The sequence below is a fragment of the Amblyraja radiata genome, chromosome 7 (assembly GCF_010909765.2).
Source record: "Amblyraja radiata isolate CabotCenter1 chromosome 7, sAmbRad1.1.pri, whole genome shotgun sequence".
NCBI classification, from domain to species: Eukaryota; Metazoa; Chordata; class Chondrichthyes; order Rajiformes; family Rajidae; genus Amblyraja; species Amblyraja radiata.
This window is the reverse complement of record NC_045962.1, coordinates 33,388,177-33,460,265: the sequence shown is the minus strand read 5'-3', so window position 1 is coordinate 33,460,265 and position 72,089 is coordinate 33,388,177. Positions and strand designations below refer to the sequence as shown.

The following is a 72,089-nucleotide window of genomic DNA, read 5'->3' as shown; positions in this document are numbered from 1 at the left end:
TCTCTGCACTCTTTCCACGTGGGATATGGGCCAATCACGGGCAGGTGGGGCAGGTTGGTCAATGTGGATGAGTTGGGTCCATGGGCCTGTTTCAGTGCTGCATGACTTGTGGTGAACAGGTGATATATTGTGGAAAATTGTTTAGGTTTATAATTTCTTAATGCTTGGCATTGTATTTAGTTTCTTGGAATTAGTTTGCTTCATTGTCAAAATTGTTTGTTTTTAAAAAAAAAGGCCTTTTTCTTCCAAATGCAATTTTAAAAGCTATTTTGAATTATTGACATCTCGTTTTGTAGACATTAGCAGGTTTAAGAAGCAGGTTGATTATTGAATGACAACCCTGGCATTTCCAGCACTTGCTGCTGGTCCTATATGCTGGCAACAAGGTGGCACTAGTTCCTCATTTTAACCTATTGCGGTTGATATACTCCACAAGGGGGCAGCGCAGTAGTAGAGTTGCTGCCTCACAGCGCTGGGAGACCTGGGTTCAATCCTGACTTTTGGTGCTGTCTGTACGTTTTCCCTGTGACCGTGTAGGTTTTCTCTGGGTGCTCCGGTTTCCTCCCACATTTCAAAACCGTGCAGGTTTGTAGGTTAATTGGCTTTGGTAAAAATTGTCCCTGGTGTGTGGGATAGAACTAGTGTACAGGGTGATTGTTGGTCAGTGCTGACTCGGTGGGCTGAAGCACCTGTATCTCTGCACTAAACTAGACGAATACAATGGACAATTACAAGATTTTGACATTGTGGTGCAAAATAAAATTATTAGTCAGGGATTGCATAATTAACTTAGTTTAGAGATACAGCATGGAAACAGGCCCTTTGGTCCACCAAGTCAACGGCAACCATCGCTCACCCGTTCACATACTAGTTCCAAGTGGTCGCACTTTCCCAGCCACTCCTTACACACCAGGGGCGATTTTACAGAGGCCAATTAACCTAAAAAGAACTGCAAATTTTTGGGATGCGGGAGGAAGCCGGAGCACCCGGAGGAAACCCATGCAGTCACGGGGAGAACGTGCAAACTCCACACACTGATGGCATCTGAGGTCAGGATCGAACCAGGGTCTCAGGCACTTTGAGGTAGCTGCTCTACCCACTGCACCACCCTGATGTTCTTTTTCAATTTATTTAGATTAATTTAGTTTTTGAAAAGGGTGAATTTTCCTCTGGGCAATCAAAAGAGCATGGCAGAAAAGGAAATTGATTAAAATTACTTTCCTGGCCGAGAATCTATTGCCTAACCTAATGTTTATTTTGAAGACAAGAGAAACTGCAGGTGCTGGAATCTTGAGCAAAAACGCAAAGTGCTGGAGTAACTCAGCCGGTCAGGCAGCATCTGTAGAGAGACAGATAGATGACAATTAGGGACATTTTTATTTATCAAAAAATAATGTATTTAATTTCAACACGATACAAAAACAAAACGTTTGTGACATACCCACCACCCCCATGTTACAAAATCATCAAACAACTATGTTACAAATATTCTAATAACTTCTATACAACCCCGGTAAAGGGGCATTTAGGGACATTTAGGGTGAGGATCTTTATTCAGACGTGCTAATGTTTAATTTTCTGATACATTCCAGGATTACAGTGCTCAAATGAATGTTTTCCATATTAGAATCCAACTTTAGTACCCTGTTCAAATGCAATGCTGATTAATTTAGTATTAACTTGCACAGTATTAATATCCCTCATTTGCGACATGTCCTTGCAATGTTTATTTTTGTTCAGGAATTATTGAAGATTACAAGCCCCCGTTTTATGATCTTGTTCCCAATGACCCTGGTTTTGATGATATGAAAAAGGTGATTTGTGTGGATCAACAAAGACCAAATATTCCGAACAGATGGTTTTCCGACCCAGTAAGTATCGATAACGTTTCGATTAGTTTTACATTGAAAATGTTTCCACCTGGGACACAAAATTCAGTTTAGAGTTGTGCATTATGGCAATGGATGGAACTCTGTACATTTTTGATATATAGTATGAACACACATGAAATTACCTCCTTTTAGTCATAACTTGCATAACTACTATTATTCTGATAATATTTCATTTTGCACAAAATTAGAGCACAGTCACACAGGACAGAAAAAGGCCCTTCTGTCCAACACGTCCATGCTGACCAAGATGCCCCATCTAAGCAAGTCCTATTTGTCTACATTTGGCCCATATCTCTCTAAACCATTCCTATCCATGTACCGGAGTAAATGTAATGTAAAATCTACATTGTAAATTGTTATGTACCTGCTTCAATTACTACCTCCTGGCAGCTCATTCCATATACCCACCAGTGGGATAAAATTGCTCCTCAGGTCCCTATTAAATCTTTCCCCTCTCACCTTAAACCTATGCACTCTGGTTCTTGATTCCCCAACTCTGGGTAAAAGCATTCTCCCTATCTATTCCGTCATGATCTTAAACACCTCTATAAGATCACTCCTTGACCTCCTGCGCACCAAGGAGTAACGTCCTAGCCTGCCCAACCTCTCCCTACAGCTCAGGCCCTTGAGTCGTGGCAACATCCTGTTGCTAAACATGTGTCCAACTGTGTAAAGTTAAATGCAGTGCTTCTTTTGTACACAAAGTGCCAGCATGCATAATTAATAAACATATGTGTCACGTGGCTGGAATGCTCTGAAGAAGTACATGAACTTTAAGACTACTGAGTAGCAATGGAAAACGTTTTAATGATGATCTTCTACCACATCTTTCTCAACAGACGTTAACATCCCTTGCGAAGGTGATGAGAGAATGCTGGTATCAAAATCCATCTGCAAGACTCACTGCCCTGCGCATTCGAAAAACTCTTTCCAAAATCGACAACTCATTCGATAAGTTTAAAATGGATTGCTGAGGATTGTTTTCCAATGACTGCCCAACAGGCATATTACCACGTAAAGGGATGCAGCGGACAAAAGAGAGAGAATGTTTCAGTTTCTGGGTTGAAGCTTTTTAAGACTCCAATCAGTGTGGTAAAATAGAAACAGAAAATGTCGGAATAATCGGCTTATCGTAATGCATTTGAAGATAAGATGAATATTTTGGTCGCACGTAGTTGCCAGACCTAATTTTTCTAACTATGTGCATTCTTAAGACAACATTTTCCAAGAAAAATGTTACTGATGCAATGTTAACAAGGTTATATAGCATGTGAAACTATGGAGAAACCAGCATATCACTATAGCTGCTTAATGTGTAACCATTAAGAGGAAGTTGAAGATGCATTGCAAATAATTCTTGCAGAAAAAAACATTCTATGGTGCATCGGAAGAGAAATGTACTCGTATAAAATCAGAATGGTTTCATTCTTTGTGGCTTAATATTTATATTCTATATGTTATACTTGTTTCCCTTCCATCATTATTTTGCACTAGCAATTTTTGCTTTCTTTATGTATACTATACATAATAGATTTGAATGCCTAAAACAATCCAACAAGCCAAATATTATGAGTTTAACACCCAATTGATGGCAATTATGTATTTTTACAGTCTTGAGATATAATTAATTGCTTTGACTATTAGTACATACAATTTGCACTGATATTAACACAACTATTTTCTGGCCCAAATAGATCACACCAGTCTTTGCAAATGTGTGTTATTTATTGCTATGTCAATACTAACTTGTTTTCCGAAATTGTGAAATGATATAGCAGTTTGATTTTCTTGTATAGGTAGATTATAATATGTATTCCACAATATTTATATTTGAAAATATTCTGCCTGAAATTTAGTTCATAAACTACACCAACCTGTATTTTGTGCTTTGTGCATATTGTAAATGCTGTCACAGAAGCGAGAATAATTTAAGTGCACTAAACTTAAGTTTTTATAGCAATGAAATATCATTTTTTGGAAGCTTTGTGGTACAAGGTGTTATCTGTAAAATCTACATTGTACATTTTACCAGAGTATTAACTACTGTATTTTGTTTTACCTAAATTTTATACTATAGCTGTCATTTGTATAATTTAAATAGAACATTTGCAAATGCACTGTGTGTGTGTGTGTGATTAGTTTATTATGGTAATAGTATTTTTTTTGGTCAAGTTTTATCTTTCTATACCTTCTACTTCATGTGGTATAACTAATTAGAAGTTGGAGGATACTCATTAATTTTTGCTCTGCATAATGTGATTTACCACAATTTTATTACCACTCTTTCTGTCTGAAGAAGGTTCCTGATCAGAAACGTCACCCATCCTTTTTCTCCAGAGATGCTGCCTGACCCACTTTGTGTCTTGTCTTCGGTACAAACCAGCATCTGCAGTTCTTTCTGCACTTTTATTTGTTTCCTTTGTAAAAGGTTTTTAGTTTAGCGATGGAAACAGGCCCACTCAGTCAATGCTGACCATTGATCATCCTTTCACACTAGTTATATAATCCCGCTTTCTCATCCACACCCAACACACTAGTTTAAGAAGCTTTTTGGTCAGGACAAGGAATGGAGGAATATAGATCACATGCAGATGGAGGAGATTAGTTAAACTTGGCATGATGTTTGGCATAGACATTGTGGGCCAAAAGGTCTGGTCCTGTACTGTGCTGGGGTTCTTGGGAAGGGTAATGACATTTATTGCAAATAAAGGGTGTCAAGATTTTCTCTTGTTGAACTTTGGTGCTGTTTAGTTTAGAGACGCAGTGCAGAAACAATCCTACTCACTGAGGACAATTTACAATCTTTTTACTGAAGCCAATTAATCTAAAAACCTGGATGACTTTGGAGTGTGGGAGGAAACCGGAGCACCCGGAGAAAACCCACGCAGACATAGGGAAAGCGTACAAGCCCCCATTTATATCATATTGTATTTTGCTTGGGCAGCAAACAACCCAGGGGTATGAATATTGATTTATCTATCCTCAAGTAACCCGTGCATTCCCCCTCTATCCCTTCCCCACCCAAATCGCACCAGCTTTCATTCTCGCATATCTACAGCTCACGATGGCCTGTTTCCATCATTTAGAAAACAGGATAGTTTGGGCACAGGCTCTTCTGCCCACGATGTCTGTGCTGAACATTTTGCCAAATTCAATTGAATACTTTGTCACATGTGATAAGTCACAGTGAAATTCTTTGCTTGCCATTAAGGGTGCTTAGAGAGTTACAAATTTTCCCCGTCCCCCGCGGCCTGTCACCCCCCCCCCCCCCCCCCCTCCCTCACGACCCCCCCCCCCTCCCTCACGACGGTCCCCCCCCCCCCCCCCCCAGGACGGGTACTCCATTGCTCCTCCATTGCTCCGTTGGTCGGCGCCAGCATTGTCCGCTACACCAGCCCATCCACTAACGCGGCCGGGTCCTCTCCAGATGCCTCGACCAAGGGGTCGGCCGTGGGCTCCACAGCCAACCCACGAGACTCCAGCCTCGGCTTCTCAGCAGCAACTCCGGATGGCGACTGGCACTGCGGCACCTCCAGAAGGCATCAACAACATTCTCCCTCCCTCTACTCTATCCATCTGAAGGAGGGTCCCAACCCCAAGCGTTGCCTGTCTATTCACTCCGCAGATGATACCTGTAACACAGTTCATCCAGCACTGTTCTAATTATACATTTAGGGAAAACATTAAATTAACAACCACTGGAGGGCAGACCCGATCACTGGAAACAAAAAGTAAAACTATTTCAAATTAGTTTTATTACTGGTCATTGGCATTATATTAAGAAAGGTGGATACGATTATTGTTAAATACCTTGGAACATCCTAATGTAGTTGATAAGTTGTAGGAGCAGCCCTATCAACACTTATGCTGAAACTACATGTATACCATGTTGCTTTACAGGATCACACTCATTCTAATTGCCTCATTTCTAATGGTCAAACGTTTACCTTTTTATAGGTTCATAACTCAAAGTAGGCCAATCCGCCCATTAGGTCAACTCTGCCATTCAATCATGGCTGATCTATCTTTCCCTCTCAACCCAATTCTCCTGCCTTCTCCCCATAACCTTTGACACCCTTACTAATCAAAAGCCTGTCAATCTGTTTTAAAAATACCCAATGACTTGGCCTCCATAGCCGTCTGTGGCAACGAATTCCATGGATTCACCACCTTCTCTCTAAAAAAAACAAAACAATGCTCCTCATCTCCTTCCTAGACTCCCACTAGTAGAAACATCCTCTCCACATCCACGCTATCCAGGCCTTTCACTAATCGGTACGTTTCAATGAGGTCCCCCCTCATTCTTCTAAAACTCCAGCGAGTACAGGCCCAGTGTCATCAAACGCTCATCATATGTTAACCCAATTATTCCTGTGCACAATGCAATGCAGCTTCTCATTTTCATATTTTGCTCACAATGCCAAAACGTAAGAAAATGTTGGTAATTTTTCTTTAGCTGAAATTGTCTGGCAAAATTGGTTTTAAAGGAAAACGGATAGGCATTTTCATAGCACCTTCCATCATCTCACGATTTTCATAGTGATTTCAAATCAATGACTAGTTTTCAAGCACAAATGCAGTTTACAACAGCGGCTAAGCGGTAAGGTTGTTGCCTCACAGCGCCAGGGACTCTGGTTCGATCCTGACCTTAGGTGCTGTCTACGGAGTTTATACGTTCTCCCCGTGACCGCGTGGGTTTCCTCCAGGTGCTTCCTCCCACTTCCTAAAGATGTGCGGGTTTGTAGGTTTAATTGGCCCTCTGTAAAATTGCCCCAAGTGTGTAGGGAGTGGATGAGAAAGTGGGATAACATAGAACTAGTGTGAACAGTTGATCGATGGTCGGCATGGACTCGGTGGGCCGAAGAGCCTGTTTCCATGTTTTATCTTAAAGTAAACTAAACTAAACAGTTGAAATAAAGGAAATCTCTCATCCAATTTGCACATAACAAACACACATAAATGCCAAAGTGATAATGAGCAGAGAATCTGTTTTAAAATGAAATCAAAACAAAAAATTACAGATGCTGGAAATTTAGAATAAAAATTGACAATGAATTAATGTTTTAATTCAAGGTCCTTCGGGTTTGGTTTAGTTTGGAGATACTGTGTGGAAACGGGCATTTCAGCCCATCAAGTTCACACCGACCATTGATTGCCCATTCGCACTAGTTGTATGTTATCCCAACTTCACATCCACTCCCTACACATTTTGCTTTACGGAGAGATTGGTCAAGGCAGCAGGATATGTCTTCAGAGTCTGAAGAAGGGTCCTGTGCCAAAACGTCACTTGTCTATGTATTCCAACGATGCTGCCTGACCCGCTGAGTTATTCCAGCACTACGCAAGCTTCTACTGAGAACTTGCGTATTTCAGACTCGTGTGCCTTCTTCCCGATGGCAGGAGTGAAATGAGAGCGTGGCCAGGATGTTGTGGGTCCTTGATGATGCGGGTTGGCCTTATGAGGCAGCGCCTCTAGCACAACCCTTTGAAGGTGGGGAGGTCAGTCCCCATGATGGATACGTTGACAAGTGTTGTAATCTCCATTTGTGTAAAATGTCCAGTGTATTTTCTTAGCTCCTTCAAGTCAATTGCTGCAATAATTATTTTCCGCTAAGCATTAATAGCTGAAGGGACTCAATAGATCAGGCAGCATCTTTGGGGGATGTACTGACAATGTTTTGGGTTGGGACCCTTCTTTAGAAGGGCAGCACAGTGGTGTAGCGGTTGAATTACTGCCTTACACGCAGAGACTCGGCCAGAGACTTGGGATCGATCCTGACTGAGTACTGTCTGTATGGAGTTTGTACGTTCTCCCTGTGAGCGTATGGGTTTTCTCCGGGTGCTCCGGTTTCCTCCAACATTCCAACGACGTACAGGTTTGTTGGTTAATTGGCTTCTGTCAATTGTCTTTAGAGTGGATGATAGAACTAGTGTATGGGTGGTTACTGGTTGGCACAGAATATACCGCAGGACTTGTTTCCACACTCTATCTCTAAAATAAACTAAAACAAGCTGACGATGTGTATAATGAATTAGAAAATTTTAAATGAATACTTTCTCAAGGTACAAATAAAATAATTTATGTTTTAAATAAATATCAATGTGCTGAGCTCAGTAGTGTCGAACTCACTCTGAATTTATGGAAACATTTCAATTTTTAAAAATCATCCATTTTACTGGTTTGAAAAATTCTGTTTACAATTTGTTTCTCCTATTTATGTTCATAGGTTATAGGAGTAGAGTTAGGCTATTCGGCCCATCAAGTCTTCTCTGCCATTCAATCTTAGCTGATCTATCTTTCCCTCTCAACCCCATTCTCCTGCTTTCTCATAACCCCTGGCACCCGTACTAATGAACCCGTAGTTTTCACAATCCGCTTCACTTCATTTTCCAGATGCTGATGGGACCTATTCCACCTAGTTACAGTAATATCTGCATTTTCTCATTATTTACAAAGGATGAAATTAGGTAATTTAATTTTGAGAATTTTTCTCTGAAAAAAATCAAACTCTACACTTTTGAGCAGTGTTGTTGTGAATGTTAAAACAAGAAAGATTCAGTCAAGGGCAGGCAGGGTGCAGAGAAGATTTACAAGGATGTTGTCAGGGCTCGAGGGCCTGAGCTATAGGGAGAGGTTGGGCAGGCTAGAACTCCTTGGAGTGCAAGATATTAAGGGATGGTCTTATCGAGGTGTGCAAGATCATAGAAACATAGAAAAAAGGTGCAGGAGTATGCAATTCGGCCCTTCGAGCCTGCACCGCCATTCAATATGATCGTGGCTGATCATCCAACTCAGTATCCTGTACCTGCCTTCTCTCCATACCCCCTGATCCCTTTAGCCACAAGGGCCACATCTAACTCCCTCTTAAGGAAGACTATTCTTTAAAATCACTTCTGTCTTGTCTTGAGGACATTAAGTCCTGGATGGCCTTAAACTTTCTGGGACTTAATGAAGAGAAGACAGAGGTGATTTTGTTTGGCCCCAATGGCTGCCGTGAACCTCCCTTTGTTGACTTGGGTCCACTGGCATTGTCTGTAAAGCCAACCGTCTTGAACCTGGGTTTTAGGATGGACGGTGATTTTAAACTAGACAAACAAATAGGCGCGGTGGTTAAGTCCAGCTTCTTTCACCTAAGGAAGCTGGCAAAGGTGAAGCCCATTCTCGAGCGGGAGCATTTTGAAACAGTAATCCATGCCTTTATTACATCTAGGCTGGATTACTGTAACGCACTCTACTCTGGAGTCGCACGAGCTTCATTGGCTCGTCTCCAGCTTGTTCAAAATGCTGCCGCTCGCCTTTTGACTGGAACTCGAAAGAGGGAGCACATTACGCCAATTTTGGCCTCCCTACACTGGCTCCCAGTGCACTTTCGAGTTCATTTCAAAATTCTTTTATTTGTTTTTAAATCATTGAATGGGCTCGCCCCGCCTTACCTCTCTGAGCTGCTCCACCTATATGCTCCTGCCCGGTGCCTCAGGTCAGCTGATCAGCTGCTCCTTGAGGTACCAAGGTCTAAGCGGAAGCTCAGAGGGGATAGAGCCTTTTCTGTTGCTGCGCCGGCACTCTGGAACACCTTGCCGTTGCACATCAGACAGGCCCCCTCACTGTCCATCTTCAAATCCTCCCTAAAAACATATTTTTATTCTTTGGCTTTCGACACTGGCTGAGGCATTGCTCCTGTTTTTAGTGCTTTTAATGTCTTTTAATTTTTAGTGTGTTTTTTTATAGTCCTTCGTTTTACGGTTTTTAATGGTTTTTAATTGTTTGTAATAGCTTTTTGTTCATGATTTCTCATGTACAGCACTTTGTGGCAACTGTAGTTGTTTAAAGTGCTTTATAAATAAAGTTATTATTATTATTATTATTAAATATAGCCAATGAACTGGCCTCAACTACATCCTGTGGCAGAGAATTCCAGAGATTCACCACTCTCTGTGTAAAAAATGTTTTTCTCATCTCAGTCCTAAAAGATTTCCCCTTTATCCTTAAACTGTGACCCCTTGTTCTGGACTTCCCCAACATGTTGGAGATAGATAAGGTGAATGCACACTGTTTTTTTTACCCAGGGTAGGGGATTCAAGAACCAGTGGACATCGGTTTAAGGTGAGAGGGACAAGACTTAATAGGAACCTGAGAGGTACCTTGTACACTCAGAGGGTGGTGGGTATATGGAACAAGCTGCCAGATGAGGTAGTTGAGGTACGTACTATAACAACATTTAAAATACATGCAAGTACATGGATAGGAGGCACAAGGAACTGCAGATGCTGCTTTACAAAAAAAATACATAGTGCTGAAGTAACTCAGTAGGTCAGGCAGTATCTCTGGAGAACCTGGATAGGTGGTGCTTTGTCAGGAAACTTCTTCAGGAAAGATTTAGAAGCAGATGGGACAAAGGCGGGCAAATGGAACTGGCTTAGATGGGGTATCTTGGTCCGCATGGGCGAGTTGGGCTGAAGGGCCTGTTTCCGTGCTGTATGACTACAAAATCTATTGTACTTCTATTTTCAGGTTACCCACTACTTTTTCAAAGACTATAGCCAGGACAATATTTTTTTGCGAAACTGCAGGAAAAGGAGAATTTGGTGAAATTCGACATGGCATGTGGAATGGGGAAGATGAAGCAGTTAAAATGTTCTTCACATGTTATGAGAAGTCATGGACAGAAAGGTGGAAATCTACCAAACTGCCTTGCTACGGCATGAAAATATCTTTAGTTTCATTGCTGCTGATAATAAAGGTAATACATTTATTCAAAGTCAATCTAGAGTGGCACGGTGGCACAACGGTAGAGTTGCTGCCTTACAGCTCCAGATACCTGGATTCAATCCTGACTACGGGTGCTGTCTGTACAGAGTTTGCACGTTCCCCCCGTGTCCAGGGAGGGTTTTCTCCAAGCGCTACGGTTTCCTCCCACACTCCTAAGTCGTACAGGTTTGTAGGTTAATTAACCTGTAAAATTGTCCCTGGTGTGTAGGATAGTGTGTAGGTACGTGAGTCGCTGGTCGGCACGGACACAGTGGGCCGAAGGGCCTGTTTCTGTAGCGTATCTCTAAGCTAGACTAAACTAGTAATGTTTAAGTGAAACTTATTATGCGGATAAGAACTTCATGTAATTTGCTACACCAATTGTACAAATTGCACATGAAATCAAAGACCCACACGGCTTAAAAACACTGAGGAAGTTGATGTTCTGTTTCAATATAAAGTATTAAATGGAAAGATCCCATTTTCAAGAGGAAAAAGCATCTCAGGGCGGCATGTTGGCACAGCGGTAGAGTTGCTGCCTCACAGCGCCAGAGACCCGGATTCGATCCTGACTATGGGTGCGGTCTGTACAGAGTTTGTACATTCTCCCCATGACCTTGTGGGTTTTCTCCAGTTTCCTTGCACATTCCAAAGACGTGCGGGTTTGTAAATTGTCTTGTCTTTGTAATTGGCTTCTGTAAATTGTCCTCTAGTGTGTAGGATAGAACTAGTGTACGGGGTGAATGTTGGTCAGCGTAGACCCGGTGAGTCGAAGGCCCTGTTTCCGTGCTCTATCTCTAAACTAAACTAAACTAAACTAAACTATTCTGCTTGGGTATCTTACAACCCAATGGTATCAACTTTGAATTCTCCAATTTCAGATAATGGACCTACAATCATCTGTCCCACCTTCCCCCACCTTATTTCACTCCCCCCCCCCCCCCATTCCCTGTGCCCCACCTGCATGTGCACTCATTTCTCCCCTTCCCCCTCCCCATTCCACCTATATTCCTTCCTCTGGCTTCATGTTTTGTGCCTCTTCTGTCCTATTCTCACACTTTTTAATCTAATCATTTCTGACCTTTGTCCAACCATCTGCCTATCAAAACCTCCTCCTCACTTGTACCCACCAGATCACTCATCAGGATATGACCTGCCCCCACCTCGCTCTTCCAGCTTTCCCCCCCCCACCACAATCATTCTGAAGAAGAGCCCCGACATGAAACGTCACCTATCCATGTTCTCCAGAGGTGTTGTCTGCCCCGCTGAGTTAGCAGTTCCTTCTGTCCTTCAAGATGTCTCTGGCGCTGTGAGGCAGCGGCTCTACCAGCTGCACCTCTGTGCCGCCCTATCAGTTAACTAGGATTATATATATAGAAACTAGACTAAGTGGGACCCATTGGGTTCCACCTCTCCACCAATTCCAATATTGGTGGCCAGTGGGGGGGCTTTCTGGAGCGCTAGTATTGGTGTTGTGCGCTGAAGGGACTGGTTTCTAGAGGGCTAGTATGGACATTGTGGGCCGAATGGATTCTTGAGCTGGTGGCTCAGTCACTAAAGCCTGTTGTGCTGGCAGCTCACTCACGACTGGTGGGCTGGCAGTTGACACGGCTATTCCTTGAAATTCCATTTCAAGCAGGGTGCAAGGCCACCAAATTCAAGTGCAGTTTCATACCATTTCAAGCAGGGTGCAAGGCCACTAAAGACAGCGAGTCGTGACCTCTCCCTCCCCCATCTTGCAGAGACTGAGCAACGCCCACACTTCCGGGTTTTATAGTCCCTCCTCCCCCACCCCCCCTCCCACCAGATGGCCTTCATGGCGTGATTGACAGGAGAGAGAATCTCCGGCGGAGGGGGACTCTGAGTAAGATGGCCAAAAATCACAGCCGTACGTGGTAGTGTTTTTTCTAAAATCAATATAAAGCGCAAACAGGAATTGGTCAAAGCAGCTCTAATTAGGCAAGGCAGCTCTAATTAGGCAAGGCTTTAGCACTTTCAAAACCAAAGGCAACACAGCTTGCTTTAACACTTTCAAAACCAAAGGCAACACAGCTTGCTTTAGCACTTTCAAACCAAAACACACTTTTGCATTTTCAAACTACATTTTCAAACCACATTAAGGGCACTGACAGATCAGTAAAACCACTCACAGTTTAGTAGACATGTGTTCAGTGTTATTCACAGCTCAGACTAAGAGTTGCGACCTCTCGCTCCCCATCTTGCAGAGAACTGAGGCACCTCCACACTTCCGGATTTTATAGTCCCTCTGGAAGGGGCGTGGCCTTCAGGAGAGAGAATCTCAACATTTTTTAAACACTAATAACTCTTTTATTTTTAATCGATGGGAAAAATCCTCTTGTCCTGCGCAGCAGAGGGGGACTCTGAGTAAGATGGCCAAAAATCACAGCCGTAAGTGGCAGCGTTTTTCCTAAAATCAATATACAGAACAACAGGAAGTGGTCAAGATCAGACTTTTAGTAATATAGATGTTTTTTTGATTTTCTGCAGGATAATTTAATCAGACTTCTTCTCAGTTTCATTTGGCATTTTTAGAGCAAGATGTGTTCCCCTTATTTACAAAGGATTCCCATAATTTGCAATTTTTTTAAAGATTGGATTGCCCCAATAGTAAAATGCCAGGCAAATAGTGACTACCTGCGAAACAGTTTAAAGTTGTGATTGAACGATTCAATATTTGAACGATACTTTATTGTCACATGTACCTAGGGACAGTAAAATGCTTTATTTTTGCATACAACGTGGCAAGATCATACAACAGACCTCACGTAGGTATTAACAATGAGTCACCATGTTACTGGCGGTGACAAACGTACAAAAGTTCATTGAACTGTCTTATATTCTTGCAGCGGTGTATTAGGCTCACCGTCGCACATGGACGCAGGTGGCCCCAACTCAGGTCCCCGCCTTTGTTCCCAGTGACCCCCACGCCGGGTTCCCCTTTGTCCTCAGGATACATTTATCCCCGTTTATATGTTTCTGCTTTTACACAACAGAGCAAAGGCGTATTGGGTGGTGACCATGATAAGGGCGTGTGCTGCCCACACACTTCCTCTATGAGCTGAGCAGAAAGTTGTCAAACCGTTAGAGATTCTATTTAAATAAGCGTTAAACGCTGCCCCATTGCCTGCAGGGTTGACATTAAGATACAGGCTGCCTTCATTAAAATTTAGCACTTGATTGTCGTGTAATTTGAAGTTAAAGGTTTTAAATTCTTTATTAATATACTGCTAATTGAAGCATATCTAGAAATGGAAGGTCACAGGCCTCTCAATGATTCACAAAAAAAGAGATTAACTTCCTCTTTGCTGTTTATAAACAGTGGTTTTGATTGGCTCCATTTAGTTAGTAGGATAACAAAACCATACAAGGATTAACCGAGTGGAATATGAGTTGAACATGATTCCTTGCTGAAATTTTAATTCCAGTCGGAAGAAGGGACCTGCCATGAAATGTCACCTAATTTCCACCTGTAAGGGCAGCACAGTGGCCAAGTGGTAGAGTTGCTGCCTTACAGCACCTGAGACCTAGGTTCAATCCTAACCACGGATGCTGTCGGTACGGAGTCTGTGCCTGTGACCGCCAGGTTTTTCTCCGAGTGCTCCAGTTTCCTTCCACATTGCAAAGACGTGCAGGTTTGTTGGTAAAATTTTGAAATTGTCCCTAGCGTGTAAGATAGCGTTAGTTAAGGAGGAGATCACTCGTCGGCACAGACTTGGTGGGCCTGTCTACACTGTATCACTAAAGTTTAAAGTTAAGTCAAAAGTAATTGTCTGGATTAGGTCCACAGGTGTTGCTTGACCTGCTGAGGTCCTCCTGCACTTTGTGATTTGCTTAAAGATTCCAGCATCTACAGTTCCTTGTGTCTCCATCATACCTTTACAGTCATGATTGTTCTGTATCCTTCTGAACTATTTCTTTCTGGGTCCTCTTGTCCATATGAACACCCGATCTATTCTCCTCGTGATTTTATGCACCTCTATAAGATCACCCCCCAGCTCCTGCGCTCCAAGGAATATATTTTTAATCTACGCTATCTTCACTAATCCTATTTAATAGAGCAAAGAGCATAAAACAGTACAGGCAGGAACGGGCCTTTCGGCCCACATTGTTTGTGCCGGATATGATGCCACGTTAAACTGATCTAATCTGCATGTACATGATCCATGACCCTCTATTCCCTGCACTTCCATGTGCCTTTCAATAAGGCTCTTTTGTATGCAACTGTTGTATCTGCCTCCACCAACACCCCTGGCAACATATTCCAGGCCCCCACCGCTTTCTGTGTAAAAAACATGCCTCTCACATCTCCGGTAAACATTCCCCCTCTCACCTATTAGTGATGGGGTAATTTACAGTGGGCCAATTAGCCTACAAACCTGCATTTCTTTGGGATGTGGGAGGAATCTGAAGCACCCAGAGAAAACCCACGTAGTCACAGGGAGAATGACATGCAAACTCCGTACAGACAGCACCCGTAGTCAGGATCGACCCCGGGTCCCTGGCGCTGTAAGACAGCAACTTTACTGCTGCGCCACTGTGCCACCACATTGATAGATAGATCAAAATTGGGCAAAAGACAAAATTAAATAGCTGGCCGTTCACATCAGAGAAATCTGCTGAGCATCAAAAATATGGGCGGCATGGTGGTGCAGTGGTAGAGTTGCTGCCTTACAGCGCCAGAGGCCCGGGTTCGATCCTGTCTATACGTGGTTTGTACGTTCTCTCCAGGAGCCTCGGTTTCCTCCCACGCTCCAAAGACATATAGGTTTTTGAGGGTTAATTGTGGCTTCGGCAAGAATTGTAAATTGTCCGTAGTGTGTGGATAGTGTTAGTATATGGTAGGTATGTTGCAAAGCCTACCTGAAGAGTCGTTGAAAATCTGTCGCTGCAAGTGTGCGCGATTTTGGCGCCGTTTAGAGGGGGCGGGTTTAAAACGCGATTTTCTCTAAGCTGTTCCAATCGAAAATGTTCAGCCTAGTTAATTATTAACGAAAAATCGCTGGAAGACCCCGTCGCAAAAGCTATTATTAGGTTTAAAGGCCTTGAATAATAGTTATAGTAGTTTAAAAATCAATCTCTAAACCCGCGACCGCCAGCAACCGCAGGGTCTCATAAAGCAAATAGCAGAAGTTAGATTGTATATTTTTACATTAAAAAGGGCTTCTAAAGATCCCTTTATACAAAGTTTAATATTGCGAGTAGCTCAATTTGGGCCCATTATATCCCGCAGTATTTTTCTCGGCATTTGAGGGCACAAATCTACCGCAATGTGAACGTTCTAAACCAGCGCGTTCCACAGGGACCCACTGGAAAGCTGATTTAAATGGGCATTTATTTACAGCAATTAAACACTAAATTCCTTCCATTTGGCCTATAAATTAATGTAAATGAGATTTAAAAATCATGTTTTATTGTGAATTATTTGTGAATATTATTTGGACATTTAGGCTATTTAAAAATGTTAATCATTTATTAAGAAATGGATAGATGTTTAGATCTAGTAATTGAAGTCTGAAATTAGCTACAATTAGGTAACTAACTAATTATATGCTTTAATTTCAGGTCATCCAAGTAAGATTATTTTATATTTGTTTCAGAATGCTTCAATCTATGATAACTGAAAATTTCATTCAGTTCTCTTAATTTTTAAGAAAGTTATGGGCTTTTGACTGTTCATGATCACAGCTTTTTTGTTATGTCCATAGAAAATCAATAGGGAACAAGATGCTCATTTCCCAGTATGAAAATGGCCATAACTTTTGAAATACTTGAGATATGAAAGTGAATTAGGTGTCAAATTAAACTTATTTTTATGCTTTATCTGATGGGATAAATTACAGACTTGATTTTTTAAATCTCAAAATTTTGTAACATTGCTATATATGGGGTGATCACTAACTGGTGCGTACTCGAAGGGCCTGTTTCCATGCTGTATCGCCAAACTAAAATAAAACAAAATAAAATAAAATAACTTTAATGCAAATAAGTTAAAACTATGAACAGATAAAAAGGTTACACATTAAGAGGTTGACTTACCATCCTCTCCCAAAATGCAAAAGGTTATCGTTCAATTAGAAAATAATAAAATTAATTCAATGATGTGATGCCTTAGATTTAAGATCTAAATCAGAATTTAAACCTGAAGTATTTTGCTGATGAGATGGTTTGTTGGTTTCAGATTTACTATCATGGCTGCACCAATTAATGATTTTAACTGATTGTTATTTGTGGCTTTAGTTACTGGAAGTGTTCAGCTTTCTAGTCATTTGTTTTTTGCTTTTCTAGCTAATTCACATACAATGGACCAAAAGGAAGAAGTTCACATCTTGTGAAATTCCTTGAACAGGAAATAGAAATTACCGTCAAACAAGTTTCATTACGGATATACTGTAAAGAGAGCAAGAAATTAAGTGCTGGAAAAACTCAGGGCATCAGGCAGTATGTTTGGAGGGAATGGACAGTCAATTTTTTTTTGTTATACCGCTGTCTGAAGAAGGGTCCCGACCTGAAACGTCATCTGCCCATTCATTCTATTGATGCTGCCTGATCCACTGAGTTCTTCCGGCACTTTTGTTTTTTACACAAGATTCCTGCATCTTGTGTTTCCAAATTATTGATGAGATATTCACAAAAGTATTTCTGAAACCAGCTTTAAAACGCAGCTTTATCCAGCTCAACTGGGCAACTAATATTCTAAGAGATGCACTCGATCCCGACCATGCTCCCTGGTCTTCTACCATTGGGCATGTGGTACAGATGTCCATGAAACATGACCTCCAGGTTCAAGAACAGTTATGGATTTCAGCAAGACATTTGTTGAGGTTCCACATGGTAGTCTGCTCTAGAAGGTTAGATCGCATGGGATGAAAGGAGAGCTAGACAATTAGATGGAGAATTGGCTTCAGGGAAGGAAGCAGTGGGGGATGGTGGAAGCTGTTTTTTTGGACTGGAGGCCTGTGACGGGGTGTGCCTCAGGGATCGGTGCTGCACCCATTGATCAACGATTTGGATAAGAATGTAGAAGGCATGAATAGTAAGTTTGCAGATTGCACTAAACTGTGTGGTATTGTAGATAACGAAGATGGTTATCAAAAATTACAGCCGGATCTTGTTCAGTTGGGGAAAGTTGGCTGAGGAAAGATTAATGGAGTTTAATGCAGATAAATGCGAAGTGTTACATTTTCAGAAGTCAAACCAGGGCGGCAACTTTACAGTGAATGCTAGGGTCCTGGGGAGTGTTGTAGAGCAGGTACATAGTTCATTGAAAGTAGCGTCACAAGTGGATAGGGTGGTTTTGGTACAGTGGCCTAATTATTCAGAAATTTTGAGCATAGAGGTTTGCATGTTATGTTGCAGTTGTACAAGACGTTGGTGAAGCTGCATGTGGAATATTGTGTTCAGTTTTGATCACTGTGCTATAGGAAGGAAGCTGTTAAGCTAGAAAGAGAGCAGAGAAGATTTACGAGAATGTTGCCAGGCTACGGCTTTATTCCTTGGAGTGCAGGAGGCTGAATGGTGATCTGATAGAGGTGCATAAGATCATGAGGGGAATAGAACCAGAGCCCTAAGGACATGCTGACCATCAATCACCTGTCCACTAGTTCTATGCTATCCCACTTTTGCATCCTACACACTGTGGGCAATTTGCAGAAGTCAATTAACCTACAAACTTGCACGTCTTTGGAATGTGGAAGGAAACCTATGCGGTCACAGGGTGAACATACAAACTATGTACAGACAGCACCCGTAGTCAGGATCAAACCCGGGTCTCTGGCGCTGTGAGGCAGCAACTCTACAGATGTGCCTCTGTGCCACCCTTTAATAGGAACCTGATGGGCAACCTTTACACACAGAGGGTGGTGGATATATGGGATGAGCTGCCAGAGGAGGTAGTTGAGGCAGCTACAATTATAACATTTAGAAGATATTTGGACAGGTACATGGATAGGAAAGGTTTGGACGTATCTGGGCTAAATGCAGGCAGGTAGCGCTAGTGTGGATGGGGCATCTTGGTCAGCATGGGCAAGTTGGCCCGAAGGATCTGTCTCGATGGTGTGTGACTCGATGGTTCTAACAGCTTCGTGCCATCAACCATCAGGTTGTTGAACCACCCTGCACACCTCTAACCACATCCCTACCCACTGCGGGCTTGAACTGCAGCGGTTGCTCTCCATACTCTGGGACTTTGCACTATCATAATGCAGTTTACTTAGAATAACGGATATTTTATTATATATCAATAGTGGTCGATGGGTCATCTTGGATGCCATGGGAATGTTGGGCCGAAGGGCCTGATTCCATGTTGTTTGACTATATTTATTGTTGTTGTTGCATTTAATGTGTCTTTGAAGCTGAGGCAAGTAGGAATTTGATTGTTCCATTCCCGATGCTCTTGACAAATAAACTCTCCTGATTCCTGAGGTTGGGCAACATTTGTGGTGTGAATTCAGTGAGAACAAAGTTTCAGGTGAGCGACCTTACATCAGAAATGGAAAAAGCCTTTGACATGAAACGTTAACCGTGTTTCCCTTTCCACAGATGCCTCTTGACCCCTTGACCCAAGTATTTTCTTCCTTAATTTCAGATCCCCTATCTGCAACTTTCTTTTCAACATCGGGCGGCACAGTGGCGCAGCGTTGGTGTTCATGCCTTACACCGCCAAAGACCCGGCTGAGATCCTGACTACAGGTGCTGTCTGTACGGAGTTTGCATGTTCTCCCTATGACCTCGTGGGTTTTTGTCCGGTTGCTCCGGTTTCCACCCACACTCTAAAGACATACAGCTTTGTAGGTTTGCAGGTCAATTGGCTTCCGTAAGAATTGTAAATTGTCCCTACTGTGCTAGTGTGCACGGATCGCTGGCCAGCTCAGACTCACTGGGCCGAAGGGCCTGTTTCCACTCTAAACTAAACTAAACCAAACCACAAAGGAGGGGCAGATTAACCTACTTATTACGACAGAGATAGAAGCTGTTTTCCCATTGGGTTCCCAAAGAGCAGGCCCATCATTCGTATACCCCCTTCCTTGTTACTCTGTAGCCATGCAATTTTTTTTCCTATCAGTGCCCATTAACTTCTGCTTAGTTATTTTAACATATAAAGAAACAAGGAACTGCAGATGCTGGTTTATTAAAAAAAAAAGTACAGGAGTAACTCGGAGGGTCAGGTAGTATCTCTGGAGAATGTGGATAGATAATCTCATTCTGAAGAAGGATCCCTACTCAAAACATCACCTATCCATGTTCTCCAGAGATGCTGCCTGATCTGCTGAGCTACCCCAGCGCTGTGTTTTAAAAAAAAAGTTATTTTGATACCTACAAGCCCTAAATTTGATACTAATGCATGTAGCACGAGACTCGGGAACAGTTTCTTCCCGTCTGTTGTCAGACGTCTGAACAGTCTTTTCATAACCATTCAGAGTACAGTCGTGATCTTCTAACCTACCTCATTGTGGACACTGGACTACTTCTCTGGAACTGTTACAATGCTGAGAAACTACACTCTGCCCTGTGATACTTTTCTCTTTCCTCCACCTGTTGCACTTTTGTTGGCTTGATTGTACTCATATATAGTACTTTCTGATTTGATTGAATAGTACGCAAATAAAAGCTTTTCACTCTTTCAATACATGTGTCAACAATAAGCCAATTCCAATATCAAGACACCAATGGATACATTTTCAGTGGTCAATTAACTTTTCAGCTCATTAAGTCATGGAATCATACAGCATGGAAACGGGGCCATTGGTCCAACTCTTGCCCCATCTAAGCTAGCCCATTTACCCATGTTTGGTCCATATCCCTCTAAACCTTTCCTATCATCTTTGGGATGTGGGAGGAAACCAGAGCACCTGGCAGAAATCCACCTAGTAATGGGGGTAAATATGCAAATTCCACACAGACAACATCGGAGGTCAGGATCGAACCCGGTTCTCCGGAGATGTGAGGCAACGGTAGTAAACTCTATCCCGACCCATCTGCAAGATATCACATGATAGAGATCAATGTAGCATTACACATGTTGCTGAGTCAAACGTAAAATCGCTGTGATCTACAATGCATTGTACAGAGACCATCAATCAACCAGAGATACCAGAGATCAAAGAGAATAATCCCACGAATGAGTGGGTTAACATAAACTGAGCATTTGACGGCACAAGGCCTGGACTAGTTGGAATTTAGCAGGATGAGGGGAGACCTCGTTGAAACTTACCGAATAATGATAGGCCAGGATAAAGTAACTGTGGAGAGGATATTTCCACTAGTGTAAGAGTTTAGGACCAATGGCCACAGCCTCAGAATAAAAGGACGTACCTATAGAAAATAGATGAGGGGGAATTTCTTTAGTCAGAGGGTGGTGAATCTGCGGAATTCATTGCCACAAACAGCTGTGGAGGCCGTCACTGGATATTGTTAAAACAGAGATTGACAGATTCTTGTTTAGTAAGGGTGCCAGGGTTATGGGGAGAAGGCAGGAGAATGTGGTTGAGAGGGAAAGATAGAGCAGCCATGATTGAATGGTGGAGTAGACTTAATGGGCCTAATTTTTTTCCTACAACTTATGAGCTTGTACAGGTTTAACAGTGCATGAATCTTTAAAGGTTTGCAACCAGAGCAACAGAAACACACCTGATAATCTGAAGCATTCTGGTTCTTTTCTTTCATTCCTACCAAGCTTGGTTTTATAATTGCAGATGCAGTTTAACATACAAAAAGACACAAAATGCTGCAGTAACTCAGCAGGTCAGGCAGCATCTCTGGAGAATGTGGATAGGTGACGTTTCGGGTTGGGACCATTCTGAGTTGACTTATGGGATTTAATTGTTTTGAAACGTCAGTGCATTAAAAAAACATTTTAAGGGGTTGTGGGCCAAATGTGGGCAAATGGGACTGGCTTAGATGGGGTATCTTGGTCGACATGGACAATTTCAGCTGAAGTGCCTATTTCTGTGATGTATGACAATGACCGTTTTCTGAACAACTCTGACAGTCTCAAGAGTAATACAGTAGGTGACATTGTCTTAACATCAGCATATCACCAAACTCAGGAACAACTTCTTCCCTGCTGCTATCAAACTATCGAAACTAGGGTTTCGTCCCAATCTTCCAACCTACCTCACTGCCGACCTTGGACTTTTCCCTCTGTAACTGTAATGCTATAATGTTGTAACACTACATTTTGCAGTCTTTTTGTCCTCTTTGTACCATCAGCTGTACTACTTTATGGTTTGTTCCCATGTATAATAAGCTTTATTGTACTCATTTTAGTTTAGTTTAGAGATAAAGAACGGAAACTGGCCCTTCAGCCTACTGAGTCTGCGCCGACCAGCGATCACCCGTACACCAGCACTATCCCACACACAAGGGAAATTTGAAAATTTTACTGAAGTGAATTAACCTACAAATCTGTACGCCTTTGGTTTGTGGTAGGAAATCGGAGCTCCCAGAGAATCCCACGCGGCCACAGGGAGATCGTACAAAAACTCCATACAGACACCAGCCGTAGTCAGAATCGAGCACAGGTCTCTGGCACTGTAAAGGGCCTGTCCCACGAGCATGCGACTGCATGCGGCAAGCGCAACCAAACCGGAAGCGGGGGCCGCGCGGAGGTCGAGTGATCCCGTACGAGTTGACGTGAAGTTCGAGCGAAGTCCGCGGGAAGTTCGCGCTAGGCATACGCCGTCAAGATGCTGCGTACGGCGTCGAGACGCTGCGCACGCCCGTCGAGGCGGTGCGTACGGCCTCAATGCGGCTGCGGGCCAGCAGGCTGTTGCCGCGCGGAATTCCTGGACAGTGTCAGTTTTTCGGAGCCCCGCGCGATGTCGGGACCAGTTCCGCACAACTCCATACGGCTCCGGCGATCGAAGTGGGACCGGCACCGCGAGGCCGTACGGCTCAAGGGACCACGTTAGCTGTCGCATGCTCGTGGGACAGGCCCTTAAGGCAGCAACTCTACCGCATTAAGAATTAACGCTGAGAATTAAGGGACAGAAGTTTAGGGGTAATACGAGGGGGAACTTCTTTACTAAGAGAGTAGTAGCTGTGTGGAATGAGCTTCCAGTGGAAGTGGTGGAGGCAGGTTCGATTTTATCATTTAAAAATAAATTGGATAGGTATATGGATGGAAAAGGAATGGAGGGTTATGGTCTGAGTGCAGGTAGATGGGACTAGGTGAGAGTAAGTGTTCGGCACGGACTTGATGGGCCGAGATGGCCTGTTTCCGTGCTGTAATTGTTATATGGTTATATGGTTACCACTGTGCTGCCCCAATGTATGTGCTATGTATAGGATGTATAGTACTATGTATAGTATGATTTGATTTGATTTGATTGGATAGCACGCAACTGAACTAAATTAAACTAAACCTAATTGACCAACACCCCAGGAAACACAGGTGCAGAGAGAGAAGGGAGGTTTTGATCTCTTAGTACTACCTCGAAATAGTTTTTTTCTCTCTGCACTTCGTTAGAGTGGTCCTGCAATGCACACTTTGCTGAGTGCTGATTTCAAAGATAGGCTTCAAACCGTGCTTAAATCCTTGATTAAATTGCCAATGCTTGGACTATGCGAGTGCCTGAGCTAGGAGGTTTGCAGAAAGTTAGCAGAAGGCTTCAGATGTTTCACTGTGCACCCTAGAAACGACAGAGGTGTAGCACTGACATGCCCACAAAACTCATCACATGACTCAAATTTCCGACCTGACACTTATGTTGAGGTCGATTTCAGTTTTGCTCAACTGGGTGGAGACAGGTTTGCAGCAATGAGTTGTTCTGAAAGCTAAAGCAGCAATTTTGAGAGAGCTCTTTGCACTGAATGACAATAGGACTTACATGGCAACGAGTCCCATGTCACCCGGCTACGATTCCGAGACGTCCAGCGGCAGTCACCTTGGAGGAACTGCTAACAGACAGATCCAGGTCTTTGGCACTCTGCCTCGGAGGCACAAACAGGTAAACAATTCAATCAACGGCTGAACCACAGATACACACAAAGTGCTGGAGTAACTCAGCAGGTCAGGCAGCATCTCTGGGGGGGAAAGGCTGGGTTCAGACTGAAGAAGGGTCCCGACCCGAAACATCATCCATCCTTTCTCTCCAGAGATGCTGCCTGACCCGCTGAGTTCCTTCAGCCCTTTGTGTCTATCTTCTGTATATACTAACCTCTGCAGTCCCTTTCTACACACGAGATAAACCATCTTGTTTCTAGTCCTGACTTAAGATGCAGTTAGACAAAGAACTGCAGATGCTGGTTTACAAAAAAAAAAGACACAAAGTGCTGGAGTAACTCGGTGGATTGGGCAACATCTCTGGAGAACATGGATGCTGCCTGACCCACTGAGTTACTCCAGAATTTTGTGACCAAATTATTTTTATTTTTCAAGAGATCTCTGTATGAGTGCATTGTGGTTCAAAGAATAAAGTTCTGAAGGCTCTGCAAATGCTGGAATCTTGAGTATAGCACAAAGAGCTAGAGGAACTCAGTGGGTCAGACAACATCTCTGGAGGACATGGATAGGCAACTTTTCGAGTCAGAACCCTTCTTCACAACAACATAGTTCTGAATATTTGATTGAGTTCCTTGCAGAATAAGTTAACAGAAATGCAAAGGTGACAAGATTAAAACAGGGTATGGAAAAGCATTAGCTTAGAAATATATGTCTGAAGAAGGCTCCCGACCTGAAACGTCTGTCCATTCCCTCCACAGGTGCCACCTGACCCACTGAGTTCCTCCATCACTTTGTGTTTTGCTCAAGATTCCCGCATCTGCAGTTCACGTTTACCCATTTTCAGTATTGTTTTAGTTTGTTTCCGTATTTAAGTCATTGCCAAATTAATATAAACTCCCGAAACTGAAAATTTCTGCAGTCTTACAGCATACAGAATGAATGGGATTTTGGTGAAATGAACATTGGTCTGGTTTTGATATGAAGTGTAATAGATTCAGTTAAATACAGGCACTTTAATAAAAATTCAAGTTTTTGGAGATAACAATAATTTTGACTACTTCCTTTACAGCTTGCTTTGACTAAATCAAACCCTTTGGCAACGAGTCCCATGTCACCCGGCTACGATTCCGAGAGGTCCAGCGGCAGTCACCTTGGAGGAACTGCTAACAGACAGATCCAGGTCTTGGGCACTCTGCCACGGAGGCACAAACAGGTAAACAACTCAATCAACGGCTGAACCACAGATACACACAAAGTGCTGGAGTAACTCAGCAGGTCAGGCAGCATCTCTGGGGGAAAAGGATGGGTTCAGACTGAAGAAGGGTCCCGACCCGAAACATCATCCATCCTTTCTCTCCTTGCCTGACCCACTGAGTTCCTTCAACCCTTTGTGTCTATCTTCTGTATATACTAACATCTGCAGTCCCTTTCTACACACGAGATAAACCATCTTGGTTCTAGTCCTGACTTAAGATGCAGTTAGACAAGGAACTGCAGATGCTGGTTTACCAAAAAAAGACACAAAGTGCTGGAGTAACTCGGTGGATCGGGCAGCATCTCTGGAGAACATGGATGCTGCCTGACCCACTGAGTTACTCCAGAATTTTGTGACCAAATTATTTTTATTTTTCAAGAGATCTCCGTATGAGTGCATTGTGGTTCAAAAAATAAAGTTCTGAAGGCATTGCAAATGCTGGAATCTTGAGTATAGCACAAAGTGCTAGAGGAACTCAGTGGGTCAGACAACGTCTCTGGAGGACATGGATAGGCAACTTTTCGGGTCGGGACCCTTCTTCACAACAGCATAGTTCTGAATATCTGATTGAGTTCCTTGCAGAATAATTTCACAGAAATGCAAAGGTGACAAGATTAAAACAGGGTATGGAAAAGCATTAGCTTGGAAATATATGTCTGAAGAAGGTTCCCGACCTGAAACGTCTGTCCATTTCCTCTACAGGTGCTACCTGACCCACTGAGTTCCTCCATCACTTTGTGTTTTGCTCAAGATTCCCGCATCTGCAGTTCACGTTTACCCATTTTCAGTATTGTTTTCGTTTGTTTCCATATTTATCTCATTGCCAAATCAATATAAACTCCCGAAACGGAAGATTTCTGCAGTCTTACAGCATACAGAATGAATGGGATTCTGGTGAAATGAACATTGGTCTGGTTTTGATATGAAGTGTAATAGATTCAGTTAAATACAGGCACTATAATAAAAATTTAAGTTATTGGAGATAACAATAATTTTGACTACTTCTTTTACAGCTTGCTTTGACTAAATCAAACCCTTTGGCAGATACTTCAGATTGTCAAAAGTAAGATATACTTTAAATTCATTGTTTAGTGATAATAATCATATAGAAAAAAATCTGAATTTAAAAAAAAGCTGGTTTGGTATGGGAAAGAGTGTTGGTACTGTCAGTGTGAATATATATGAATATGAATATAATTGTATGTAACCCCTGCATTCCCCCCCCCCCCCCCCTTTCTCCACCCTTGTTGTCCTACTAGTTTCACAGTTTGCATCCTTGTATCCCTTGTTATCACCTCTTCCCCAGCCAACAATGGGCCATTTTGGGGTCCACTCTTCAACCTCCAATACCCCCCCACACTCTATACTTTCAGAAGAAGGGTTTGGACCCAAAAAATCACCCTGACTGGCTTTTCTCCAGACCTGACCTGCTGAGTTACTCCAGCACTTTGTGCCTGACTTCTTATAAATAGTGTGTGCGTGGGTGGATACTTGTTGCTGTAGAAGTGATGATGGGTTATTAAGGTGTCTGTGGTCCCTTGCATACAAGGGAAAGATTAAATATTTCACAGAGAGCCATTGTAATAACAAAAACAAAAGATGCTGGAAAGATTCTGCAGGTCAGGCAGCCTCTGTGGAAAAAGAGACACGAAGTGCTAAAGCAACACAGCGGGTCAGGCAGCATCTCTGGAGAAAGGGAATAGGTGACATTTCAGGTTGGGGCCCTTCTTCAGACCCTGTGGAAATAGACACAGGTCCCTTTTTGCAGGTCAAAATAAAATCAATCTGAAATATTAATCCATTTATCTTTCCACAAATAAGGGTTCCCAGCATTTTCTGCTTTTTAATTTTTTTGTATAATATTTGCACAACTGTAGTTTACTCTGAAAGAATGAAATTAGTAAAATGAAAATAAACATTAACATTTTTTTTTCCCAAATAGAACGATGATTGTTATAAATAAACAGGATAATGAAACTTTTGGATTTGAGATTCAGGTGAGGAATTTATTGCACATCCTGTATTAAATTTAATAAAAATGAAGGATAAGTGTTTGCAATGTTCCTGTAATACCAGTACAGCACAGTAACAGGCCCTTCATCCCACAATGTCTGTGTCAAACATTTTACCAAGTTAAATTAATCTCCTCTGCCTGCACGTGATCCATTCCCCTCCATACCATGCATATCCATGTGCCCATACAAAAGCCTCTTAAACACCATTATTGTATCTGCCTCCACCACCACCCTTGGCAACGCATTACAGGCACCCACATTGTCTGTGTAAATAAAACCTACTCAGCATATCTCCTTTAAACTTTGCTCTTCTCACTTAAAGCTCTGCCTCTGGTCTTTGATATTTCCACCTTGGAGGAAAAAGGTTCTGGCTGTCCACCCAAATAATTGCCTCTCATAATTTCATATATTTATATCACGTCTCCTGTCAGCCTCTGACGTTCGAGAGAAAACAACCTAATTTTGTCCTACCTGTCCTTATAGTTAATAGCCTCTAATCTAGGTCGAAATCTGGTAAATCTCTTCTGTAGCATCCACATCCTTCCTGTAATGGGGTAATCAGAACTGCATGCAATACTCCAAATGAGGCCTAACCAAAATAGAGCTGCAACTTGTCTTCCTGACTCTTATATTCAATGCCCCCCGACCTATGAAGGTAACCACACCTTATGCCCTTTTTACCGCTCTGTATACTCAGAGACGCTTTCTTCCCAGCTGTTATCAGGCAACTGAATCATCCTACCACAACCAGAAAGCAGTGCTGAACTACTATCTACCTCTTTGGTGACCCTCAGACTATCCTTGATCGGTCTTTGCTGGATTTACCTTGCACTAAACGTTATTCCCTTATCATGTGTATATACACTGTAAATAGATCAATTGTAATCATGTATTGTCTTTCTGCTGACTGGTTAGCATGTAACAAAAGCTTTTCACTGTACCTCGTTACACGTGTCAAGAAACTAAACTGAAACTGAATACTTGTCTTGCCACTTTCAGGACACGGTGCAATGATGTTTTTTCTGCTCTTATTTAGACCCTTGGAGTGAACCAGCGGAATGTTAATACGGTAGAGAGGTACACTTGTGTCTGCAAGGTGCATGAGAACAGTCCGTCTTGCTGTGCAGGGTTGAAGCCTGGTATGTATTCGCTTCCTCTCCTGGTCCGTTTGATTTGCCTCTCTCACATGTCCGCAATAATCACAAGAAGCACATTAAACAGTTTCCTCAATGCTTCAATGGTGCATTATTGTCACTTGTGCAAATGCACGGTGGAATTCTTTTCTTGCATACAGCCCAGTACAGTATTCCCATACAGATCTCCAGATTAGCAAAGTGTTCAGAAAATAGTCTACTGGGCCCAAGTCCCGTCCACACTACAGTTCTTATGAGCAGTGCCCGAACCAGGCGAGCTCCAGGCTGCTCCAGGGCCTCCGGCCATCGCCTTCCTTGGACTTGTGGATCGATCAGCGAACGCACGTCTCTCTCCTCGCCCATCCCGTGTTTGTACCCCAGGGGGGTGCCTCGTACAGCCGACCTCGAAGACGCAGTAGACCAGTCCCCTGTCCCTCACCTACCAGCCTTCTCCTTGTCCATCACGTCTGTCGTCGTCAGGGGCCGGCTCAGCGGCTTCCTGCCAACAGGCCGCGCGCGGCACACGGGGAGCTTCTACCGCTGCAAACTGGACAGCAACTCATTTTATTTTTCAATCATAGGTGATATACTGATTAACATCAATGGAACAAGCACCGAAGGCTGTTGTCATCGAGAAATCGTTAACCTAATTAAGTCAGCTGGCAATATTTTAAGGTAAGGATCACGTGTTAAGTGTCTAAATGTCATATGTACCGACAACTGAACAATGAAATCCTTACTTGCAGCAGCTTAACGGGCTGGTAATCACAGCACATAGATAACATAATAAACAAAACAATATTCAATAAATTAAAAGCCCCAATATTCAATAAACTAAAAGCCCCAGAGTCCTAAGTGCAACCAAAGCTGTTCATAAAATGCTGGAGTAACTAGGTGGGTCAGGCAACATCGCTGGAGTACATGGAGATGCTGCCTGATCCGCTGAGTTACTCCAGCATTTTCTATCTTTCTTTTGGTAAGTCACCATTTGCAGTTCCTTGTTATTAGTTTAGTTGGTGTTGGTTGTGTTCAAGAGCTTAATGGTTGTTGGGAAGAAGCTGGTCTTAGAATCATAGAGTCATACAGTGTGGAAACAGACCCTTCGGCCCAACTTGCCCATGCCAACCAACATGCCCCATGTACTCTAGTCCCACCTGCCTGTGCTTGGCCCATATCCCTCTAAACCTATCCTACCCATGTACCTGTCTAAACGTTTCTTGAACGTTGTGATAGTACCTGTCTCAACTTCCTCCTCCTCGTTGCAAACACCCACCACCCCTTGTGTAAAACAATTACCCCTCATGTTTTTCTTAAATCTTTCTGAAGGATACACTTCATAATTCCATATGTGATAATTCCAGTGGGTTACCTTCTCTTGATTAGTCTCATCCACATTTGGTTTCACATCCCATTAATTTAGTTTAGAGATACAGCACAGAAACAGGCCCTTCGTCCCACCGAGTCTGCACCGGCCAGCATTCCCACACACTAACACTATCCTACCCACTAAGGAGTATTTACAATTCTGCCAAGCCAATTAACCTACAAACCCGCAAGTCTTTGGAGAGTAGGAGGAAACCAGAGCACCCAGAGAAATCCCACGCAGTTCACGGGGAGAACGTACAAACTCCGCACAGACAGCACCCGAGGTCAGGATTAAACCTGGGTCTCTGGCGTTGTAAAGAAGCAACTCTGCCACTGTGCCACCCTCTCTGGATGTGTCTCATCCACATTTAGTTTCACACCTCATTCTGCAATTGGCAACGCAGCAGAGTATTTGTCATAGGTATAAATGCATGATATTATGATGAGAGGGATAGACAGAGTTGACGTGGATAAGCTTTTCCCACTGAGAGTAGGGAAGATTCAAACAAGGGGACATGACTTGAGAATTAAGGGACAGAAGTTTGGGGGTAACATGAGGGGGAACTTCTTTACTCAGAGAGTAGTGGCTGTGTGGAATGAGCTTCCAGTGAAGGTGGTGGAGGCAGGTTCGTTTTTATCATTTAAAAATAAATTGGATAGTTATATGGACGGGAAAGGAATGGAGGGTTATGATCTGAGCGCAGGTATATGGGACTAGGGGAGAATACGTGTTCGGCACGGACTAGAAGGGTCGAGATGGCCTGTTTCCGTGCTGTAATTGTTATATGGTTATATGGTTATATATTACATGAACTGTTCACGGAAAACTTTGCTTATGACTAATCATGCTGATGAACTGCTACAGTAGTTATAATTGTGCAATTGTTTTGGAGCAATACTAGATACAACAAATTCAATTACAACAATCTGTACTTGGAGCCATAGTTTGAGTTTAGTTTATTAACAAAGGCCAATTAACCTACAAACCTGCACGTCTTGGGATGTGGGAGGAAACCGGAGCACCCAGAGGAAACCCACGCGGTCACTGGGAGAACATAAAAAATTCCGTACAGATAGCACCCGAGGTCAGGATCGAACCAGGGTCTCTGGTGCTGCAAGGCAGCAGCCCTACCCACTGTGCCACCGTGCCGCTCATAGTTCTCAGCATTGTGGCGCATCAGTTCCAGAGACAAAGTCCAATGACACCAATGGGGTAGAGGTGAATCAGACAGTACCCTGGCTTATGGAAGGACTGTTCAGAAGGCTGATAACAGAGGGGAAGAAGCTGTTTGTGAGTGCATTGAGCTTCTTGAATGTGATGGTGTACACTTCAAGTTTCTGCCCTTAATTTTTCTTCACGGTAAAGGGACTCTTGAGGTATGGTGGCTCATTGACGCAGTACATCCTGTAGAATGTACATCGGTAGGCATGGACGTCAATGGTGGTTAGAGGTGCATATCCTCTAAGCGCAAGATTGCATAGGATAATGGTTTCAGTATTCACACTTGAACATTCTATCTCCTTGCAGCCTTCTGACTATGAACAAAAACTCTGTAAAAAGAAGTGAACTTGAAACAAGACTCTACATTTTAAAGGTATATTTTTCAATGTTTTTCCATATATTAGCAGTTATAAAAAAAATATGTGCAAATAGTTAATACGGCAAATTCTTTATGCAAAACCATGCAAACTAATTTTCCTTTAAAACTCAAAGAGCAAGTTGAGTGAATGCAAGTGAATCTATTTGTAGATATATTTGACTGAAGGATCACTTTTGTTTTGCTTTCTACTATATTGCATGAAATCCTCACAGTATATATTTAGCATTTATTAACACTATCTTCCGGTGTCTCACAGAAAACTCTTCAAGAGAAATGGGTGGAGTACAAATCGCTTTTATTGCAGGAACAACGCCTTGTTCATGGTGAGTTCCTACTAACTGCAGCACAAATTTTAAATGGGCATTGAAACCTTTTTATATCATGAGATACTTAAAGTAAAAAATGAGAATAATGTGGGTCAAAATTCTTGGTAGTTTTGTTTCTGATGAGTTTGTGTTCAAGATAGGGGATCTCAGTACTGGGATTTCACCTGAAATACTGAGAATGCAAACTTGTGCATTAAAGATCGCGACGTCTACAAGGTACAAATATGTCGAGAAATGCTTCATCAAACCACACTTACAATGTAATTTCTTTCCAGTCATTTATAAATTACTGGTTTAGTTTAGTTTAGAGATACTGCGCGGAAACAGTCCCTTCGGCCCACTGAGCCCGTGCCGACCAGTGATCCCCGCACACAAACACTATCCTACACACTAGGGACAACTTACAATTTTACTGAAGCCAATTAACCTCAAACCTGTACGTCTTTGGAATGTGGGATGAAACCGAAGCACCCGGAGGAAACCCATGCGGTCACAGGGAGAACATACAAACCTCATACAGACAGCACCCATAGTCAAGATTGAACGCAGGTCTCCGGCTCTGTAAGGCAGCAACTCTACCGCTGTGCCACTGTGCTGCCCCTATGGGATGTGTGAGTGCTATTGACCTTTCCCTCTCAACCTTATTCTCCTGACTTCCCCTGTAACCATTGACATCTTGACTAATCTAGAAATGTGCCTACCTAAAAGCTGCTTAAATTCCCCTGTCTTGTTCACCTCCACCATCATCATCCCTGCCAGCGCATTCTAGGCATCCACCACTCTCTATGTAAAAATAAAACTTGCCCGCACATCTCCTTCAAATTTTGTATTTCTCACCTTAAAACTATGCATTCTTGTCTTTCATATTTCCACCGTGGGGAAAATAGGTTCTGACCCTGCCCATGCATATCTTCATTTTATACAATTCTGTCAGGTCTTCCCTCAGTCTCCGACATTCCAGAGAAAACAGTCAGTGTGGCCTCGGTACCTGGATGTGGCATCGAAGGACGAGAAGCCGAAGCAAAGAAGTGGAAGCTAATTAACCGAACGGAAACAAAACCGAAACGCCAAATAACCGAAAGCGTATGAAGCCGAAATGCCAACTAACCAAAAGGGTGGGACGCCTAAAAGAAAATTCACCGAAAAGCCGTTCTGCCAAAATGCCCACTCACCGAAAGGCTGCGTCAACTACAACCCAACTCACCGATTAGCCGCTCAGCTGAAAAGTCAAATAACGGACATGACGTCGCCGGGGGGGGGGGGGGGAGGGGGGGCGTGACTTGTCAGCGATTGGTCCAGACCCCCGTGTCCATCACATCATTTTCCCACACAAGCCATAGGTGACTGGGCACTCTGAACCCGAGCACCAAGTTGTAAGTGGCCAAAGGAGCGCATCCCTCGGGACAGCCCCCACTCGCCCACGGCCACGACCGCCCTCCGCCTCGTCTCCCCCATGCGGCCGCACTGTGACGGGCTGTGTGTCGGCAGCGCTGGGTGGAGCAGAGGTGAAAGATCAGCACCTACCAACAATGAAGGCACAATGAAACCAGCTGCCGCAAGCCCTTCCCACAGGAGGGGGTCGGCATTAAAACTCAAAAAAGAGTTACTGATTTAAAAACAAAAATGTTACATGTGGAAATGGTTCTTACATTCAGGATCCTGGTTAATTAAGTGGGGGGATGGATAGCGGTGACGGTGATGGCGATTCCTTCCAGGGGGGGGATAGCGGGGCCGATGCCACCCAGCAGCAGAGCGCCGCACTCACCCACTGTGCGAACTCTTCACCAACACGATCTGCCGCTGGCGTTGCTGCTGCAAGTTGGTCAGAGGCGGCAGGTGACCGCCGCCGCTGCCGCTCTTTGACAGCGGGAATATCCAGCTCATTGCTGGAGGTGTTTCGGGGGTGATTCTGGCTCGGCAGCCGATCCGGCGCATTAATCCAGACCGCCGGATATCATGGGATGTGACCTCCGGCAGCAATCAATCGTCCGTCGCCATCATCCGATCGACACACAACCCGTCACAGTGCGGCCGCACGGGGGAGACGAGGCAGGGGCGGCCGTGGCCTTGGGAGAGTAGGGGCTGTCCCAAGGGATGCGCTCCTTCGGCCGCTTACAACTTGATGCTCGGGTTCAGAGTGCCCAGTCACCTATGGCTTGTGTGGGAAAATGACCCCCACCCTCCCGTCTCCACCGGCCAGTGATGTGATGGAGGCAGGGGTCTGAACCAATCGCTGACAAGTCCCACCCCCCCGGCGACGTCATTGTCCGTTATTTGACTTTTCAGCAGAGCGGCCATTCGGTGAGTTGACTTGTAGGCGACGCAACCTTTCGGTGAGTTGGCGTTTCGGCAGAACGGCCTTTCGGTGAGTTTGCTTTTAGGCGTCCCGCCCTTTCGGTTAGTTTGCTTTTAGGCGTCCAACTCTTTCGGCTAGTTGGCGTTTCGGCTTCATACATTTTTGGTTATTTGACGTTTCGGCTTAGTTTCCATTCAGTTATTTGGCTTCCACTTCTTTGCTTTGGCTTCTCGTTCTTTGAAGCCACGTCCGCACACGGTGGCCTCGGTGGACCGAAGGGCCTGCTCCCATGCTGCATCCTCCAATTCAAAAGTCGAGAATGTTTTATTGACACATGTCCCAAAACAGATGTAAGTATGTACGGTGTTGTAGCAGTACGTTATGGTCCACAGATGTGGTTTACTAAACACAAAGAGCTTGGAAGGATATGCCAGGCAAATGGGAATAGCTTAGATGGGGCACCTTGGTCAGTTTGGACAATTGGGCAGAAGGGCCTCTTTCCATGCTGTATCTTTCAATTCAATCATTATATCAGTGTTGACATGGTATGTTCCGCAGTTGAGGTTTACAATGGTTGGCATGGAATCGTTGAGCTGAAGGGCCTGTTTCCATGTTGTATCTCTAAACTAAACACATATTTTGAAAGCACTTGGAACTTTAAATTGTGATTATTGTGATTATTAATTGTGTGAAGGAACACAGACTGCTTTCAATAATGTATATGTCCATACATTGTTTCAATTCTTTAGGATTCCTGAGGAACAATAATCTCACAGAGTCTTCCAACTCTTTTCTGTTTGATGATACGGTTTTATTCGGGTCAACGGCACAAAAGAAGGAGAGGTTCTCCAGTGACAGTAGCTGTCGGAGTCAGCTGAGCCTCATGACTGATGACAGTGAGGATCGAGTTTTCCAGCCCGGCATGCATGATGACTTAGTCACTGGGGACCACCGCAGGCGCAGCAGCATGGACGAAGATTGCGTCTTCCATAGGGAGGCAGAGATGTTTGCGCCCAAGAGCCAGCTGAGTCGGAGCCGGAGCATCAGCATGACGAGCAGCAGCAGCAGCAGCAGCATGGCCTCACCGTCGTGGGACGTCAACGGAGGCTACGGGACGATTTCTCGCAAGAGCAGGAGGCCCAGCGTCAGGAAGCGCCTCATGAAGTTCATTCCAGGTTTAAACAGGGCCGATGAGGAGGATGAGAGTCACTTGTAGATCTGCACATTAATCGTGCAACAGCGATCGTGTTGGCTTCAAAGTAGCATTAAGAAGCAATAGGAACGATGGCATTAAATAAGTTCATAAGTCGTAGGAGCAGAATTAGTCCATCAAGTCTGCTCCATCATTCATTCATGGCTGATCCATCTTTCCCTCTCAACCTCATTCTCCTGCCTTCTCCCCGTAACCAATGACGCCCTTACTAATCAAGAACCTATCAATCTCCGTTTTAAAAATACCCAATGACTTGGCCTCCACAGCCACCTGTAGAAATGAATTCCACAGATCCACCTAAAGAATATCAGGCTAAATATCAGCCTCCTCATCTCCTTTCTAAAGTTATGTGCTTTTATTCTGAGGCTATGCCCTCTGGTCCTGGACTCTCCCACTAGTGGAAGCATCCTCTCCCCATCCACTCTACCCAAGCTTTTCACTATTTGGTAAATTTCAATTAGGGGTCCCCTCATCCTTCTAAACTCTAAATCATTGCACTATTTCACATAGGATCTAGATTTCATCTGGACATCAAACTAGATTTTATCTAAACATTACGACTCGAAACGTCTTCCATGAAATATAAATGATAAGAAACTGCAGATGCTGATTAACTAAAAAAGACACATAGTGCAGGGGGAACTCAGCGGGTCAGGCAGCATTTCTGGAGAACATGGGTAGATGATGTAAAAGTGGCATAATAGGTGAGGTCAGTCTGAACAAGGGCCCCGACCTAAAACATCACCTATCCATGTTCTCCAGAGATGCTGCCTGACCCGCGGAGTTACTCCAGCACTTTGTGTCTTTTTATTGTCAACCGGCATCTGTAGTTCCTTGTGTTCGACCCCTTCCCCAACAGCATTTCTCCACCTCTTGTTTTTCTTGTTTCCATGAGGTGATATGGGAATAAATCTTATTGTAAAGCCAAGTTGTACATAAGACGGGTAACTCGGCTTGACTTGAAATGGCCTTGGTGCGTTTTTTTAAGACAGTTTGGTATACCTGCCCCTCTATAAAGGTGAAACGTTGTTATTTCATTTTATGGCTCCATAACACAATGTTATATGTACCAGGACCCTTTTGTCTACAAACAATAAGCACTGAACAAGCCTTACCGTAAATATACTGTTGAGCATCATTTACATGTAATTATCTTTAAAATGTTTTGTCTCATTGTCAAAAGTATACAATAAAGAGCAAGGTTAACATGAGCAATTTGCAAACATCCCTTTTCAAATAACAATCAGTTTTATGTTCATAAGTTATAGGAGCATAATTAGGACATTTGGCTCATGAAGTCTACTCTGCCATTCAATCATGGCTGATCTATGCTTCCCTCTCAACCCCATTTTCCTGCCTTCTCCTCAAAACCCCTAACACCCGTAATCAAGAATCTGCCAAATTGCCCCTTAAAAATACCCAATGACTTGGCCGCCACAGCCATCTGTGGTAATGAATTCCACCGATTCACCACACTCCTTTCAGAACCTTAAAACATTTTATTTAGCGATCTTGTGAATAACTACGCTAAACTGAAGCCCCTGTCCCACTTTCCCGAGCTACTCACGAATTCTCCCGAGTTTTCCCCTTGATTCAAACTCGGAGAATGTCCATAGCGAGTCCGTAGGAGTCAGTAGATATTTCATAGCGGCTCGTAATGCCAGCCGTAGGTACTCGGGGCATCAGGTAAGTTTTTTCAGCATGTTGAAAAATGTCCACGAGTAAACAAAATAGCCCCGAGTACCTACGGCCGGCATCTCCGAGTTTGAATCAAGGGGAAAACTAGGGAGAATTCATGTGTAACTCGGGAAAGTGGGACAGGGGCTTAAGGGTGAATGGTTACTTAGATAACCTGACTATATCAATGTGCCTGAGAATGAAAGTATGAGTAAATTATCCAGATAGTGGCACAGTGGCGCGGTGTAGAGCTGCTGCCTCACAAGCGCCAGAGACCTGGGTCTGATCCTGACTATGGGTGTTGTCTATATGGTATTTGTACGTTCCCTCAGTGTCCGTGTGGGGTTTCTCCGGGTGCTCTGGTTTTCTCCCACATTACAAAGATGTGTGTGGTTTTGTAGGTTAATTGGCTTCTATAAATTGTCCCTAGGATTGAACTAGTGTATGGGTAATCATTGGTCAGCACTAACGTAGTGGGCCGTAATGTTATTTCTAAATTAAACTAAATAGGTTAGGGTAAATTGAAGGAGTTCACAAAGATATCAGAAGGTCAATTAAAATAGGAGTAATTGTCTTCATTGTCAATTTGTACTCTAGCAACAATATATTGTTTGTAATTTGTATAATCACTGGACACAAGAAACTGCAGAAGCTGCTTACAAAAAAAGACAGAGTGCTGGAGTAACTCATAGTGTCAGGCAGCATCTCTGGAGAACATGGATAGGTGATGTTTCAGGTCAGGACCTTTCTTCAGACTGATTACAGGTAGGGGGGAGAAAGCTGGAAGAGGGGTGGGGGTCACGTCAAAGCCTGGCGAATGATAGGTGGATACAGATGAGGAGTGGGGAGGCATTGATTGGCAGATGATTGGACAAAGGCCAGAGATGCAAAAGTTTGAGATAAGTTTGAGATAAGGAGATAAGGTCAGAAGATGCACAAAATGTAATGCTTGAGGAAGGAATATAGGGGGAAGGGGGGGGAAGGGGAAAGAGTTTGTTTTGAGGTATTCGGTGTTTGAAACATTATCGATGCTTTGATGGCTCACTGCCTCATCTGGATAGGATGTCCAATTCTTAATTACTAACAAAACACTGACTATCAGCAAGGATATTGCTGATGCTGAAATTTTGAGCATCTGCGATTCCGTGTGTCTTCAGAACTATATTCTGTGAACTACAGGCACTCAGAGAGAAAACTCTTAGAGGGAAAAAAATAAGTTGGTCACAAAGTGCTGGAATAATTCAACAGGTCAGGTAGCATCTGTGGAAGGAAATGGACATGCGATGTTTCAGGTGGGGACCATTTTTTGGACTGTGTGAGTTTAAAAGTGCTCGTAAGTGAAATGCTCTTATTGCAAAGTCAGGTGTTGCATATGACATTAAAGTTGTCGACATTGTAAATATACTGTTTTGCTCTGGATCATCTAGAAGTTAGATGAGTAAAAAATACCTGGGAACTGCTTTGCACAAAAAAGTCATTCATAATAATCATTCTGCAAGTCTCAAAGTTTCTGTGCCTGTTGCTAGTTTTTTTTTTTGAAGAGTTCATGTAAATGCAGAGAGTTGTGAACATAGCCCAGTCCATCACTCAGACCAGACTTCCCACTATTGACTCCATCTACACCTCACCCTGCCTTGGAAAAGCAGCCAACATAATCAAAGACTTGTCCCACCCTGGTCATTCCTTCGTCTCACTGATCCATACAGCAGAAGGTACAGAAGCTTGAAAATGCGCACCACCAGACTACGAGCAGCGTCCTCCCCTCTGTTATCAGGTTTCTGAACGGTCCTTCCATAAGCTAGGGCACTGTCCGATTCATCTCTACCCCATTGTGGACATTGGACAGTCTATGGAACTGATGCACTACAATGCTGAGAATTGTGTATCTTCTCCTTTGCTCTATCTATTGTAATGTTTTACTTGATTGTATTTATGTATAGTATTTCTGATCTGACTGGTTAGCATGCAAAACAAAGCTTTTCACAATACCTCGATACACGTGACAATAATAAACCTAAACCTAGCAAAAGTCCTGGCCATTGGAGTGCTGGGCTGGATATTTCCAGTTGGGATTTATCCCCAACACTGTTGTGATTTCTCATTCGTATTATATTCTCAAGATATTGTCATCAACCTGCATTTTTGACTTCTCGGGTGCTGTCTGTGTGGAGTGTACATCTTCTCCCTGTGACCACGTAGGTTTCCTCTGGTTTCCTCCCACATCCCAGACGTGGGGGTTTGTAGGCTAATTGGCCTCTGTAAATTGCCCCTAGTACGTAGTGAATGAGAGAGGAAGTGGGATTACATAGAACTAGTGTGGACGGGTGATCAATGGTCGGCGTGGGCAGCACTCAGAAGAGTAACAGAATCACAAGAGACACAAAGAACTTCAGATTTGAAATCTTGAGCAAAACACAAAGTGCTGGAGGAACTCAGTGGGCCAGAGGGAATGGATTGGTGATGTTTTGGGTCAGGACCCTTCTTCAGACCAAACCTACAGACAAGGTACATATTTTCTTTAGTGAATAGAAAGTGAAAACCTAAAAGGCACCTTTACATGAATAGGGACTTTCATGAAGCACACTTTTGTCAAATGTAGTCATGTATCAGAGGAAATGGTTAACAAAATATGGTAAGAGTATAGACACTGGCAATATTCTGAAATTTCTTCATCTGTTTAGGGTATGAGTAGCCAATCAAAGGAATTCCAAAACTAATATATTTGTCAGTCTCAATGTTTGGGAGAGCATGCAGAATAATTGCTCTTGGAGGTTGAAAATGTGAAGAGTTTCATCGGGGCAAATTACAAGGGGCAAACAGGGAATAAGCAATGAACAAGGATCTTTCCCTCCCCGGTCATTCCTGCTCCCTGTTCCCTGCTCCCATCAGCCAGAAGATACAGAAGCTTGAACGAGCATGTCACCAGACTCAGGAACAGCTTCTTCCCCTCTGTTATCAGGCTTCTCAACGGCCCTTCCATTGGCTACGGTACTCTCCGATCTTCCAACCTACCACATTGCGGACATTGGACATTTTCTCTGGAACAGTGCTACAGTGCTGAGAAACTATATTCTGCACTATGGTATTTTTCTCTTTTAATTTAGCATACTTTAGAGAACCAGTGTGGAAACGGGTCCCTTCGGCCCACCGAGTCCACACCGACCAATGATCACCCATACACTAGTTCTATCCTCCATCCTTGGGACAATTTTGCAGAAGACAATTAACCTACAAACCTGCATGTTTTTGGGATGTGGGAAGGAGCCAGAGCACTGGGAGAAAACTCACGCAGTCACAGGGAGAATGTACAAACTCCGTACAGACAGCACCCATAGTCAGGATCAAACCCAGGTCTCTGGTGCTGTAAGGCAGTGGCTTTACCGCTGCAGCACTGTTCCCCTCTGTTATCAGGTTTCTGAATGGTCCTTCCATAAGCTAGAGTATTGTCCGATCTTCCCACCTACCTCAATGGGGACATTGGACATTGTCAAAGGTTATTGGGAGAAGGCAGGAGAACGGAGTAGAGAGGAAAAGAGATCAGCCATGATTAAATGGCAGAGTAGACTCTCTGGGGAGAATGGCCTAATTCTGCTCGGATGAGTTATGGTCTTATCAAGACCCCAGCAATCTCCTCACTTGCCTCTCCTAATAACCTGAGTTAGATGGCCGATGAAACCTATTGTAGTAATGGGCTAGGAGTGTGCAGGACACAGCCCAGACCATCACAAAAACCAACCTCTCTTTCCATTGACTATCTACAGTTCATGTTGCCTCGACAAGGCCACTAGCATAATCAAGGGAAAGTTTCACTCTGGTCACTCCCTCTTCTCCCCTCTCCCATCAGGCAAGAGGCACAGAAGTGTGGAAACGCACACCTCCGGATTCAGGGACAGTTGAACCATCCTTTCCCAAACTGGAGAGCAGTCCTGACCTCCCATCCATCTCATTGGAGACCCTTCGATTATCTTTAATCGGACTTTACTAAACTTTATCTTGTACTATATTTTATTTCCTTTATCCTCTATCTGTACACTGTGGACGGTTTGATTGTAATCATGTATAATCTTTCCACTGACTGGATAGCACACAACAAAAAGATTTTCACTGTACCTTGGGACATGAAAGTAAACTAACTAAACTAAATACTCTTGTTCATCATTACTATTTCAGTTTGCATTTAAGCAGTGTATTTTCATTTATAAATGGTGCCACTTCTTGTTGCTTCTAACAAATAGTGTGAAATTCTAATGTCATATGACATTGTTAGCAAAACATGAGCAAATATAGTTTCAGCCACCATTAAATTGGTCGAAAAGATAAGATCATTTATATAACCTGCCAGCATATTTTACACCACATTCAGAAATACTTGCTCTGAGACCAATCTATCAAAATGGAATAACAACTTGATGTATAAAGAAGCTAATTGTCATCTCAAATGATATTTTAAACAGCAAATTTAACAAAGAATGTTTGGATTTACAGTGGTGATCTATTTCAGAGTTCATTCTAATGGGACCATATAGCAAATCAGTTCAATGGAAGGATGCCATTAAGTTAGAAAGGGTGCAGAAGAGATTCACCAGAATGTTACCTGGGCTTTTCAGTTTAGTTTAGAGATACATCGTGAAAATAGGCCCTTCAGCCACTGAGTCCACACCGAACAGCAATCCCCACACATTAACACTATCCTACGCACACTAGGGATAATTTTACAATGTTGCCAAGTCAATTAGGGTACAACTCTGTATATCTTTGGAGTGTGGAAGGAAACCGGAACACCCGTAGATAACTCAGGTGGTCACAGGGAAAACGTGCAAACTCCACACAGACAGCACCCATAGTCAGGATCGAACTTGGGTCTCTGGCGCTGTAAGGCAGCAACTTTACTATTGTGCCATCTTGCCACCTGGCTTATGAACTTGTTATAGGGAGAGACTGAGAGTGTTTTGTTTGATGTCTTAAGAAGCTGAGAGATGGCCTTATTGTGGTGTACAAGATCAGGAGGGGCATGGAAAAAGTGAACGCTCACAGTCGTTTCCACAGGGATGAGGATTCTAAAACCAGAGGCCACTGGCTTAAGGAGAGAGGGGAAAGATTTAATAGGGACCTTCTGCATCTTTTTCACTTGGAGGGTAGTATCCTGTCAGGGGAAATTATAAAAGCAGATACAGCTATGACTTTTAGAGTCATGCGGCACAGAAACAGGCCCTTCGGCCCAACTCGCCCATGCCGACCACGATGCTCCATTTATGCTGGTCCCACGTGCCCACGTTTGGTCCATATCTCTAAACCTTTCTTATCCATGCACCCTTGAAAGAGATTTGTACAGATATATGGACAGGCCATGGGTCAAATACAGGCAAAAGGGACTATCCAATATGCCAACTTGGTCAGCATGGACAAGGTGGGCTGTGAGGCCTCTGTTTATGCTGCATAGCTCTATGACTCTAAATAATAAAATAGTGTTTTCCACTAATGAACATTTGTCAGAAATGATTTGCTTGAAGGTCATTAATCTACAGTAAACTATGATCCCAAACTTCCTCGGGTCACAAATGCTGTCTGAAAACTGCAAGTTTACATTATTTTGTGTTTTCTTACGAATATCTATCATTTACGTAGTTTTCTTTTGGCTTCATTAACAATTTTTGAAGGCACTTAAATTCTCACCGCAGTTCTGTCGTTTGAATTAGGACGTGGTATGTATTCTCAATTGAAAACAGGATGTGGTGAGCATGGGTTTCTTTCTCAAGTGTAGGTTTTTTTATTTGCAATATGAAGACTTAGATCAACCTTGTTTCCATGGAAAAAGAAGAAAAAACAAGAAACCCATTTTAAAACTGAACCTTATAACTGGCACATGTAACATGGGACATACAACATAGAATACATGGCACGGGAACAGGCCCTTCAGCCCACAATAACCATGAAGAACACGATGCTAGGATAAACTAATCTCTGCCTGCACATGATCCATATCCCTCCATTCTCTGCATATCCATGCGCCTATCTAAAAGCCTCTGAAAAGCCACGATCATGTCTGCCTCCACTACCTCTGGCAGCTTGTTCCAGGCACCCATTGTCCTCAGTGTAAAATACACACCTTGCACATCTCCATTCAACTTTGCCCCCTCACCAAAAAGCTGTGCCCTCAAGTCTATGACATTTCTACCCAGGAAATACCCTATATGACTGTCTATCTTGTCTACGCATCTCTTAAATCTATGCACTATATACCTCGTATGCTTTTATGTACTTCTATCAAGTCTACATACTTCATTGGTAAATGTGGCACAATGTAAATAGTGATCTTGGGACAAGAACATTTTTCAACAAAATTGAGAAATGTCCAAAGGTTAGATCAAGCAACAATGAGCCTAATTTTTAGATTAGTTTTATCAGTTTTAGAGAATCAGCATTGAAACAGGCCCTTTGGCCCACTGTGTCTGTGCTGACCAGCGACCGCTGTACACTAGCACTATCCTACACACTAGGGACAATTTACAATCTTTCCGAAGCAAATTAATCCCAAACCTGTAAGTCTGTGGAGCGTGGGAGTGAAGAAGGGTCTCGATCCGAAACCTACTCATTTTCTCCAGAGATGCTGCCTGACCCGCTGGTAACTCCAGCATTTTGTGTCTATCTTTCTCAATTTGATTGCCACAATGCAACCTGATCTTTTCAGTAAACTGTTCAATGTGATAAGCATCCACATTTCTGTTTAATGTTGTACAGTAGTTTGTTTACTGTGTATAAAGTGAATAACTACACAGGAGATTATTCTAGCCCGTGCTAAATTTTTTTTGTACAGTGTTATTTTTTGTTTATTTTTGACACATGTACTGAGGTACAGTGAAAAGCTTTTTTCTTGCGTGCTATCCAGTTGGCGAAAAGACTTTGCGTGATAACAATCAAGCCATTTTCATATTTTAATATCACAAAAAGATGACTTAAAAAAGTGGAATTGAATTGAATTGAATCCTTTATTTGTCATTCAGACCTTTCGGTCTGAACGAAATGCTGTTGCCTGCAGCCATACATGTAATAATAACAACACACAATAAACACAAATTAACATCCACCACAGTGAGTTCACCAAGCACCTCCTCACTGTGATGGAGGCAAAAGTCTTAGAGTTACTGTCTCTTCCCTCCTCTTCTCCCTCTGCGCTGAGGCGATACCCCACCGGGCGATGGTAAGTCAGTCCCGCGGTTCAAGCTCCGCAGCCCGGGGGTGGTCGAAGCTGCCGCCCTCCAGTCCAGCGGACGCAGCTGTTGCCACGGGAGCTCCGGAAAACAGGCACCAGCCTGTGACCTGCGAGCTCCCGACGATGTCGTCCACTGGCCCGCGGCCGAGCCCCGGATTCAGGTCGCCGCCGCCATAACGCCGCCTCAGCCACCGGAGCACCGTCTCAGCCCCGCACCGGGCCGCCCACACGAGAGCGTCTCAGCCCCGCACCGCGCTGCCCACACGAGAGCGCATTCCAGCCGAGAGCCGGGCCGCCCACACGGGAGCGCCTTCCAGCCGGGACCCAGGCCGCCCACATGGGAGCACCTTCCAGCCGGTAGCCGGGCCGCCCACACAGGAGTGTCTCAGCCCCGCGCCGTCCGCCTTCACCGGAGCGCCGAGTCGTGCTGCTGCCGGAACGTTGCCGCAGCTCGAAGATGGCCAGCCTCGCGTTGGTAAGTCCTGGCTGGCTCTACCTCCGGAGCCTCGAGGTCGGTCGCAGGTTGGAGGCCGCCAGCTCCGCCATTAGGCCTCAGCTCAGGCGGGGGAAGAGAAGGGGGATACGACAAAAAAGTCGCATTCCCCCGAAGGGAGAGACAGAAAGCCCTGTTTCAGCCCTCCCCCCCACACACATAACACCACCTAATAACCAAAAGTTTAACTGAACTAGACAAAAAAAACAACACAAAAAAAGTAAAAACAGACAGACTGCAGGCGAGCCGCAGCCGTTTCACAGCGTCGCCACTTCTCATGAGATACAGTGGGAACTGATGGGATGAACGAAACTGATTGGATCTTTATTCAAGAAAGAACCAGAGGGCCTTGAGACCTTCCTGGTGGGGGAAGTAGGTGCAGAGGGATTGGGCGTCCATGGTGAAGATGAAGTAATAGGGGCCTGGAAACTGAAAGTTGTTGCAGAGTTGAAGAGTATGTGAGGTGCCTCGGATGTTGGTCAGAAGGGACTGGACAAGGGAGAGATAGGAAGGTATTTGGAGACGAATTCTGTGGGGCAGGAGCAGGCAGAAACAATCGTGAACATTTCAAGGGTCAATTTGATGCAGAAGTTAATGCCGCAGATATATCCTTGTTGGTCTAACCTTTACAAAGGGTGTTGCAAGGTTTGGAATTACTGTAAACATCCTTTAGAACTTAATGTTATTTGTTTAATTAAAGTTAACTAAATGTGCATTAAATGTCTGAATCACGTGCACTCAATAGAGTGCATTAGTTAATGTCAAGGACAAATGAACTCTATCGCGGCATAGTGACGCAGCAATAGAGTTGCTGCCTCACAGCGCCAGAGACCCGGGTTCGATCCTGACTGCGGCTGCTGTCTGTACGGAATTTGTATATTCTAGGTGCTCCGGTTTCCTCCTACACTCCAAAGGCGTACCGGTTCGTAGGTTAATTGGCTTTTGGAAATTGTAAATTGTCTCCAGTGTGTAGGATAGTGCTTGTGTGCAGGGTGATCACTTGTTGGCACAGACTCAGTGGGCCGAAGGGCCTGTTTCCACGCTGTATCTTTAAAGTCTAAAGTGTAATACATCTTGGGCTATCTGAAGATCAGTGTATTATTAGTAGTGAACAATAATTATTAATTTTACGTTCTTCGTCCCCTTAAGAATTTCTATTCTACTTGCCATCCAGGTAAGAAACACAAATACCTGCAGAAGCCTCCAGAGAGGCAGTGTTGGGAAGGGCCTTGAATAAACAATGTGCATTATGAACTCTTCTCGTTTCATACATATATACGTCTGCACATTCCTATTGGATTTAGGGTGGCACAGTGGCCACAGGTGGAGTTGCTGCCTTACAGCGCCAGATATCCTGGTTCACCCCTGACTATTGGTGCTGTCTGTATGGAGTTTGTACATTCTCACTGTGACCGCATGAGTTAACTCCGGGTGCTCGGGTTTCCTCCCACACTCCAAGGACGTGCAGTTTTGTAGGTTAATTGACTTTGGTAAATTGTCCCTAGTGTGTTGGATGCGAAACTGGGATAACATAGAACTGGTGTACAGGTAATCGTTTGTCAGCAAAGACTCGGTGGGCCGAAGGGCCTGTTTCCACATTGCATCTCTAAACTAAACTAAATTTCATTTAAGATTAAGAAACCTGTGTGCACACACTTCAGAAGTAGTGAGAATTCTCGAATCCCAAGGTCTTAATACACTCAACTAAAATTCAAATTCAAATTCACATTTATTGTCACATGCACCAATTAAGGTACAGTGATATTTGAGTTACCATGCAGCCATACAATTAAAAGAACACAATACAATTAAAAGAACGATAGAACTTAACATAAACATCCACCACAGTGATCACCGTGATGGAAGGCAATAAAGTTCAGTCAGTCTTCCTCTTTTTGTTTCTTTTATATTCAGCAGATAAAATATTCAGCAGATAAATCCATCATCTCAAGAGTCAAGAGTGTTTAATTGTCATATGCATCGGTAACAGAACAACAATATTCATTCTAGCTGCAGCTTTACAGGCACGCTGAAGCTCTAACACAGCAAATAAGTACACAGTGATCAATAATACAATAAATGATTAATAATATGAGGTAACCAGCCCAAACCAATCTACGTAGTGCAGACTCTACATGATCCATGGTACTTTGTTGCTGGGGTGTTGTGATTAGTGTTGTGCAGTGTGGTTCAAGTGCCTGATGGAAGGTGGGAAGAAGCTGTTCTTGAACCTATCCTAAACCCTCTTAAATGCCACTATCATATCTGCCTCCACCACCATCCCCGGCAATGCTTTCCAGGCATCCTTGCATCCTAGTGTGTGTACGCCGTATGTTCAATGGTTCAATTATTTTTTTTATTGTCACATATGCACAGCACAGTGAAATTCTTTTGCATAGCCTACAAATGCACAGTCACAATATTTTTGCGCGTTTACAAAGAAACATACTTGTATATGTGTAAGGGGCGATCGTGGTTGACAAAGGAAGTCAAGGACAGTATAAAAATAAAAGAGAAGAAGTGTAAGATAGCAAAGATGAGCGGGAAGCCAGAGGATTGGATAGTAAAAGCTTCTTTAGGTATGTGAAGAGGAAAAAATTAGTTAAGACCAAAATTGGACCCTTGAAGTCCGAAACAGGTGAATTTATTATAGGGGAACAAGGAAATGGCAGATGAGTTGATCAGGTACTTCGGATCCGTCTTCACTAAGGAAGACACAAACAATTTTGCTGATGTACTAGTGGCCAGAGGATCTAGGGTGACGGAGGAACTGAAGGAAATTCACATTCGGCAGGAAATGGTGTTGGGTAGACTGATGGGACTGAAGGCTGATAAATCCCCAGAGCCTGATGGTCTGCATCCCAGGGTATTTAAGGAAGTGGCTCTAGAAATCGTGGACGCATTGGTGATCATTTTCCAATGTTCCATAGATTCTGGATCAGTTCCTGTGGATTGGAGGGTAGCTAATGTTATCCCACTTTTTAAGAAAGGCAGGAGAGAGAAAACAAGGAATTATAGACCAGTTAGCCCGATATCGGTTGTGGGGAAGATGCTGGAGTCAATTATAAAAGATGAAATAGCGGCACATTTGGATAGCAGGATCGGTCAGAGTCAGCATGGATTTACGATGGGGAAATCATGCTTGATTAATCTTCTGGAATTTTTTAAGGATGTAACTAGGAAAATGGACAAGGGAGAGCCAGTGGATATGGTGTACCTGGACTTTCAGAAAGCATTTGATAAGGTGCCACATAGGAGATTAGTGGGCAAAATTAGAGCACATGGTATTGGGGTAGGGTATTGACATGGATAGAAAATTGGTTGGCAGACAGGAAACAAAGAGTAGGGATTAACGGGTCCCTTTCAGAATGGCAGGCAGTGACTAGTGGGGTACCGCAACGCTTGGTGCTGGAATCGCAGCTATTTACAATATACATTAATGATTTAGGTGAATGGATTGAACATTAGCAAATTTGCAGATGACACAAAGATGGGAGGCAGTGTGAAGTGTGAGGAGGATGCTATGAGGATGCAGGTTGACTTGGACAGGTTGGGTGAGTGGGCGGATGCATGGCAGATGCAGTTTAATGTGGATAAATGTGAGGTTATCCACTTTGGTGGCAAAAATAGGAAGGCATATTATTATCTGAATGGTGTCAAGTTGTGAATAGGGGAAGTTCAAGGAGATCTGGGGGTCCCTGTTCATCACTCACTGAAAGTAAGCATGCAGGTACAGCAGGCAGTGAAGAAAGCTAATGGCATGTTGGCCTTCATAACAAGAGGAGTTGAGAATAGGAGCAAAGAGGTCTTTCTGCAGTTGTACAAGGCCCTAGTGAGACCACACCTGGAGTATTGTGTGCAGTTTTGGTCTCCAAATTTGAGGAAGGACATTCTTGCTATTGAGGGAGTGGAGCATAGGTTCACAAGGTCAATTCCCGGGATGGCGGGACTGTCATATGTTGATAGAATGGAGCGGCTGGGCTTGTAGACTCTGGAATTTAGAAGTAAGTAAGTAAGTAAGTAAACTTTATTTATATAGCACGTTTAAATCAACTCGCGTTGAGACCAAAGTGCTTTACATAGAAAAAAAAATAAAAAATAATAATTAAGCTTCCATACATCCATAGAAAAATTAAAATTAAGAAAAATGACACAACATATTGTATAATTCAACACAAACGTCCCCCCACAACAGAATAAAAAATTTCCACTGTGGGGAAAGGCATCAGAAAGTTCAGTCCTCTCCCTCTGTGATCACCCGAGGTCAGGGCCTATTTGTGGCCTCCGCAGCCAGTCCGATGTTTTCAGGCCCTCTTGCCAGAAAGCTGGAATGCCGGCATCGGGTGAACACTCCTCGGCGGCTTGGAAATGTCTGGAACGGCCGCTTCCTCCCCGGAGACCGCGGCACCCGAAGGATGAGTGGGAACATATAAGATTATTAAGGGATTGGAAACGCTAGAGGCAGGAAACATGTTCCCGATGTTGGGGGAGCCCAGAACCAGGGGCCACAGTTTAAGAATAAGGGGTAGGCCATTTAGAACGGAGATGAGGAAAACCGTTTTAACCCAGTTGTGAATCTGTGGAATTCTCTGCCTCAGAAGGCAGTGGAGGCCAATTCTCTGGATGCTTTCAAGAGAGAGTTAGATAGAGCACTTAAAGATGGCAGAGTTAGGGGATATGGAGGGAAGGCAGGAACAGGGTACTGAATGTGGATGATCACCCATGATCACAGTGAATGGCAGTGCTGGCTCAAAGTGCTGAATGGCCTACTTAGTCTAGTATATATATATATATATAAGACTAAGTGGGACCCATGGGTCCCAGCATCACACGGGAGGGCTGGTCCCCCAATGCAATATTCCACCTCTCCACCAATTCTAATATTGGTGGCCAGTGGGGGGGGGGGGCGCTTTCTGGAGCGCTAGTATGGGTGTTGTGAGCTGAAGGGACTGGTTTCCAGAGGGTTAGTATGGACATTGTGGGCCGAATGGATTCTTGGGCTGGTGGCTCAGTCACTCAAGCCTGCTGTGCTGGCAGCTCACTCACTCATGGCTGGTGTGTTGGCAGTTGACTCACGGCTATTCCTTGATATTCCATTTCAAGCAGGGTGCAAGGCCACCAAATTCAAGTGCAGTTTCATACAATTTCAAGCAGGGTGCAAGGCCACTAAAGACAGCGAGTCGTGACCTCTCCCTCCTCCATCTTGCAGAGACTGAGCCACGCCCACACTTCTGGGTTTTGTAGTCCCTCCCCCCCTCCCACCAGAATGGGCGTGGCCTTCATGGTGTGCTTGACAGGAGAGACATTTTTTAAACACTAATAACTCTTTTATTTTTCATCGATGGGGAAAGTCCTCGGCACCTGATGAGCGGAGGGGGACTCTGAGTAAGATGACCAAAAATCACAGCCGCACGTGGTAGCGTTTTTTTCTAAAATCAACATAAAGCACAAACAGGAAGTACTCAAGATTAGACTTTTAATTATATAGAGGGCAAGGCAACTTTAATTAGGCAAGGCAACTTTAATTAGGCAAGGCAACATTAATTAGGCAACACAGCTTTAGTATTTCCAAACCAAAGGCAACACAGCTTCAGCAATTCCAAACCAAAGGCAACACAGCTTGAGTATTTCCAAACCAAAAGCAACACAGCTTTAGCATTTCCAAACCAAAGGCAACACAGCTTTAGCGTTTCCAAACCAAAGGCAACACAGCTTTAGCTTTTCCAAACCAAAGGCAACACAGCTTAACATTTCCAAACCAAAGGCAACACAGCTTTAGCATTTCCAAACTATATTTTCAAACCACATTAAGGGCACTGACAGGTCAGTAAAACCACTCACAGTTTAGTAGACATGTGTTCAGTGTTATTCACAGCTCAGACTGAGAGACGTGACCCTCTCGCTTCCCCCATCTTGCAGAGACTGACTGAGGCACTCAACACTTCCGGGTTTTATAGTCCCTCCGGTAGGGGCGTGGTAGGAGAGAGAATCTCAACATTTTGTAAACACTAATAACTCTTTTATTTTTCATCGATGGGAAAAATCCTCTTGTCCTGCGCAGCGGAGGGGGACTGAGTAAGATGGCCAAAAATCACAGCCGTAAGCGGTAAAGTCTTTTCTAAAATTAATATACAGAACAACAGGAAGTGGTCAAGATCAGACTTTTAGTAACATAGTGTGTATATATATATATATATATATACACACACTATGTTACTAAAAGTCTGTATATATATATACTTATACACACACATATATATATGTGTGCGCGTATACATGGGTGTATATATATGTGTGTGCGTGTCTATATATATATATATATATATACATGGATATTTATGTATAAGTGTATGTACATATATATATATGTGTATATACCTAGTCCAAGTATCAAAGCAGCGGCTAACCTGTCCTCTTCGTTGGTGAAGGCGCCACTGTGCACCTTTATGATGATTAGCTTCCCTTCCGCATTAGGGTGGAAGAAATTTGCACACAAAGTGATCAGCAGAAGCCACCAGATACAGAGCAGAAACAGGCCCTTTGGCCTACTAAATCCACACCGACCGGCGATCACCTCGTACACTAACACTGTCCTACACACTAGGGACAATTTTACCTAAGTCAATTAACACACAAACCTGTACACCTTTGGAGTATGGGAGGAAACCGGAGCACCCGGTGAAAACCCACACGGTCACAGGGAGGACATGCACACTCTGTACAGCACTCATAGTCAGAATCGAACCCGGGTCACTGGTGCTGTAAGACAGCAACTCTGAAGTTGCGTCATTATGCCGCCACTAAGAGGCACAAATCTTCCCTGCAGTTAACTGTAAAAGAAGCATAACTCAGCAACTCATTGTGGTGGTCAGGAAGTGGTGGCCCACGGTAATGCTCTGAGTAAAATGGAGAAATGTAATGTTAAATATGCTACTAAATTTCAAATAAAGATGAAACTTGCAGAGAGGCATTTGACATGTGATTTTAACCATTTTTGATAAATGCTAATTTATAATAAAATGTGAATAAGGTACTCCATTGTTATAATGTGGTTATCCTATATCTACCTGTACACTGTGATTGTAATCATGTATAGTCTTTTTGTTGACTGGATAGCATGTGACAAAAACGCTTTGCACTCTATCTCGGTACACGTGGCAATAAAATAAACTATCAGCTGCTATTATTATTTTTTCATTTTATGGGTTGACACAGTAGCACAGCGGTAGAGCTGCATCTCACAGCGCCAGAGACCCAGGTTCTATCCTGACTATGGGTGCTGTTTGCGTGGAGTTTGCACGTCCTTCCTGTGACCACGTGGGTTTCCTCCGGGTACTCCGGTATCCTCCCACATCCCAAAGACACGCGGCTAGTAGGCTAATTGGCCTCTGCAAATTGCTCTTAGTGTGCAGGGAGTGGGAAAGTGGGTTAACTTAGAACTAGTGAGAACGGGTGATCGATCATCGTCGTGGACTCGGTGGGCTGAAAGGCCTGTTTCCATTCTGTAGTTCTAAACAAAACTAAACTAAAACTTAAAAAGTAAAAAAAAACAATGATTAAAAGGCAGTTTTAGCCGTTCATGAAACTAGATCCTAACTGATCTCTAAGGATAGATACAAATTGCTGGAGTAACTCAGCGGGACAGGCAGCATCTCTGGACAGAAGGAATGGGTGATATTTTAGGTCAAAAGCCTTCATCAGACTGAGCCTAATGATATCTAATTAGATTCCAAACCTTCTTACTTATTGCTGACTATGAGGAAACTTTATCTAAACTTTGGCCCTTATTGCAGTTGCAATCTCATCTCTTGGAAATAAATTACAAACAATTACACACAGTGCTTTTTTTGTGACAGTTATTTTGTATTCCATCTACATGACATGCAGGTTTATTAATCATGCATACCGGCACCTCATTATCGACAATTCAATGATTCAATGATACTTTATTCTCACATGAACCTAGATAGAGAGAAATGTTTAGTTTTGCATACAATCCGGCAAAATCATACAGCAGACCTCACCTAGGCAGTACACAAAGAGTCGCCACGCTTCTGGCACCGAGAAAGTTACAAAGGTTCACCACAGTTTTATCTTCTGCCTACCGCCGCGCACATGGCAACAGGCGGCCCCTTGTCAGGTCCTCCCATCGTTCTCGGCCCCCCCCCCCCTCCCCCCCACCACTGCCGAGTCTCCCCTTCATTCTCAGCAGCCCCTGCCAGGACCCCCTTCATTCTCATTCTCCCCGTAAATAAGTATTAATTGCACCTGTCATGGTAGCAAGATCGCAAGTAAGTATTCAGCTTGAAATTTTTCAATTGTAAGTAGTGAATTGGATCGAACTTAAAGCACAAAACCAGATTGTCTATCGGTCATGGTCCACTGCCTTTTCTGCTCTTCCTTCTCCATTCCATTCAATTCAACTCTCCTTCCACACGCTCTTCTATTTAAAAGACATTTAATTTAAATGGTATTTGGACAGGTACATGGATAGGAAAGGTTTAGAGGGATAGAATCATAGAGAATCGTAGAGTCATTCAGTGTGGAAACAGGCACTTCGGTCCAACTTGCCCACGCCGGCCAACATGCTCCATCTACACTAGTCCCTGCATTTGGTCCATATCCCTCTAAACCTGTCCTATCCATGTACCTGTCCAAATGTTTCTTAAACGTTGCAATAGTACCTGCCTCAATTACCTCCTCCGGCAGTTCTTCCATACACCGACTCACTCTGTGTAAAAAAAGTTACCCCAATTTCCCATTAAATCGTTCCCTCCTCACCTTAAACCTATGTCCTCTGGTTCTCTATTCCTCTACTCTGGGCAAAAAAACTGGTGCATTTACCCAATCTATTCCCCTTATGATTTTGTACATCTCTATAAGCCCTGGTCCTTCTGCGCTCCAAGAAAAAAAGCCCTAGCCTGCTCAACTTCTCTCAATAGCTCAGTCCTTTAAGAAAACCCACGCAGTCACAGGTGAATATACAGACAACACCCACAGTCAGAATCGAACCCACGTCACTGGTACTGTAAAGCAGCAACTCTACCGCTATGCCACCATTCCTTATGTGTAAACCAGCATCTGCAGTTCCTCGTTTCCAAAATTTTTAATGTTCGTGAAAGTTGTTCGTAGCTGATTTGATTTTGACATTAACTCGGATGAACACTACAAATTTAAATCTGTAGACATAAGAACAGCAGATGCTAGAATCTGGAGCAAATCACAAAAGTGCTGCAGGCACTCAGAAGGTGAGGCAGTATCTGTGGAGGGAATGGACAGGCGACATTTAAGGTTGGATCCTTTCTTCAGCCTGACCCAAAACATTGCAGAAGATAGACACAAAGTGCTGGAATAACTCAGCGGGTTAGGCAGCATCTTAGTTTAGTTTAGAGATACAGCGCAGAAACTGGCCCCTCGGCCCACCGAGTCTGTACCGACCAGCGATCAATTCAAACATTACAAACACTATCCTACACACATCAGGGACAATTTACATTTATACCAAGCCAATTAACCTACAAATCTGTACGTCTTTGGAGTGTTGGAGGAAACCGAAGATCACCCACGCGGTCACGGGGAGAACGTACAAACTCCGTACAGACAGAACCCTTAGTCAGGATTGAACCCAGGTCTCTGGTGCTGCAAGCGCTGTAAGGCAGTAATTCAACTGCTGCGCCACCGTGCCTCCAGCTATGGAGAAAAAGGTTGGGTGACGTTTCGGGTCAGGACCCTTCTACAGCGTCACCCATCCTTCTTCTCCAGAGATTCTGCCTGACCCGCTGAGTTACTCCAGCACTTTGTGTCTTTCGTCAGTATACACCAGCATCTGCAGTTCCTTTCCACCCAAAATGGTGCCTGTCCATTCCCTCCACAGATGCTGCCTGACCTGCTGAGTTCCTCCAGCACTCTTGGGTTTGGCTCACATTTAAAATTGATTGAATCAAACCTACTTCTACTTTACAGTTCATGTTTAATTATTTGTAGACTAACCCCTAATGCTTCTAAAAAAAAATCACTGGAATTGCATCTCCGTCGTTGTTGCTAACAAGACCGGCCGGTGTTTCTCTGATGCATGAATGACTGGGAATTTTAATCTCCCGACATAAAACCGTTTTTGCCCGACAACTGAGATACAAGGTGGCTACTCATGAGGAATTAAAGATTTAGAACAATCACTGCATTTTTTCAGGGGTCAAGACACAAAGAGCCATTGTGGTTTCAGTGAAGGCTGGTGTTTACCAATTGGTGCAGCAAGGAATATGAGGCATCAACAGGCATGTGTTCAACTCCTAACACTGCGTATTAATTAAACTGCAAAATGGATCTTTCGCCTCATTGTGCAATCTGATGAATATAATTAAGCATGTGATTGATGATCGGCTGCTGGTTTCCCAGTAAGACGAGAGTTATTCTCTGGGTGGCCTCCCATCTGTCAGTCTCTGATGAGTTCTAACATAACGGACAACATTTAAACAGCTCCTCGTCTGTTTGAAACACCTTTATTTTCTGAATTTGACAGGGAAAACAAAGGTGAAGTATATTTTCGAAAGATCTGAAGCCCAGTGGAACAGTTTTATTGGCAGCGAGCAGAGAATGGCTGAAGAAGACTCAAATGTACCTGATTTAGTTGAAACTGATAACACAGTGACCAGTGAAAACCAACCAGAAGTGGTCGATGATGTGGAAGGGGCAGGAGGTGCCGTTCAGTCAACAGAAGAAAAAGCCTCATCGGGTGTGGTAAGCGAATGTGTTTTGACTGACAATGTAACACCCAGCAAAGGGTCAAACTCAACTGCAGAAGAATACAGTTCACCTTCAGGTGAGAATGTTACAAGCACCGAGACCATTGCAAGCAATGAGGAAACTACTCCCAACACTTCACATCATGAAGTGAACAGTCCAGCTTTAGAAGTCATCCCATGTATTGAGGAAGCCAGTTCAGCTGTCAAACAGGTTATTACAACTGCTGAAGAAATCACTTATCCCGCTGCTGTGGTTTCTCCAGGTGCTGAAGAAGCCTGTTCGTCTTCGGAGTTAGCCGAGCAATCTGCCGAGATGAATCATTCCACTGCTGATGAGACCACGTCTTCGCCTGCTGAACAGACTGCCACGCCAGTGCAGGAGACAGTTGCAACTCCGGAGAAAGCACATCAGTCTGCAGTGGAAACGGTCTTAACGACAGAGAATGGTAAATCATTCACAGCAGGAACCTTTACTCCTGAAGTACCATCTATTCAGAGCTCCAGACCAGAATCTGACACAATGCTTTCAAGTCCTTCAACAGAAGAAGAAATAACACCGCAGAATAACACACCAGAAAACTCTGCTGATGATGCAAGGAGTGAAGCAGGTAAAATAGATTAGTTATCTTTTGGTACGGTTTATGGGGTGAAGGCAGGAGAATGGGGTTGAGAGGTAAAGATAAATCAGCCATGCTTGAATGGCGGAGTAGACTTGATGGGCCGAATGGCATAATTCTTGCTCCTATGACTTATACATTTCTGAACTTTTGTTGTGAAGATTGAGTTAAATTGTCATGTCTCTTTCTCACTATATATTTCTGGATGAAAATATTTCCAATAGTAGAATATTAAATGGCATCAGTAATTGTTGTATTAGTGATATTGTAATTGTAATTAGACAATAGGTCAATATTATTACTTGCTATCCATAACTACAAAAAAATTGCTAGCTAGTGTTTAGAACAAATCCACGTGTTCTATGCAACTGAATCTACTTGTCCCAATTGTAGATTAAATAACATGCATTATAGGACACACAGTGATCTGCATCATTTTTGAACAGGGGTATCTTTCATTTTTTTTAAAGAGTAAAAATAATATGTGGAGCCAAGAGATTGCTGAAGCTGAAATCCTGAGCAGTGAACAAAGTAGTCATAGAGTCATAGAGTGTGGTAACAGGCCATCCGGCCCATCCCAACCAGCATGTCCCATCTATACTAGTCCCACCTGCCTGCGTTTGGCCCATATCCCTCTAAGCTTGCCCTATCCATGTACCTGTTAAAATGTTTCTTAAATGTAGCGATACTACCTGCTTCAACTACCTCCAGCTTGTTCGATACATCCACCACCATCTGTGTGAAAAAGTAACCCCTCAGGTTCCAATTAAATCTTTCCCCACTCACCTTAAACCTATGTCCTCTGGTTCTAGATTCCCTTACTTTGGGAAAGAGACTGCGTCTACACAATCTATTCCTCATGGTTTTATGGGGAATAGTTTGCTCATCCTCCTGAGCATTTACTGGAGGATTGTTATGTGGCAACGATAGACAGGTGACATTGCCAGACCTCCATAAATGTTTTTCTTTGAACACTATGAATAAAACAAACAGCAGGAAAGGAATTAATCGTGCTTTGTGTTACAGATTGTGTGCGATTACAACATCTATGTGTTGTATTTCGTCAATTATTTTCTTCCATTAATCAATACAAATAATGGGGCATAGCTCCCCCTTTTATGATCCTGCACAAGGTTAATTTCTATTTAATTTCTATTTACTTGCAAAATCATAAATGAAAAAATATTTAAAAAACATTATTTTCTTTGATCAATTGGCTAATGCTTATATATCTTACAGGCAGAAATGTACTTCAAATTAGATAATTTGATGAGACGAATAACTACCATTTAGAGTAGCATAACTTTTTCAATAAATCTGGAAATTTTGAAGAAGTATCCTTGTCCCTTTCTGGATCTATTAAATCCAAAGATGTTAAAGCTATTAGATTAGCGATAAAGAATGCTAAAATCTTGTGCCGAACAACAAGAATCCATGAAGCACATAGGATCAGAAGGACGTAATATTTTGGAGCCTTTGGTTTGAAATAAAAGATGAAATAAGTCTGAAGAATCCCAACCCAAAACGTCACCCCCCACAGATGGTGCCCAACCAGCTGAGTTCCTGCAGCAAGGAGAGAGGAGGTTTTTATTTCCTTCGCTCCATAGATGCTGCTGCACCCGCTGAGTTTCCCCAGCAATTTTGTGTACCTTCGAGTTCCTGCAGCACTTTGTGTTTTGCTCAAGATTTCAGCATCTGTAGAGTCAGAGTCATTCTGTGCGAAAACAGGCCCTTCGGCCCAACTTGCCCACACTAACCAACATGTCCCATCTCCGCTAGTCGCACCAGCCTGCATTTGGGTCAGTTCCCTCTAAACCTATCCTATCTGTAGCCCCTTGTGTCTTCATGAAAATACCGTGTTCAATAACAGGTCTTTCCAAGAATGAGGAAATGGCTGAAGGGCCATTTAAATAGCGACTTCACTGCAAAGGGTGTACCAGAAAATAACCTCTTCTTGATAATTAACGTATAATGGGGTCGGGGAGGTGTGGGGGCACGTATCATTTCCTCCAATTATTTAGTTCCCCAGATTTCAACAGAGCTAAATAATGAACTGGACTTAGAGCAGACGGCCTGTATAATGGAGGACACAAAGTGCCAGAGTAAACTCAGGGCTCAGGCAGCATCTCTGGAGAACATGAATGGGTGACATTTCTGGTCGGGACCCTTCTTCAGAATGTCTGAAGAAGGGTCCAGCTTTTTGTGTCTATCTTCTGTCTGAAGAAAAATCCCGACCCGAAACATCATCTATCCATGAGTCTGAAGAAGGGTCTCGACCCAAAACCTCACCCATGCCTTCTCTCCAGAGATGCTGCCTGTCTCGCTGAGTTGCTCCAGCATTTTATGTCTACCTTCGATTTAAACCAGCATCTGCAGTTCTTTCCTACACATCTATCCATGTTCTTCAGGAATGCTGCCTGATCTGTTGAGTTACTCTGGCACTTTGTGTCCTTTTTTGTAAACCAGCATCTGCCATTCCTTGGTTCTACAGCTTGTGCAATACCGCGTGTTTTGTGCTATTGCCCAGGGTAAACTTCTATCCAATATGTTTGGTATACTTTTACAGTTTAGAACAACTGGGCCATAATAAGCCAAGATAATTAAGTGTCATGATTAACAACCATTCAACATTAATGAGGAACTTACAATATATTTAAATGAAAATTGCAGACACAAAGAGGGTCATCTAAAAAAACCACACATTAATATTTTAAACATTGGTTCCTACAGTGGAGAATATGATCCTATTACCACCAGAGGAAGACTATAACGAGAAGGGAGAGCACAGCAATGTAGCGAATCACAATGCCGGTGAGATTGGTGATGATATGGAGTCTGATGAAGAAGAAATTTACTCAGAAGAATTCCAGCAAGGAAATGACTTGGAGTCACCTTCATCTAGTCCTATCCAACCAGAGTCACCAACTAATACTGATTGTGTTGAGGAGCAATCAGGATCTTCAAGAAGACCTGACATTGCCAAGCACAGCTACTCCAGGTACAATACTGTCTCTTATCGCAAGATCAAAAAAGGAATCACCAAGCAGCGTATTGATGAATTTGAGTCGATGTTACAAATAACTTAAGCGTGGCAACAAAGCTGCAAAGATAACCACTGTCTCCTGTTATTAAATTGAACTGAATTAATTGACCTAGAAATTGAACAGTGCCTGCAAAGTCTCAGTAATGGGCTGGTGCGCAGTAGGACAACAAACCTTTGTTTGAAGGAACATCATTGTACATTGTGGGGAGTGAATCCCAACATTGTGGGGAGTGAATCCTGCTCCTCTGCTGTACTGTTCTCTGCAAGTGTAAGGATGCATCTGTACAGCACAGGTACAGTCCCTACTTCCCACAATGTCCGTGTCAAACATGATGCCAAGACCAACTCTTATCTACCTGCACATAATCCACATCCCTCCATTCCCTGCATATCCTGTGCCTATCCAAAAGTCTCTTAATTGTCAATATCGGCCTCCACCACCACCACCCCTGGCAGTGTATTCCAGACACCACCCTCTGTAAAAACAAAACTTGTCCCACACATCTCCTTTAAACTTTCCATCCAAGGAAAATGCTTCAGACTGTCTACTCTACATCTGCCTCTCACAATTTTATATATTTCTCTCAGGTCTCCCCTCAGCCTCCAGTGTTCCAAACAAAACAATGAAAGTTTGTCCAACTTCCTCTTGCAGCTAATACACTCTAATCCAGGCAGCATTCTGGTAAACCTCTTTAGCATCCTCTATAGGGAATGGGTGGTGCCGCACAGTGGCTCAGTGGTAGAGTTAAGGGCCTGTCCCACGAGCATGCGACTTCATGCGGCAAGCGCGACCTAACGTGGTCGCTTGAGCCGTACGGCCTCGCGGGGCCGGTCCCACTTCGATCGCCGGAGCAGTATGGAGTTGTGCGGAGCTGGTCCCGACATTGCGCGGGGCTCCAAAAAACTGACCGTGTTCAAAAATTCCGCGCGGCAACGGCCTGCCGGCCTGCAGCCGCATCGACGGCGTACGCACCACCTCGACAGGCGTGCGCAGCATCTCGACGCCGTACGTATTCTTGATGCCGTACGTCACGCGCGAACTTCCCGCGGACTTCGCTCGAACTTCACGTCACTCACTCGACCTCCGCGCGGCCCCCGCTTCCGGTTTGGTCGCGCTTGCCGCAAGCAGGTCGCATGCTCGTGGGACAGGCCCTTTACTGCTTTACAGCGCCAGAGATGCGGTTTTGATCCTGACTCCGGTGCTGTCTGTATGGAGCTTGTCCGTTCTCCCTGTGACCGCATGGTTTTTGTCCTGGTTTACTTTAGTTTTGTTTAGAGATACAGCACGGAAACAGGCCTTTCGGCCCACTGTCCGCGCCGACCAGCGATCCGCGCACATTAACACTATCCTACACACACCACGGACAATTTATAGCAAGCCGATTAACCTATAAACCTGCGTGTCTTTGGAGTGTGGGAGGAAACCGAAGATCTTCTCCAGTTTCCCCCCACACTCCAGAGGCATACAGGTTTGTAGGTTAATTATCTTTGGTAAAATTGTAAATTGTCCCTAGTGTATAGGTTAGTGCTAGTGTATGGGGTGATCGATGATCAGCACAGACTTGGTGGGCCAAAGGGCCTGTTTCCACGCTGTAAAGTTCTTAAGGACACAACTGTAGAGGGTCGAAAGTTTTGGTAGAGCAAAAAAATTGCACAGGTCCACGAGGGGATTGGTGAGTTGAGCCCCAGTGTTGGTGGGGCTACGCAGCAGGATGAGGAAAGACACGAACGTTTGATGGGAGATGAGGTATGTTCTGGGCAGTGAACATCATGGGTTGGGACCTGTCAAAACAAAACACAGGCCTCACAGGTAATAGAGTCTTCCAATGTGGAAACCATAAACCTATGTCCTCTGGTTCTCGATTCCTACTCTGGGCAAGAGACTATGCGCATCTAACCAATCTATTTCCCTCACGAATTTGTACACCTCTATAAGATCACCACTTATCCTCCTGTGCTCCAAGGAATAGAGTCCCAGACTGTTCAACCTCTCCCTATAGCTCAGGCCCTCGAGTCAAGGCAGCATCCTTGTAAATCTTCTCTGCACCCTTTCCAGTATTGTGATCTTCTGCTTCTGCATAAGTGGACTTCACTATCTGCAGGTCTTTTATGTGTTAACTAGAATCAGTGAAGCAGCATCTGGAGTGCGGTGTTACAGATGCATAAAAGATCTGGAAGGAAAATTGGAAATTACAGCAAATCCTTCTTGAATTTTTACAATAAATTTGATAATGTAAAGCAGAAAAAAACAGGCAATGTACAATTACATTTTAAGGCCATTGTTTTCACTTTTGATTCTATATATTCTAACATGCAATAATTTAATGCAAATATATATATCGCTTATTGAACCTCAAACCAGCAAAGTACATAAAATACATTTATTTTAACAGTAATCCAATGAGAATTGTAACTTGCTTGATCTATCTTTTAACTTTGTAGATTATTATTACTTTGTTAATATGCACCACAACTCTTTCCATCAGGCAGCTCACAAACAACAAAGCAAAAAACAAAAATGCTTACTCCATCCTATGGACTAAATAAATGATTTATTGAACAAAGTTAAGTAACACAAGGCACCTAAAGGATCAGTATGTTTCTGCAAAAACTTGGTAATGAAATGTAGAACAACTGTGCTTTATACTAGTGGATAATCTGAATTAAACCTTATTCTTTTCATGTGACCATTGTTAATTGGGTCAAATGGATATTATGGTAAATCACTCATGTTTTTGTTCAAGTTTCCTTTATATTTTGAGTAGTCTTTATAATCCTGTACTATTTTGTGAACAAGACTATTACAATTAGAAATTCAGTAACTGTTATGAGTGTGACTTAAAACATATATTAATTCTATATTTATACCCAGTTGCTTTACTGCCTTAATTTGGTTCTGTCTCTGCTTATATAATAAATCAGTGCACCCAAGATCTTGAACTATTTTAATTGTTGTCTATTAATTGGTGGTGATTTTCTTTGGAGATATTCTGCATTCATTTGCATCATAAAGTGAAGACCGATTGATAATCTGTGCTGACACCGAAAACACGGTAGGTGTAGGTTTATTTACAGTGAAAAGCTTTGTATTGCATGATATCCAAACAGATCAGATATACCATTTATATCGAATCTGTATCTAAATACAATCAAGTTAAACTCAAGCATGATAAAGCAAAGGGGAAGATTAAACCTTACTTTAGACTTTAGAGATACAGTGTGGAAACAGGTCCTTTGGCCCAATGAGTCAATGCCAACTAGCAATCACCACATACACGAGCACTATCCTACACACTAGCGACAATTTACAATTTAATGAAGCCAATTAACCTACAAACGTGTACATCTTTGGAGTGTGGGAGGAAACCAAAGCACCCGGAGAAAACTCATGTAGTCACATGGAGAACATACAAACTCCGTACAGACAGGACCCATAGTCAGGATCGAATCAGGGTGTCTGGCGCTGTATGGCAGCAACTCTACTGCTACGCCACTGTGCCACCCTGCCCCTATCATTTTGGGATTATTTATCACAGTATTGGGCAGAGCTACTCTCAAACCAATCTGTGATGAAAGGTTCAGAGTGCAGAATATATTTCTCAGCATTGTAGTGCATCAGTGCATCATAGACAAAGTCCTATGTCCTCAATGGGGTAGAGGGGAATCGGACCTGTACCCTGGCTTAAGGAAGGACCATTCAGACGCCTATTAACAGAGGGGAAGAAGTTGTTCCTGTCTGGTGGTGTACGCTTTCAAACTTCTGTATCTTCTGCCAGGCAGGAGCAGGGATTGGAATGAATGACTGATGTGGGAGATCTTAGATTATGTTGGCTGCTTTTCCGAGGCAGGTTGGAGTGTAGATGGAGTTGATGATGGGAAGCCTGGTCTGTGTGATGGACTGGGCTACAACTACAACTCTGCAATTTCTCGTGGTCTTGGGCACTGCTGCTCCCAACCCAAGCTGTGATGCAACCCGACAGTATGCTTTCTATGGTGCATCCGTGGTTGTTTGTAAGAGTCACTGGAGGTATGCCAAATGCTCTGTCTCCCTCGGGAAGTAGAGTCAACTTTGATTGTTATTTGTTTGTTATTATATCGAAAATGTTGTTCTTCTCTTTCAAGATCTTGTTCTATCCAATGCCCATATTACATTCCAGTGATACCCAAAAAATACTGGAGTAACTCAGCAGGTCAGGCAGCATCTCTGGAGAAAAGGAGTAGATGATGTTTCACGTTGAGACCATTCTTCAGCTTGAGAGTCAGGGGAAAGGGAAACGAGAGGTATGAAAAGATACAGAACAAATCAGAGTCGGCACAGATGACTCGGGAGAGGTGGAGCCCACAGTGGTCGATTGTTGGCTGTGGAAGAGGTTATAAGGTCATCAGGAATAGTAGAATTAGGCCATTCGGCCCATCAAGTCCTCCACCACTCAATCATGGCTGATCTATCTCTCCCTCCTAACCCCATCCTCCTGCCTTCCCCACATAACCTCTGACACCTGTATTAATCAAGAATCTATCTATCTATCTCTGCTTTAAAAGTATCCACTTACTTGGCCTCCACAGCCTTCTATGGTAAAAAATTCCACAGATTCACCTGTTGTGACAGTCAAGGAAAGAACGTTCACGTCACGGTCCTGTTTCCACCAATCTTTCCATCACCATGCACAAGAAGTGTAAGACAGACACTATTATATGCAGATGCCGAGAGCGTGCTCAGCTCTGGCTGAACAACTTCTAATCCTGTGTGTGGACTCGATAAGAAGAAGAAGACCAACCTCTGACTAAAGACATTTCTCTGCATCTCCTTTCTAAAAGAACGCCTAGGCAATGACCTCTAGTCCTAGACTCTCCCACTAGTGGAAACATGCTCTCCAATTCCATTCTATCCAAGCCTTTCACTATTATATTTCAATGAGGTCCCCCCTCATTCTTCTAAACACCAGGTGATAATGAAAGGATATGAACAGTGAAAGTAGCAAGACGACCAAGGTGGGGGAGGGACGGAGAAAGAGCAAATGCAAGGGTTACTGGAAATGAGAAAATCAATACTGCTGGGTTGTAAGCTGTCCAAGAGAAGTTTTTCTTCTCCTTTACTTTCCAGCGAGTTTATTGTAGCAAAAAGAGTTACATCAAAGAGTTCTACCCTTGGATCTATGACACCTTGTCAGGCAGTTTAGTTTTCTGAAGGTCTGCAACTGTTGTTCCCAAAAAGCTATTTGCTGATATTTAAGTACAGACTAAAGTTTTGTGATGAGAAAGGAGCCTTTGAGCTACCAGGCTGTCAGAATTAAACACAAATTCACATTTAAAACTATTTATACAATCAGATCTTTTCCTTTTAAAATTTTAAAATTCAAGCCGCACTGATCTGCATTATTTTATTATATACTGTTGACTAGATTTCTAGGAACTACCACTTCATGCTTCAGCTCCATCACTACATCAGAGTTATATAGACAACATGCAATGTAAAAAAAACCTTATTATCCTAGTATAATAAAGTAAATGACTGCAGTGGGGCAACTGGAGAGCTGCTACCTCACAGCGCCTGAGACCCAGGTTTGATCCAAACCTTGGGTGATGGGAGCTTGCACGTTCTCCCTGTGACTGTGTGGGTTTCCTCCGGGTGCTCCGGTTTCCTCCCACATCCCAAAGATGAGCGGGTTTGTAGGTTAATTGGCCCTCTTCAGGGCTGCCAACTCTCACGCATTGAGCGTGAGACTCACGCATTTCGCCAAATTCTCACTCTCTCACGCTGATCACAAATTTCTCACGCTCTGTCATGAGAAATTCTGTGATCAACGAGAATTTCAAAACGCATATCAACTGCATGGTCCGCGGGTGTTGGAGAGCCGGGGCGGAGGGAGGGATGGAAGCAGAAACAGCGGCGGGGGCAGATGCGGACGGGGAGCCGGGGCTGGTGAGTGTTTGCGGGGCTGGCGAGTCACTCGCTGCAGCTCCGTCCATGGAGCAGAGTCAGTGCAAGAGTCCCGGGCCGTCTGAGGCATCGGAAACGCTGCTCCGCTGCCGTGAGTCTCTGTGCCAAATTTGCCCAGGTGACTGGCATGGATCAGGCTGTGGCTCAGTGCATCCTGGAGGACAACCAGTGGCTGCTGGAAGTAGGTACCAAGCACTGGGTAGAAACAGTGGAAGATAGTGGCCTTCAAATGGGGGTGGTTGGAGAAAGCATCCTGCTTGCCTGCTAGATTTTCACTTACTGTAACTGCAGGAAATGTGTTCCCAATGTTGGGGGAGTTCAGAACCAGGGGTCACAGTTGAAGAATAAGGGGTAGGCCATTTAGGACTGAGATGAGGACAAACTTTCTTCACCCAGAGAGTTGTGGGGAATCTGTGGAATTCTCTGCCACAGAAGGCAGTGGATGCCAATTCACTGGATGTTTTCAAGAGAGTTACATTTAGCTCTTGGGGCTAACGACATCAAGGGATATGGGGAAAGAACAGGAAAGAGGTGCTGATTTTAGATGAACAGCCATGATCATATTGAATGGCAGTGCTGGCTCGAAGGGCCGAATGGCCTATTCCTGCACCAATTTTCTATGTTTCTATGCGAGTATATGGCAATAAAACCCGACCACTTGATTTTGAAGCATTCATGCATGGTGGAGGTATAATGTAGTCATAGAGTGATACAGTGTGAAAACAGGCCCTTCGGCACAACTTCCCCACATGTCAAAATGTCCCAGCTACACTACCTGCTTTTGGTCCATATCCTTCCAAACCTGTCCTATCCTATCCATGTATCAGTCTAACTGTTTCTTAAATGTTGGAATAGTCCCAGCCTCAACTATCTCCTCTGGTAGCTTGTTCCATACACCCATCACCCTTTGTGTGGAAAAAGTTACCCCTTAAAAAGTTACCTCTTAAAAATACTTCAAACAGAAAACATTGAAATCATATTTCTACAATGCACTAAAACATGATTTTAATACATCAAATTTCAAAAAGTCCCTACTGTGGGAGGGGGACACCCTCTCCCCACTCCCTCGCCGGTTACCCCCAAGACCAGTGATCGCTCAGCCCCCCCACTTTCAAAAACGCTCAGTGGCCCCTGGTTCAGACAGAAAGCACTGCCAGATGTGAGCTGGGAACTGAGGCCAGTTGTCCATCATGTCTGGATCCCAATGCTCAACGCTTCGTATTTCAGAGTTGGCTAATGTTATTGATTTGTAATTAGCCTGATTTGTAATTAGTTGACAAACCTTAATTTATTAATACGGAATATCCAGGGGGATGGGATAAGTGTAATATTAAAATGACATGCATGGTGTCAGGCTGTCTGTCACAATATACAGCCCTGATAACCCATTATTTCCTTCAGTTAAATATTGGGAAGGTAGCACTATTGTCATTTGCCACTCAACTATTATGTTTGTTTACCTCACTGACTATTTCTAACCCCCCCCCCCCCCAAATTCTTTTGACAGGTTGAATAGAAATGTCCCCAATCTCGTTGTTTTATTAATTGAACACCTAGATGAACATCCTCAAGGAGTGGAAACTGATTCAGATGCGATCTTTAAGAGCTTGTTCAAAGAAGGGACATATTTTAAAGGAGTGACAGAGATACTTGCAGGGGAATGTGTGAGGAGGTTATTATTTGTCTTTAGTTTTAGCTTGAACCAGGACATCTGAAGATTCAAAGTTTAGTATAGTAATTGTGCTGATACTGACTCCAACGAACCACGCAATGAATATCATCCGTTCTAGAGGTTTTATTTTTCTGATGCCATTTAAACTTCACTTGGAATTCAATTACTTCAGTGTAAAAGTAATTGGGAATGGGGAGCATTGGAACAAAAAAATTCCCTCTACATATTAACTGTAATATAATGATGTATGCATGTTGGTAGGTGTAATCAAAACAAAGATCTTTTTATCATTGTTGTGTTATGAACACCACATAAAATATTATGTACTCTCAAGATCACATTGAAAAGAATAATATTGATTAAATATATAGTTATTGGACTTTGCATTTCGGAAAAGTCTCAGCTGAGAGGAAGAGCAAAATACTGAAAATATTGAGGGTGAAAATTACTTCAGGACAGTTTGTTAGGAAAATGAAGGAAATGATAATAGAATACTTATATAGCTGAGTGAGTATAATTTTATGGATAAGAAATTGTGTTCAACCAATTGATGACTTATTTGACAAAGTAACTAACATGTTAGATAACAAGGAAGCCAATGGATGTAGCAAATTTTGTTATACAAAATTTGGTCCGTGAAGTACCCCATAAAAGATTACCGCATTAGATGAGCACCTGTGGACTTGAACGTAATAGGTTAAGTCCAGGGGGTCAGATATGGGGCTTTATGTGTGGGCCAGATATATTGTCAGTGCAGAGGGGCTAGGAGCAAGGCCAAGCGTGCATCCAGAGTCAAGGTCTGGAATAGTACTAGGTGTGCAGTCAAAGCTGGGACAATGGGAGTGTTCAGCACTGGGAACCTAAGCAGGAAGCAGCTATGACCAGGGTAGAATAGGGGGCCAGGTGTAAGACTAGATTCAGGGTCAGGAATGAGAGAAGGTATGCAACTGGAGTCAGGGTCAGGAGTAGTACCTGGTGTGCAGTGAGACCCAGGTTGGTCAACATGGGCCAAGTGTTTGATTTTAATCTGATTTCCACACATGAATATACTAAGATCATTCATGTGCTGCACCTGTTGATCAGAGCCTGGCTCTACTGTGGAATGTAATTAGGAATGATATTTAGCCTAACCTTATTCATTGCAAATCCAATTTCAAGCATTAATATTGCATTCAAGTGTAAGTTAAAAGACTCGCTACAGTATGCCCAGATTGCCCAATTTCAAGCTGAAAAATGCAAAAGCCCCGTACCAATGGACACCCCCTTCCCACATCCTCCCCCCATCTCGGTCGCTACTCTCCCTCGGGCTTGGTCTCTCGCAATTTCTCACTCCCAACTCTCACCCAATGTTGGCAGCCCTGCCTCTTGTAAATTGCCCCTAGTGTGTAGAGAGTGGATGAAATAATGGGATAACATAAAAGTAATGTGAGCGGATGATCGATGGTCGGCATGGTCTCAGTGGGCCGAAGAGCCTGTTTCCATGCTGTTCCTCTAAAATCTATTGTGCTGGTGAACTGTTGCAGTCCTCATGAAGAGGTATTTCCAGTGTTTTTGCAAAGTGATCTTCATGGAAGTAGATCTGATCAAAGTGTAGAAGTGAGCTTCCAAGTCAGGGTGGTGTATGTGATTCGGTGAGAATATTGCCAGGGCTCATGGCCCTGAGCCATAATGAAAGGTTGGGTGGTCTACGGATTTATTTCTTGGATTGCAGAAGGATGAGATGATCTTAGAGGGGTACAAGATCACGAGAGGAATAGATAGGGTAAATTCACAGAGTATTTTACCCTGAGTAGAGTAATCAAGAACCTGAGGTCATAGGATTAATGAGAGGGCGGCGGGGGGGGATCTGAGAGGCAGCTTTTAAAACGCAGAGGGTGGTGGGTGCATGGAACGAGCTGCAAGAGGAGGTGGTAGAGGCAGGTACTATCACAACATTTGGACAGGTACATGGATAGGATAGATTTAGAGGGATATGGGCCAAATGCAGGCAGGTGGATCTGTTTCCACGCTGTATGACTATGAGAATTCTGTAGGTGGTAGAGCTGTAAAGATAGTTCTTGGGATTCTGACTATATGGATGAGACTAGCAAGATGAATTAGAGCAAACAAAAAAGGTTATTGCCTGCATTTTGTAGAGAAATCCACATTTAATTTCCAGAATTTCCCTGCTAGTTGTCCGCATGTTTGGGATTCCTCTGCATTAGCATGGATTTCCTTACAGTTCTTCATAACTATTTGACTCTGATCTATGGGGTACAAAGTTGTGCTCATATCTGTCACCATATTTGCTTGAGCAATTTATGCCAAATTAGATCTTTCACAGAAACACTGCCTCTGTTCTGCACAGCACAAATGAAAAGATCAGATAATTTATAATTAATTTTTGCATTTTTTAAATTTCCAAATTCTTAATTGTTTTGTTTGTATGTGTATGCATTTTGTTTCTTAATTTTACATGAGTTTAATAGATTGAATGTTTGGATGGTTTCCTAATGCTTTTGAATATTTATGAAGGTGTAATTGATATCTTTGTCACAGGGCTAAATCAGGGGCTTGTCTTAACTGAATGCCAAAGTCTTTTTCAGCATTTTGGCAGGTAGTGCTTGTTCAATTTAACAATGTTACACTAAAGGGCCTGTCCCACTTAAGCAATTTTTTCGGCGACTTGCTGGCACCCGTCATAGTCGTAGCAGGTCGGTGAAAAAATATCAAAATATTGAAAATCCAGTGGCGACCAGAATGGAAGGCTTTGTTGCTGCATGGGTCAGTGATGAGGATGGAGGCATTTCCGTTCAGTAGGTTTAACCCGTGGTCAGTACTGAGCAAGCGCAGACATGCTCTGTTGGATATCGCTGCATGACTTTTTGCGGCACTTTTTTAATCACAGTTCAGGAGTATCGCAAAAATGTTTATCATTATATTAAAGTGGCACAGTGGTAGAGCTGTTGCCTTACAGCCCAAAGACACAGGTTCGATCCTGACGACGGATGCTGCCCATGCAGAGTTCTCCCTGTGACCGCGTGGGTTTTGTCCGGTTTCCTCCCACACTCCAAAGACGTGCAGGTTTATAGGTTAATTGGCTTAAGCAAATTGTAAAAAATGGTCTCTAGCGTGTAGGGCAGTGCTAGTGTGATCACTGGTCGCCGTGGACTCGGTGGGCTATAGGGTCTGTTTTCACCCTGTATTTCTAAAGTTAACCAAAGTATATTGCAGTCACTATTGTTATTGACCTATATGATTGCCACTGTTTTGCAAAAAGCAAGCTTCCATAAACAACAAGATTATTAACCAGTTCCGCCATCCCTCATTACTATTTATGGTTGATGGAGAAAATACTGATTACCACAACAGGAGTGCTCTCTGGATAGTGGAAATATTCCATAATAATCTTTCATGTAAAAATGTGCATGTCCACTTTGTACATCAAACTACAGTGTTTCGTGAACATCCAAGCAGAAAGAGGTAGATGAACGATCTACAAATGTTTGACTGTCATACTTTGCTACTAATTATTTCTTGTTGATATTTTAAAATAAATTTTGGCAACGGATACAAAGGACATTTATTATCACATACACCAAATTGACTTGCCAATGCAGCACACGAATAAAGATAAGACACAACATTAAAGAATTTAACAATAAACATAAAAAACTTCAATGGTTCTTCGTTGTCACGTATGCACTGCACAGTGAATTCTTTTTTGCACACTCACATGCACGAGTCGCCATATTTAGGCACCATTTACAAAAGTCCAAGTCCAGTCCACTTGTACTGGAGTGGCTCCTGATTCAGGTAAGCCCCAGGCAGCTACAGGACCTCCTCCGTCACTCTTGACACACTCGATCCGCCAACCAATGTCCCTCTCTTTGCCAGATCGTCTGTGTCCCAGGGGCGCCTCCTGCAGTCGACCTTGAATGAGCTGGTCCCTCTCCTACCGGCCCACTCATGTCTATTGTTGCCAGTGGATCCCTCTTCCTTGACTCTCCGGTCTTCGGGGCTGAGCTCAGCGGCTTCAGAGTTTCACTCCTGCAGGCAGTGGCCCACCGGGTCCCTTTTCGCAGTGGTGAGCCATATAATCTGTTCTGTATTTTGGAATACCCAATTTCAACTAAAGCATGTCCCCACCAGATCATTCTATTAATCATCCATACTATGCTATGCTTACTAATTGACAGAATTTTATTTCAGTCCAGAACAAGAACTGGAATTTTCCTAAATCCATTCATTTCAATAATACAAAAGTAAATGTATTTTATTTAAAAATAAAAGTATGTAGTCAGCAAAAAAAGACTCAAAGTGCTGGAGTAACGCAGCATCTTTAGAGAACATAAATAGGTGATGTTTTGGGTCGGGACCCTTCTTCGTACTGAATTCCCAAACTTGCTCTCATTGAGGGTATATTCTCCACTGCCAGAATCTTCCTTGGTGGCAAATCTCAACCATTCGAAGTAACACAATGACTTGTGATGCTGTCTCAAGGCTAAAAATGGCAAAGGCCTGAAACTGTTTCCCTGCTCAACACTTGACAGAAAACGTGATGATCTAATTTTTTTCCCCAGAATTTAAAGACAAAAATGAGTAACTTTGTAAAATCAGTAGGGGCTTGGAAAATGATCAACAAATACTGTGACAATTTGATTTAGCTTTAAAGATCAAATAACAAAAAACATGAAACACTAAACAGCCATGCCAACTATGTGGAACTTTTCAATATTTAATAGTAATAAAAAGAGCATTTCCTGACAAATATCAAGTAGGGAATCACAATAGCAGACATTTACAGTAATGTCTCAAAATTATTGAACTGATTAAGTAGAGTTTTACATCTATGATGCCCACACAGAAAACCCTACATCCTCCAGAAAGAAAATATTGTTTATTATTGAAGCTGAAGAAATGGCTCCCATTTAATTTTGGCCCTTTTCCATTGTCTAACTGAGTGAAACAGTTCTTTAGACTTTAGAGATACAGTGCGGAAGCAGGGCCTTTGGCCCACCGAGTCTACATCGACCAGCGATCACCGTACACTGGCACTATCCTACACAGTAGGAACAATTTACAATTTACAATTTTAGCAAAGCCAATTAACCTACAAAACTGCATGTTTTTGGAGTGTCGGAGGAAACTGGAGCGCCCGGAGAAAACCCATGTGGTCACAGGGGAACTTACAAACTCCATACAAACAGCAACCAGAATCAGGATCCAACACAGGTTTCTGGCGCTGTAAGGCAGCAACCCTACCACTGCGCCACTGTGCTGCCCTTTCTTTCTTGAGAAATTAACATGCAAATCGTTCTATCAGCCAAGCAGTTGTTTACAATTTAAAGAAGCCAAATTTAAAAAAAGCATTTTATTTCACAACACTGCAAACATATCTTAACATTAGACAGGAATAGGCCATTTGACATCATCCTGGTATTCAATAAAATCATGGCCTATGACTTACATGCAGTGTCACCTTCCGATAGTAACCCCATATATCTTAGTCCTTAATATCTAGACTTCTATCAGTTTCTCCCTCTTTTCAATATACTCAGCAACTGATCACACACACAAGCACTCTTATAAGATGAATCCTAAAGGTTCATCACTTTGGTTGAAGACATTTCTTCTCATCTCAGTTCTGAACAGTCCACCTATTATTTTGAGACATGATTCCTGGTTCCAGACACCCCAGCCAAGGGAAACATCGCCTCTGAATCTTTCCTGTCACACATAGGAATATTTTGTAAGGTTCGGTGAGATCACATCTAAGGTACAGGCCTAGTCTGCTCAACATCTCCTCCTAAAACAAATGCACCATCATGGGGATCAAACTGAAAACCAACCTACAATATTAATTTTCCATCATTATTATCAATCCCTTTGCCAGTACAGACTTT

At 43.3% G+C, this 72,089-nt stretch overlaps 3 protein-coding genes across 5 annotated transcripts in view; all 3 read left to right on the top strand.

Annotated features, from left to right (window-relative positions):
• The window catches only part of acvr1 (activin A receptor type 1), a 57,361-nt gene extending 53,493 nt beyond the window's left edge, over nt 1–3,868 (top strand). For all 3 annotated transcript variants that reach the window (XM_033024077.1, XM_033024075.1, XM_033024076.1), the window contains exons 9-10: nt 1,741–1,871; nt 2,732–3,868. In XM_033024077.1, the coding sequence (XP_032879968.1) occupies nt 1,741–1,871; nt 2,732–2,866 (266 nt within the window). In that variant the 3' untranslated portion in view covers nt 2,867–3,868. The remainder of the gene's footprint in view (nt 1–1,740; nt 1,872–2,731) is intronic.
• Nucleotides 3,869–23,400: 19,532 nt separating this feature from the next.
• On the top strand, nt 23,401–35,481 carry LOC116974837 (cytohesin 1 interacting protein). The gene is made up of 9 exons (XM_033023475.1): nt 23,401–23,609; nt 24,675–24,818; nt 25,874–25,923; nt 26,803–26,857; nt 27,912–28,014; nt 28,590–28,683; nt 30,902–30,968; nt 31,231–31,297; nt 34,346–35,481. Exons 1-9 carry the CDS (start codon nt 23,490–23,492, stop codon nt 34,810–34,812), a joined length of 1,167 nt encoding a protein of 388 aa, XP_032879366.1. The 5' UTR covers nt 23,401–23,489; the 3' UTR covers nt 34,813–35,481.
• Nucleotides 35,482–54,520: 19,039 nt separating this feature from the next.
• ermn (ermin) lies at nt 54,521–58,922 on the top strand. Its single transcript, XM_033023474.1, has 2 exons — nt 54,521–55,539; nt 58,279–58,922. Exons 1-2 carry the CDS (start codon nt 54,783–54,785, stop codon nt 58,632–58,634), a joined length of 1,113 nt encoding a protein of 370 aa, XP_032879365.1. The 5' UTR covers nt 54,521–54,782; the 3' UTR covers nt 58,635–58,922.
• Nucleotides 58,923–72,089: the final 13,167 nt, after the last annotated feature.

Bases quoted from the DNA above. Each gene is read 5' to 3' on its own strand.
- LOC116974837 (XM_033023475.1), top strand. From the start codon at position 23,490: ATGGCAACGAGTCCCATGTCACCCGGCTACGATTCCGAGACGTCCAGC. The intron at 26,858-27,911 runs GTGAGGAATTTA...GCTCTTATTTAG, and splicing joins CTTTTGGATTTGAGATTCAG to ACCCTTGGAGTGAACCAGCG. The intron at 30,969-31,230 runs GTATATTTTTCA...GGTGTCTCACAG, and splicing joins CAAGACTCTACATTTTAAAG to AAAACTCTTCAAGAGAAATG.
- ermn (XM_033023474.1), top strand. From the start codon at position 54,783: ATGGCTGAAGAAGACTCAAATGTACCTGATTTAGTTGAAACTGATAAC. The intron at 55,540-58,278 runs GTAAAATAGATT...TGGTTCCTACAG, and splicing joins TGATGCAAGGAGTGAAGCAG to TGGAGAATATGATCCTATTA.